This window comes from Lolium rigidum, chromosome 2, assembly GCF_022539505.1.
Source record: "Lolium rigidum isolate FL_2022 chromosome 2, APGP_CSIRO_Lrig_0.1, whole genome shotgun sequence".
Classification (NCBI taxonomy): Eukaryota; Viridiplantae; Streptophyta; class Magnoliopsida; order Poales; family Poaceae; genus Lolium; species Lolium rigidum.
The window spans coordinates 147002280-147074368 of record NC_061509.1 but is presented as its reverse complement, the minus strand read 5'-3'; the positions used below and the strand labels follow the sequence as shown (position 1 = coordinate 147074368).

Sequence of the window (72089 nt, the reverse complement as noted above, 5' to 3'; positions counted from 1 at the left end):
TTGGGGGGAGGGGGGGAGGGGGGGCTGCTGGTCCGTGATACGCGTTCAACACGCGTCCATTGGGAACCCCAAGAGGAAGGTGTGATGCGTACAGCGGCAAGTTTCCCTCAGTATGAAACCAAGGTTATCGAACCAGTAGGAGCCAAGAAGCACGTTGAAGGTTGATGGCGGCGGGATGTAGTGCGGCGCAACACCGGGGATTCCGGCGCCAACGTGGAACCTGCACAACACAACCAAACTACTTTGCCCCAACGAAACAGTGAGGTTGTCAATCTCACCGGCTTGCTGTAACAAAGGATTAACCGTATTGTGTGGAAGATGATTGTTTGCGAGAAAACGGTAGAACAGATATTGCGGTGGATTGTATTTCGAGTAAAGAGAATTGGACCGGGGTCCACGAGTTCACTAGAGGTGTCTCTCCCATAAGATAAACGGCATGTTGGGTGAACAAATTACGAGTTGGGCAATTGACAAATAAAGAGGGCATGACCATGCACATACATATCATGATGAGTATAGTGAGATTTAATTGGGCATTACGACAAAGTACATAGACCGCCATCCAAGCTGCATCTATGCCTAAAAAGTCCACCTTCGATTATCATCCGAACCCCCTCCGGTATTAAGTTGCTAACAACGGACAATTGCATTAAGTATTGCGCGTAATGTAATTAGTGACTACATCCTTGAACATAGCACCAATGTTTTATCCCTAGTGGCAACGACACATCCATAACCTTAGAGGTTCTTGTCACCCCTCCGATTCACGGAGACATGAACCCACTATCGAGCATAAATACTCCCTCTTGGAGTTACTAGCATCAACTTGGCCGGAGCATCTACTAATAACGGAGAGCATGCAAGATCATAAACAACACATAGATATAACTTTGATAATCAACATAACAAGTATTCTCTATTCATCGGATCCCAACAAACGCAACATATAGAATTACGGATAGATGATCTTGATCATGTTAGGCAGCTCACAAGATCCGACAATGATAGCACAATGGGGAGAAGACAACCATCTAGCTACTTGCTATGGACCCATAGTCCAGGGGTAGACTACTCACACATCACACCGGAGGCGACCATGGCGGCGTAGAGTCCTCCGGGAGATGATTCCCCTCTCCGGCAGGGTGCCGGAGGCGATCTCTGGATCCCCGAGATGGGATCGGCGGCGGCGGCGTCTGCGGAAGGTTTTCCGTATCGTGGCTCTCGATGCGGGGGTTTCGCGACGGAGGCTATTTGTAGGCGGAAGGGCGGGTCAAGAGGCGGCACGAGGGCCCCGGATGACGAGGGCCGCGCGGCCGGGCGGGGCCGCGCCGCCCTATGCTGCGGCTGCCTCGTGGCCCCACTTCGTCTCCTCTTCGGACTTCCGGAAGCTTCGTGGCAAAATAGGACCACTGGGCGTTGATTTCGTCCAATTCCGAGAATATTTCGTTACTAGGATTTACGAAACCAAAAACAGCGAGAAAACGACAAGCGGCACTTCGGCATCTTGTTAATAGGTTAGTTCCAGAAAATGCACGAATATGACATAAAGTGTGCATAAAACATGTAGATAACATCAATAATGTGGCATGGAACATAAGAAATTATCGATACGTCGGAGACGTATTAGCATCCCCAAGCTTAGTTACTGCTCGTCCCGAGCGAGGTAAAACGATAACACGGATAATTTCGGAGTGACATGCCATCATAATCTTGATCATACTATTTGTAAAGCATATGTAGTGAATGCAGCGATCAAAACAATGTATATGACATGAGTAAACAAGTGAATCATAAAGCAAAGACTTTTCATGAATAGCACTTCAAGACAAGCATCAATAAGTCTCGCATAAGAGTTAACTCATAAAGCAATAATTCAAAGTAAAGGCATTGAAGCAACACAAAAGAAGATTAAGTTTCAGCGGTTGCTTTCAACTCATAACATGTATATCTCATGGATATTGTCAACATAGAGTAATATAATAAGTGCAATATGCAAATATGTAGGAATCAATGCACAGTTCACACAAGTGTTTGCTTCTTGAGGTGGAGAGAAATAGGTGAGCTCGACCCAACGTTGAAAGTAAAAGAATGGTCCTCCATAGAGGAAAAGCATCGATTGCTATATTTGTGCTAGAGCTTTGATTTTGAAAACATGAAACAATTTTGTCAACGGTAGTAATAAAGCATATGTATCATGTAAATTATATCTTATAAGTTGCAAGCCTCATGCATAGTGTACTAATAGTGCCCGCACCTTGTCCTAATTAGCTTGGACTACCGGATCATCACAATGCACATGTTTTTACCAAGTGTCACAAAGGGGTACCTCTATGCCGCTTTGTACAAAGGTCTAAGGAGAAAGCTCGCATTGGATTTTTCGCTATTGATTATTCTCAACTTAGACATCCATACCGGGACAACATAGACAACGAGATAATGGACTCCTCTTTTATGCATAAGCATGTAACAACAATTAATAATTTTCTCATTTGAGATTGAGGATATATGTCCAAAGCTGAAACTTCCACCATGGATCATGGCTTTAGTTAGCGGCCCAATGTTCTTCTCTAACAATATGCATGCTTAACCATAAGGTGGTAGATCTCTCTTACTTCGAGACAAGACGGACATGCATAGCAACTCACATGAAATTCAACAAAGAGTAGTTGATGGCGTCCCCGGTGAACATGGTTATCGCACAACAAGCAACTTAATAAGAGATAAAGTGCATAATTACATATTCAATACCACAATAGTTTTTAAGCTATTTGTCCCATGAGCTATATATTGCAAAGGTGATGATGGAATTTTAAAGGTAGCACTCAAGCAATTTACTTTGGAATGGCGGAAAATACCATGTAGTAGGTAGGTATGGTGGACACAAATGGCATAGTGGTTGGCTCAAGTATTTTGGATGCATGAGAAGTATTCCCTCTCGATACAAGGTTTAGGCTAGCAAGGCTTATTTGAAACAAACACAAGGATGAACCGGTGCAGCAAAACTCACATAAAAGACATATTGAAAACATTATAAGACTCTACACCGTCTTCCTTGTTGTTCAAACTCAATACTAGAAATTATCTAGACCGTAGAGAGACCAAATATGCAAACCAAATTTTAGCATGCTCTATGTATTTCTTAATTAATGGGTGCAAAGCATATGATGCAAGAGCTTAATCATGAGCACAACAATTGCCAAGTATCACATTACCCAAGACATTTATAGCAATTACTACATGTATCATTTTCCAATTCCAACCATATAACAATTTAACGAAGGAGAAACTTCGCCATGAATACTATGAGTAGAAACCAAGGACATACTTGTCCATATGCTACAACGGAGCGTGTCTCTCTCCCATAAAGTGAATGCTAGGATCCATTTTATTCAAACAAAACAAAAACAAAAACAAACCGACGCTCCAAGCAAAGCACATAAGATGTGATGGAATAAAAATATAGTTTCGGGGGAGGAACTTGATAATGTTGTCGATGAAGAAGGGATGCCTTGGGCATCCCCAAGCTTAGACGCTTGAGTCTTCTTAGAATATGCAGGGGTGAACCACCGGGGCATCCCCAAGCTTAGAGCTTTCACTCTCCTTGATCATGTTGCATCATACTCCTCTCTTGATCCTTGAAAACTTCCTCCACACCAAACTCGAAACAACTCATTAGAGGGTTAGTGCACAATAAAAATTAACATATTCAGAGGTGACACAATCATTCTTAACACTTCTGGATATTGCATAAAGCTACTGGACATTAATTGATCAAAGAAATTCATCCAACATAGCAAAAGAGGCAATGCGAAATAAAAGGCAGAATCTGTCAAAACGAACGGTTCGTATTGACGAATTTTAAAATAGCACCAGACTTGCTCAAATGAAAATGCCCAAATTTAATGAAAGTTGCGTACATATCTGAGGATCATGCACGTAAATTGGCTTAATTTTCTGAGCTACCTACAGGGAGGTAGACCCAGATTCGTGACAGCAAAGAAATGCTGGAACTGCGCAGTAATCCAAATCTAGTACTTACTTTTCTATCAACGGCTTAACTTGGCACAATAAAACACTAAACTAAGATAAGGAGAGGTTGCTACAGTAGTAAACTACTTCCAAGACACAAAATAAAAACAAAGTACTGTAGGTAAAAACATGGGTTGTCTCCCGTAAGCGCTTTTCTTTAACGCCTTTCAGCTAGGCGCAGAAAGTGTGTATCAAGTATTATCGAGAGACGAAGTGTCAACATCATAATTTGTTCTCATAATAGAATCAAAAGGTAACTTCATTCTCTTTCTAGGGAAGTGTTCCATACCTTTCTTGAGAGGAAATTGATATTTTATATTACCTTCCTTCATATCAATGGTAGCACCAACGGTTCGAAGAAAAGGTCTTCCCAATATAATGGGACAAGATGCATTGCATTCAATATCCAAGACAACAAAATCAACGGGGACAAGGTTATTGTTAACGGTAATGCGAACATTATCAACTTTCCCCAAAGGTTTCTTTGTAGAATGATCAGCAAGATTAACATCCAAATAACAATTTTTCGGCGGTGGCAAGTCAAGCATATTATAAATTTTCTTAGGCATAACGAAATACTTGCACCAAGATCACATAAAGCATTACAATCAAAATCTTTAACCTTCATCTTAATGATGGGCTCCCAACCATCCTCTAGCTTTCTAGGAATAGAGGCTTCGTGCTCTAGTTTCTCTTCTCTAGCTTTTATGAGAGCATTTGTAATATGTTGCGTGAAAGCCAAATTTATAGCACTAGCATTAGGACTTTTAGCAAGTTTTTGCAAGAACTTTATAACTTCAGAGATGTGGCAATCATCAAAATTCAAACCATTATAATCTAAAGCAATGGGATCATCATCCCCAATGTTGGAAAAAATTTCAGCGACTTTATCACAGGCGGTTTCGACGAGTTTTAGCGAGTTTCGGGCAGTTCTCGCGCTTTGCATTAGAAGTGGAAAAATTGCTAACACCAATTCTTTTATTATTAATAGTAGGAGGTGCAGCAACATGTGTAGCATTAGCATTACTAGTGGTGGTAATGGTCCAAACTTTAGCTACATTCTTCTCTTTAGCTAGTTTTTCATTTTCTTCTCTATCCCACCTAGCACGCAGTTCAGCCATTAATCTTATATTCTCATTAATTCTAACTTGGATAGCATTTGCTGTAGTAGTAATTTTGTCATGATGATTTCCATTAGGCAAAACTTTCGAATTCAAAAGATCAACATCAGCAGCAAGACTATCGACTTTAGAAGCAAGTATATCAATTTTCCCAAGCTTTTCTTCAACAGATTTGTTAAAAGCAGTTTGTGTACTAATAAATTCTTTAAGCATGGCTTCAAGTCCAGGGGTGAACTCCTATTATTGTTGTAAGGATTCCCATAAGAATTACCATAGCCGTTGCCATTATTATAAGGATATGGCCTATAGTTGTTACTAGAATTGTTCCGGTAAGCATTGTTGTTGAAATTATTATTTTTAATGAAGTTCACATCAACATGTTCTTCTTGTGCAACCAATGAAGCTAATGGAACATTATTAGGATCAATATTAGTCCTATCATTCACAAGCATAGACATAATAGCATCAATCTTATCACTCAAGGAAGAGGTTTCTTCGACAGAATTTACCTTCTTACCTTGTGGAGCTCTTTCCGTGTGCCATTCAGAGTAGTTGATCATCATATTATCAAGAAGCTTTGTTGCTTCACCAAGAGTGATGGACATAAAGGTACCTCCAGCAGCTGAATCCAATAAATTCCGTGAAGAAAAATTTAGTCCTGCATAGAAGGTTTGGATGATCATCCAAGTAGTCAGTCCATGGGTTGGGCAATTTTTAACCAAAGATTTCATTCTTTCCCAAGCTTGAGAAACATGTTCAGTATCTAATTGTTTAAAATTCATTATGCTACTCCTCAAAGATATAATTTTAGCAGGGGGATAATATCTACCAATAAAAGCATCCTTGCATTTAGTCCATGAATCAATACTATTCTTAGGCGAGAGATAGCAACCAATCTTTAGCTCTTCCTCTTAATGAGAAAGGGAACAATTTTAATTTTATAATGTCACCATCTACATCTTTATATTTTTGCATTTCACATAGTTTAACAAAATTATTAAGATGGGCAGCAGCATCATCAGAACTAACACCAGAAAATTGCTCTCTCATAACAAGATTTAGTAAAAAGCAGGTTTAATTTCAAAGAATTCTGCTGTAGTAGCAGGTGGAGCAATAGGTGTGCATAAGAAATCATTATTATTTGTGGTTGTGAAATCACACAACTTAGTATTTTCAGGGTTGGCCATTTTAGCAACAGTAAATAAAGCAAACTAGATAAAGTAAATGCAAGTAACTAATTTTTTTGTGTTTTTGATATAGCAAACAAGATAGCAAATAAAGTAAAACTAGCAACTAATTTTTTTGTATTTTGATTTAGTGCAGCAAACAAAGTAGTAAATAAAACTAAGCAAGACAAAAACAAAGTAAAGAGATTGAGAAGTGGAGACTCCCCTTGCAGCGTGTCTTGATCTCCCCGGCAACGGCGCCAGAAAAAGCTGCTTGATACGCGTTCAACACGCGTCCGTTGGGAACCCAAGAGGAAGGTGTGATGCGTACAGCGGCAAGTTTCCCTCAGTATGAAACCAAGGTTATCGAACCAGTAGGAGCCAAGAAGCACGTTGAAGGTTGATGGCGGCGGGATATAGTGCGGCGCAACACCAGGGATTCCGGCGCCAACGTGGAACCTGCACAACACAACCAAAGTACTTTGCCCCAACAAAACAGTGAGGTTGTCAATCTCACCGGCTTGCTGTAACAAAGGATTAACCGTATTGTGTGGAAGATGATTGTTTGCAGAAAACAGTAGAACAAGTATTGCAGTAGATTGTATTTCAGCAAAGAGAATTGGACCGGGGTCCACAGTTCACTAGAGGTGTCTCTCCCATAAGATAAACAGCATGTTGGGTGAACAAATTACAGTTGGGCAATTGAAAAATAAAGAGGGCATGACCATGCACATACATATCATGATGAGTATAGTGAGATTTAATTGGGCATTACGACAAAGTACATAGACCGCCATCCAACCGCATCTATGCCTAAAAAGTCCACCTTCGAGGTTATCATCCGAACCCCCTCCGGTATTAAGTTGCTAACAACGGACAATTGCATTAAGTATTGCGCGTAATGTAATTAGTGACTACATCCTTGAACATAGCACCAATGTTTTATCCCTAGTGGCAACAGGACATCCATAACCTTAGAGGTTCTTGTCACCCCTCCAGATTCACGGAGACATGAACCCACTATCGAGCATAAATACTCCCTCTTGGAGTTACTAGCATCAACTTGGCCAGAGCATCTACTAATAACGGAGAGCATGCAAGATCATAAACAACATATAGATATAACTTTGATAATCAACATAACAAGTATTCTCTATTCATCGGATCCCAACAAACGCAACATATAGAATTACAGATAGATGATCTTGATCATGTTAGGCAGCTCACAAGATCCGACAATGATAGCACAATGGGGAGAAGACAACCATCTAGCTACTGCTATGGACCCATAGTCCAGGGGTAGACTACTCACACATCACACCGGAGGCGACCATGGCGGCGTAGAGTCCTCCGGGAGATGATTCCCCTCTCCGGCGGGGTGCCGGAGGCGATCTCCTGGATCCCCCGAGATGGGATCGGCGGCGGCGGCGTCTCTGAAAGGTTTTCCGTATCGTGGCTCTCGGTACTGGGGGTTTCGCGACGGAGGCTATTTGTAGGCGGAAGGGCAGGTCAAGAGGCGGCACGAGGGCCCCAGATGACAGGGCCGCGCGGCCAGGGCAGGGGCCGCGCCGCCCTATGCTCTGGCTGCCTCGTGGCCCCACTTCGTCTCCTCTTCGGACTTCTGGAAGCTACGTGGCAAAATAGGACCCTGGGCGTTGATTTCGTCCAATTCCGAGAATATTTCGTTACTAGGATTTCTGAAACCAAAAACAGCGAGAAAACAACAAGCGGCACTTCGGCATCTTGTTAATAGGTTAGTTCCAGAAAATGCACGAATATGACATAAAGTGTGCATAAAACATGTAGATAACATCAATAATGTGGCATGAAACATAAGAAATTATCGATACGTCGGAGACGTATCAGTCCGCGCTGCCACCGCCGATGGTCCATCGAGTCTAGACGCTCATTACGCCATTTATCTAAGCCTAGGGGCGGGTTTGGGTTTGTCGCAAGAGTCTAGTCATGCGCACTTGATCATCAATTCTTTCTACCTTGTTTGTGTAAGCTTTGTCTTCTTCTTTTTTGAAAGGTCACGAGGGGATATAATCCCTGCCTAAATTCAAAAAGGCCTTGAAGCCACAACAAAGGTTTCAAAGATTACATAGGAGAAGGAGGCTTAGGATACGGGATAGACCAATCCATCCGCAGAAACTTGGTCGGCTTGTGGGAGGCGAGCTCGCCAGAAGAGCGTTATCGTGACATATCTAGAGTAGAAGAGGCGGACTCGAGCGCTGCTCACGGAAGACAACGCTCCTATGCTTCCATAAGTTCCAGACGCGGAGGTTTGGGACGTCTTCGCAGCAATCCATCGGGCATCATGCGGATGCCGCCTGTTCACACACAGATGTGGAAATTATGAGCCATGACGCACTCGTAGAGGATGTGCTTGACAAATCTAGCATGCTTGAGACGTTTTCTCATTAAAACCAATGAGAAAATCTTTATTGTCTAGATATATCAATGGAATAATCAATTTTTTCTACCCCTTGCGAAAAACACATTGTGACAATGTGAAAAATGTTGAGTTGACGCCTCTGGTGAAGAATTAAAATAACTTTGAATTTATGTGCACTGGTTGAAATTAACCGTTCTTGTTCTTCGTGGGTAGGCAACGTCGATCCCAAAAAACACCAATTTGAGCCACATTGAGAACTAGACGGCTTCTTAGATTAGGAGTAAATGAGACAAGACGAGTCCTTCTGGTTCATGGCCGCTGGTTATTGACTTGTTGCGCACATGCTCAGCGAGGTCTTTGAGCTAATGCTCAAGTGATGAAATGCGACGAGATTTTACCAAAAAGCTATTTGTTCATGCTAAGACTGATGGAAATCCAATGGGTACGGCGATGGTTGAGAAATTGATATGATGATGATGAGACTAGAGATTTTTTTTTTATGGTTGATCGCTTGTTTTCTATTTTTTAGAAAACTGGAATTGAAATTGTGGGATTTACCCTCGTTAGAGGGAACTCTTGTAGGAATCCCAGCGACCAAATGGGTTGATGAGGGGGTCTCGAAATAGTTGCCAACTAGCAATTGATGTGCCTCGTTAAATCTTACTAGCTACCTCATTGGCCCAGTCACAAGATGAGATTTTTTGATGTGATACTAAACAAAACAATTGACACACATACAACATGCACCAATTGTTTCTAACCCAGCTAAAGACATATATTTCACAGTTTGGCTAAAGTGAACACTTAAGGATAATTCACTTGCTCTAGAGAATACCCTCGCTTTTCTAAAAGCAAAAGTCTAATTGCAGATGAAGTGCCATCATATCACAAACTTGTCAAGTTTTGTGGTATGATTTTTCTCACACAAAAAAAATCTTCAAAGACTAGTCGCTCCCAACGAACTTCTACAATTCACGTAAAATAAGAAAAGGAAGTTCACAAAAAGAGCACTATTTTTTAACGGATTTGCCATCATATAATATTATTGTGGGTTTAAACTAATATATTCACACAATGCACCTCGTTGTGATTAAATTCTTATTTATCATTTACACAAAAATCAACTTTTGAACATTGCACATTACCAAGTTTAAAGTTGCATAAAATTGAATAGCTGAGTTGCAAAGTGAGTTTTTTCCTCAAGAAATTACTCAAAAGAAATTGAATCCTATTATCAAAAGGTGATTGCATCTAAGAAAATGAACTTCTCCATCGCAAGGATATTATCCCGTAATTATCGTATTGTAATGCTAGTAATCCAATGTTTTATGGATTTTTTTCATGGATATTATACATATGTGTCTATTGACATCTAGAGAACATAATAGCACATAAACTAATGTATACATGTATACAATACATATTTCACGCATTTTTAAGTTTTATAACACAAAATGTATGTTGACATGGAACAAAGGTAGAACCCTATTTATAGCACACAACATTTCTTCGTGGGCATATCACGCGATATTGTAGTATACACAACACAAGAAAGAACTGAAAAAAATATTGTGCCAACAACACATGTTTGAAAATAGGACATTTCGAATATGAAGTTATTCACAAACAATGCCTTCTTTGAAGCTATCAGAGGTGTTAGGTTGGGAGACCATGCTTCTCCAATTTTGTTCAACTTTGTGGTAGATGTGTTCTCTAGAATGCTTATTAAATCAGTTGGAAATGGCCAACTTTCTGGTATTTTTAGGTCTTTTTGACCTACATGTATTATCATTATGCAGTATGTTGATGATACTTTGATTTTTCTTGATAAAAAATTTAGGTCGTGTTATGGATTTGAAGTGGTTGTTCTCTTGCTTTGAGCAAATGTCTGGGATGAGGCTCAATTTTCCATAAATGGGATTTGGATCCCATTAATGTAGAGGCAAGGGGGCTCAATTTTTTGCACAAATTTTGTGTTGTAAGCTTGGGAAAATTAATTTAATTAATTCGCAAATTGCACATTATTTCTGGGATAATGATGAAGACGCCATAATTATCACTAGGCTAATTGGGTTTTGTTGACCCAGAAAAATGAATATGGTGGTTTTGGGATCCAAACTTAGCTGAAATGTATTTATGCCTTCTTGCTTCTTACGTTAAGAGGTATCATTTAGATACTAATAAACATTGGAAGAAAACTATTGACTATAAGTATAAGACTAATCAACCAAATATGTTTGCCTGCCGTGACACTAGTCTCTCCCCTTTCTAGAAAAGAGTTATGTGGGTAACCGGAGAAGCTAAGCTAGGGTATCAAAAGTAGAAAATGGTAGAAAAACAAAGCTCTGGGAAGATCATTGGTTTGGTAAATGTAATCTGGCCATCAAATTATGGGATCTATATGTTATAGCAAATGAGCATGTAACAATCTCTGAGGTCTTGGAATGACAGGCAACTTATGATCTTCTTTGGGAGGGCTATGAACAAGAATCTCATGAATACATGATATAAGTTGGTTAGTGTAATTGAATCCCTCCAAGTGAATACGGAGAAGGACTCACCTATTTGGAAGTTGGAGTCCAAATAAACCTATTATGTTATCTCTTTCTATGTTGCTATTAATTTTTCGAGGGGTTGTCCTTGTGCATGTTCGTGTTGTGTGGAAGTTACATGTGCCTCCTAGGTTGCATGTTTTTATCTGGCCTATAATTAATATAAAACTACCCACTAGAGATAATTTGCATAAATAGCAACATGCATGTACATGATGTGACATGTGTTTTCTACATGGAGCCAGAGTCTTGTTAAAATGCATTTATTCTTTGAGTGTGTAGTGACTAAGGAATTGTGGATGACCATTGCTACTCTGACCGGGGTCCCTGAGCAAGTTAATTTCTTGTCGGTTGCTAGCTTACGAATTTGTAAGAAAACTCACAGAACTCCTAATATTGTGCATATTGTTGCACTATTGTTATCGTGGAAACTTAGGGATGATATTTGTTTTAACAGATCTAGTTAGATTGGCATACATGTTTTTCTCTAGGAAATAGGTTATACCCTTGTGCAATGGGCGATCCTATGTTCAAAAGGAGATAAAAAAGACTAAAATGTGTGAATGATGCATTGGAATGCCTGACATGTCAAGCTCCACTGTTGATGTGGCTGGAACCTAGTAGAGAGAAATCGATGGGGTTGTACATAAGATGGTGGTCAAGCAGATTGACAAGGAGGATCTCGTTCCTTGGGTGATGACTGAAGATGATGATGATTAGGAGACGACGACTGTCATGCTTTCTGGCAATTAAAGGGTTAATTCTCTAAGATCGATGGACGAAGATGGTGTAAGCATTACCCGCTCCCAAGGTTAAACTTTGTTGCCAGTAGTGGGAGCTAGTTTGGCGTGAGAGGCATAGCATGAACATATAAGTTCAAAATTCTGTGAGTGTGTATTTTGTGTAACTCTCAGTAAACCTTGTATCATGTGGTTTCCTAAATAAAATCCAATCGGGAGACTCTGTTTTTAAAATATGAAATTATTTGAAAATAAATTGATTAAAAGTGGACTCTTTTTAAACCAAATAACTGAAAAAATAGTATGGTACGAACTATTTTATTTTCTTTACATTTGTCCGATTTTCTCTCGCGTAGAAAACAACTTGGCATTTCTTTGCAGCACTGTAGCACGCATTCCCCTACGATTGGATTCGGCGGCCATCCTTTTGCCGATCCGCACCCAAACCCTAACCTTGTAAAACCCCTCCTCTCCGATGGCCGCCGCCTCGCCGCCGCCCTCCCCGCCCCATCCGAAGCGGCCCAAGATGTCCTCCTCCTCCGACCCCGACCCCGAGCCCACCTCGCTCTCCGCCGCCGGCGCGGATCCCGGGCAGGCTCGCCGCCGCTACAAGCGCCGCAAGGTGGCCATCCTCCTGGCCTACCTCGGCGCGGGATACCAGGGTATGCAGAAGAATCCGGGCGCCCGCACCATCGAGGGCGATCTCGAGGAGGCGCTCTACCAGGCGGGCGCCGTCCCCGAAGCCGAGCGTGCCGCGCCCGCCCGGTACGAGTGGGCACGCGCCGCGCGCACCGACAAGGGCGTGAGCGCCGCGGCGCAAGTTGTCTCCGGCCGCTTCTACGTCGACCCGCCGGGATTCATCGAGCGCCTAAATGCCAAGCTCGCGCCACAGATCCGGGCCTTCGGCTATGTGCGCGTCACCAACTCGTTCAGCGCCAAGAAGTTCTGCGACCGCCGGAGGTATGTGTATCTGCTCCCCATGTTGGCGCTCGACCCCAGCGCCCACCCCGACCGCGAGGCTGTCAAGGCGAGCGCGGGGAGTGGCAACGAACTTGCCAAGTGCTTGGAGTGCTCGGAGAGGGGCAGGAAGGTGCCAGATATTATGGGCCGGGAGGGGAAGTTGCCCAACCCTGAGGAGGAGAAGGTTCTTGATGCTTCGGGAGGGGAAACTGTGCCAGCTCATGGAGAAGTAGGATCAAACGGGAGTGCAATTTCTGTTTCAGCTAGCTCTGGTAATGGAACAGCAGCTCAGAATGCTGAACCTGGATCAAATGGTGCAGAAAAGTTTGATATTGAACAAGCTGGCAGTACTTTCCATTCCGAAGCTTTACCAACCAACACCAGTGAGACTATCTGTTCTGATTCGACCGCAGGTTCAGTCAGTGTTGCTGCTTCAGTTGTAGCTGAGAAGGAGCATAATTCTGAGCCTGTGGTCAGTGAGGAGGAGAATGTGCAAGCTATGGATATTCAGAAGGGAAATGGAGAAGAAAGTCCCCAAAGCACATTTGCTTACACTAATGAAGTGAAAGAGAAGTTTAGTAGGATCCTCAAGCATTATGTTGGAACCCGCAATTTCCACAACTTCACTACAAGAACTAAGGCTGAGGATCCTGCAGCCAAGAGGTTCATCATTTCATTCACTGCTGATCGTGTTGTTAGCCTTGATGGGATTGATTTTGTCAGATGCGAGGTTGTCGGGCAGAGTTTCATGCTTCATCAAATCCGGAAGATGGTAGGCCTTGCTGTAGCAGTGATGAGGAACTGTGCACCCGAGTCAATATATGATGTAGCATTCCGCAAGTAAAGCTCTTAAACTCTTATCATCTGACTCAGTGACACACTCTGTTCAGTTTATATTTGCGTGCTGACTCTTTTGATTGTGCCATTTTCGTCTTACAGGGATATCAGACTTAATGTGCCTACTGCACCTGAGGTTGGACTGCACCTAGATGAATGTATGTTCACCTCATATAACATGAAATGGAAGGATACACATGAGGCAGTTTCAATTGAACCCTATGCTGAGGATGCTGAAGATTTCAAGATCAAGTACATATTCCCTCATATTGCTGCAATGGAACACAAGGAGGGAGCTGTAGCTCTCTGGTTGCACTCATTGAACAGCAGGAACTATCCAGATTTCCGCTACATGGAGACCACTGGATCTGAGGCGAGGGTTGGGGCTGGAGTTGGGAATACGGAAGAAGCACTAGTTCCAGCTGTGGCTGGAATTGATAACATGGATAAAGCACAAGATCCAGTTGTGGCTGGAGTTGAGAATATTGAAGAAGCTCAAGATCCAGTTGTGGCTGGAGTTGAGAAGGTGGAAGAAGCACCAGTGCCAATTGATAATGTAAGCAACTAAGCACTTTTGAAAAGGAACTTGTAAGTCTCATTGTTCTATGTATCCAGAGAGTTTTCAAACATTGCTTGCAATAAAAGACAGGATACCAAAGGTTGCTTCTTTTGTCTTGTGAAGTATGAAGCACAGAGATCTCACTGATCAGAAGAATGGTTATCTGCTTTAATACTTCCTCATTGCAAAACCTGCTACAGCCTAGATCAGTTTTCCCAGATCAGAACTTTTAAGTTGATTGATTTAATATATTAAACTTCGCTACACAGTTTTATGTCAAATTATGCCACCTGCAAAAAACTTTGCCAAAACTGTCATGGAGTATTTCTATAATCTGGGCCTGAGGTTTGTTGCCTTATCAGATTAAATTGTCTGAGTGCAATTATCTGTATGTAATCGTATTGTGTGTATTCGTGCTGTCAAGATACAAATCGATACAGGCTTATATCCATACTATGAAAATAACTGCTATTCATTTTCTGTTAACAGATCTGTATTCATTTGCCTGCAAAGGGAACCTCAACATTACTTACATGATTTTACTCATTTTGCTGTATTTTAAACGTCTTCCGATAATTTTACTTTAGTGGCCGTATGCTAAACCACTTACCACACTTGTGTCCTGGTTGCTGGTATATGGCTTATCCTGCTATGGCTAACTGTCAAATACAGTAGAATGCAGGTAAGAGCACACGGAAGAATCCTGGATGGCCCATTGCCAATACGTTCCACCATTCTGCTTCTCGATATGAACACAATTGAGTTCAGATGTTAGTAGTTACTCCAAACTTACCGTGGATGTTCACGCTAATAATTTTATATTTTCTGGCTTGTTTGTCTGCAGTACATTTTGAAGAGCAATTCCCCAGTTCTTTTATTGTTGAAGGAGCCTTGCTCTTGTTTTGGAAGAGCAATCCTCCTGTTCTTTTATTTGGGAAGGAGCTTACTCTTGTTCTGTTCAGTAAAGATGATATCTGCAATCCTTGCTCTATTGTGTAGTTATGATCAAGTAGTTCCCTCTAACGTCAGTGGTTCTATGCTTCTTGTCTGGATATAAATGATGCCGTGGTTTAGGATATAAGATCATCTCCAGTCGCGTCCCTCAAAAAACGTCCGGCATGATGATTTGAGGCTCGTTTGGAGACAGCGTCGGACAAAAAGAGACTAAAAATATGTAAAAAAAGAGGCCCTTTCCAGCCATCCCATTTGAGAAAAGTAGGTGAGAGAAAATGTGGGGAAAGAGAATGACATGTGGGGAGTAGGGGCTGCATGCATAGTCCGGACGCTGTTTTTTGTGTCTGGCGTTCCCGGTAGAGACTCTATGTACCGGGGACGCCGGACATAAAATGAGGCGCTATTTAGCTTTGGGGGACGTGACTGGAACGCATTTTTCTTCATTTCTTGTCCGTCGTCCCCCAAACGTTATTTGGGGGACGCGACTGGAGATGTTCTAATGGAATAGACGAGCCAACCTCTTTATCATCTCTTATGCTTTCACTAATACTATTTTGTACAAATTCTAATTACAAACAAAGATAGAGCAGCGGGAAATGCACTTTGGGCTCGTAGGAGCATTTGCTCTTATTGTGTGAATCTACATTTTGAAGTGTCAAAAAATTCTAAACTAAATTTTTACATGTACATCTAGACATTTTATGTTGGTACACAAATTTTTTAAAAAAGAAAAAAAGAATTATGTGGCTCCTGTAAAAAGACAAATTTTGATGTCCTAACACGACTACGTACAACATATTTTTTGTCTTTTTATACATATCACACTGAAAGGACACGGATGTCGCCTAGAGGGGGGGGGGGGTTGAATAGACGATTTAAACTTTTACGAGATGAGCTTAACAAATGCGGAATAAAAGTAGCATTTACTTTGTCAATCCCAAAGCCTATATAATATGGTTCACCTATGTGCATCAACAACTTATGCTAAGCAATACAAGCAACTATGTGATAGCAAGATATATAACTTCAAGCACGATGACTATCATAAGGTAAAGTGCATAAGTAAAGAGCTCGGGTATAGACATAACCGAGGCACACGAGAGACGGAGATTTATCCCAAGTTCACACTCTTGCGAGTGCTAATCTCCGTTGGAGAGGTGCGGTGGCTTAGTGCTTCCGAACGCCACAAGAGGCTCACCTTGAGGTGTGGTTGCTCGATGCACACCAACGCCACAAAGGCCTCACCCCAAGATGCGATACTCACACCGCACACCGAACGCCACGAAGGCGCATCACCTTATTCTCCGGTGACTCTCGCCACAAAGGCCTAGGTCACGGTTCCACTAAGGGATTTCCTTCGAGGCGGAAACTGGGCCTTACACAAAAATTGGGGCACACATCCACAACTTAATTGGAGGTTCCCAACAAATCGCCACAAAAGCCTAGAATCCGTCTAGGGTTCCAAGAACCCAAGAGTAACAACATTCTTGCTTTCACCACCACGAATCACCGTGGAGAACTCAAACCGATGCACCAAATGCAATGGCAAGAACACCACAAAGATGCTCAAGTCCTTCTCTCTCAAATTCCAACAAAGCTACAAAAGCTATTGGGGGAATAAGAGAGGAAGAACAAAGAGGAAAACACAAAATTATCCAAGATCTAGATCCCAAAGATTCACTCACAAGGAGATGATTTGGTTTGGTTAAAGTGTGGATCTAGATCCCCTCAATCTTTCTCTCAAATAGATGCAAGAATCATGGGAAGGGGAGAAAGATCTCAAGCTTCAAAATGTCAACAACAATGGAGGAGAGAGGCTTGAGAGAGAGGAGGAAGAAGGAGCACCTCAAGAAAGATGGGAGAGAAAGACTTAAAAGGGAGGCCCCCAAATTTCTGCCCGTTCGGGCTGCCTCGACTTGGGGCCGGTAGTACCGGCCAGCTAGGGGCGGTACTACCGCCCGTGTGTGCTGCGCGCGTGAGGGAGAGCGAGGCGAAGGAGCTTCGGGCCGGGAGGGGGAGGCCGGAGCCTCCGGCCGAGGTACCGGCCGGGGTACCGCCGAGCGCCCCAAACTCCCTGGAAACCATCTGTGAGGCTTGGCCTCTTTTCCGGTACCACGGGCGGTACCTCGGGCGGTACTACCGGCCGTGCACGGGCGGTACTACCGGTCGTGCTCGGGCGGTACTACCGCTCAGCCCAAACTTCTCTCTTTGGGCAAACTTAGAAAATCAATAACTAGAGTTTGGAAACTCCGATCGACATGAAACCAATTTTGTTGGAAAGAGGACAACAAAAGCTACCCCAACAAAGAGTGAAAATATGGAAACTAGGTGGGGATGATTTTCTATTATTTTTAGAGTGAAACCTCTCAATACGAGAAACCGGGAAAATCGCCGATATCGAAAACGCAACAAGTGATAAACCCGAAATCCATTTCGATGAACTAGAGCTTGTCATGATAATAAGAACAGGCACTAAAACATCACATGGATAAGATCCAAATAACAACCAAGAAATATTGTGTAAGGATGCAAAGGTTTGAGCTCTCCGAAGGATACGATCGAGTTACTCACTAGAGAGCCCTCTTGATAGTACGGCAACAAAACTATAAACCGGTCTCCAACTACACCATGAGACCGATGAGAATGAAACCCTATCAGGAGAAAACCTTAACCTTGCGCATTCCACTTGAGCTTGATGATGACGGTCTTGACCGCAACAAGATGGAACGCCTTTCTTGATTGTGCTTGCTTGATGAAGTCATGTGAAATGCTCCCCCATACTCCACTATGGGAGAGCTCTCCCCCATACTCCACTACGGGAGAGCTTCTTCTTCGACGCATCTTTACATATCCATGATCACCATATGGATGGCAAGATTCAATCATATGATCTCTCCGAGTTAGCTCATCTTGAACTTGCACTTCATTTTTTCATTCTTCATCATGTTGATGTCTTGAAGTAACTTGAGGTCTCAATTCATCTTCATCTTCAGGACATACTTGATATTTGATATCCTTCATCAATTACTTCTTATTGCAACCTTGAAGCCAACATATGGTTCAAGCATTGCCTATGGACAAATCTTACAAATATAACTCAATGCACACATTAGTCCATAGGGATTGTCATTAATTACCAAAACCACACATGGGGGCTCCATGCACTTTCAATCTCCCCCATTTTGGTAATTGATGACAATCTCTTTGAGAGGGTTTATAAGGAATTTAAGTAACAAACAGGTTGAATATATAGAGCTAACTCCCCCATAATATATGCATGTGTGAATGACCTTGACTTTCATTGCATATATTGGCATTCAAAGCCTAGTTGAGTTTCCTCTAAATATTCAGCTAGGCAAAGCAACAAGATGAAATGCAATAAAGGAACATGCTTAAGCACAAAGAAAAGACATAACCAAATTCCCTTAAGCCCTCCAAACTTCTCCCCCATTGGCACCAATTTCCGAAATGGGTGAAAAATTTAGAAGGCCAATATAGTGAGAGTTCCTCCATAGCGTGTGCATTTCTCATAATTTGAGTGGAATCAAATGCACGTATCCAATAACAAATATTCGGAAGGAATCACACTATAGATAGGATCAAACATTGCAAAAAGATAACAAAGTCAAGAAGCTTCAACAAATGAAGCAAGCAACCAAATGAACCATGAAGAAGATACCAAAGGAAAGATAGATATTATGATAAGATCAAGAAGATTGCTCTAAATAATATGAGGAAGCTCCCCAAGGTTTGTGCACAAAACTAGACAATTTGCATTGGAGTATAAAGTGCACAAACATGGAATCATCACTCCCATAATATCATTAAAAAAGATACCAAGTGAATCAAGCTCTAATGATCACCACAAAATAGTGCCTTAAATAAAATGAGAAAGATCCCCAAGGTACATGCATAAATTAAAATGTTGCATTTGAATACAATATGCATAACATGGAATCCTTACTCCATCATTACTATTTAAAACACAAACATTCGCAATAGCCCATAGATAGAAAATTAAGCTTAACACTTGCAACAAACAAATGGTTGAGCAACAAGTAAAGGTCACCATAATAAAAGGCTCAACCAAGAGGATATGTGAAAGGCATGATAATGCATATTATAAGACTATTACAAGGATGAGCAAAAAGCATCATCATAGTCTTCAATGAATTATATTGCTTAGCATGACCAATCAACACACAACAAAAAAATAAGATATCAAATGAAGATGTATCATCTCTTATGTGTATATGTTTCACTAAGTGGACAAAATCACTAAGATTTTTATCCACAAAGAAACATGTACACACAAAATAGATACGCAAGAAATATAGCATGATATCCAAAATGAAGTCATGCAATATACCAATAAGAATATTTGCTTAATAGCATGGCCAAAGGTTCAATTTTATCTCATTGTTGTACATTCATGAAGTTCAACCACAAACATCTAAAATACATCACAAATATCAACAAGGGATAGAAGATAGTTGGGATGCATTTGAGAAAGGCAACAAGTATCACAAACGAGGATACCAAAAGAAATAACTAGATTTGCACTTTCATCTATATTGCACACGTGAGAGCCTTGAGGAATTGATATGCAATAAAATTGCTAGATAGGCATAGTTGGGATGGATGAATCATGAGCATGATTTAAAATACTTCCCAAGGAATGCACTCATCTCAAATTACTCACATTCACAATAAAGAGGTTTCATTAAGACTTTTGCAAGAAGCACAATATTTGGAAATCAAGAGATTCATGCCAAGATGCAACCACATGGTTGGATGCTAGAAAAATATGCATGAGAAGATACTTGTTACCGAGATAGCATTGGTGTGGATGTAGTAGATATGTGTTCGTTGACCATCCTAGCTTGCCTCATGTTACCATTGAGTCACCACATCTTCCTAAGTGTGAGACAAGCATCCAATGTATCTCCTTGTACCTAAAACAAAATTAAGTACAAAATGGTTCCCAAACTAATTGGGTCCAAAGTAATTAGATACACTACAACATATAGGACAAACTCCACAAAAATATGTGCATATAGATATGAAATTGACTTTCATGCACATCTTAAACAACTTAGCATTTGATGTAGTTTACCCTATATATTGGATCAAAGAAAGTAACACATGCAATAAGATATACATATATTAAATATGCATGCACAATACTTTCAAGAACCAAATGAAGATACAATTTGAACAAAACACCAAATAAATCAAGAGACAATGGTTGTCCAAATTATATCAAAGAATCAAATCAACACAAGATTGACTCCAAAGACTTATCTCATTATAAGAAGCTAATTAAACCTAAACACAAAGGAATGAGATAACGAACTCCCAAGAGAGCAAGGTTACAACAAATAAACCAAACCCTCAACACTTTTTATGATGGCACAAAGTACCAAAAATAAATTTATGTCTCCCAAAACCAAATTTTTGATAATGATCAAGAGATGTCAAGCATTCTAACAAATGTAGGAGAGCTCCCCCAAGATTAGTGCATTATCTAGGATTTTGCATATGAATACAAGATGCACAAAAAATAGGATCATCACGCTACCTATATCTACTAAAATGCTAAGAAAGTTGAATAGACAAATTAGATCCATAAGATGCAAGGAAGACACATGGGAGTTAAAGCACAACAAATTCATGGCATTTAAATAAGGGAATTAAACACAAGAGCCAATGTAAATATGACCAATAAATATTTACCTCATAACAGATTGCCAATTGTCCTAGGACAAGAGGTATTAGGAAATATTTCCCGGTGGTAGTTTGTAAGTATATGTAAGATCACATTTACAACAAATAAAGCATATGGTAAAAGATAAGATTTAACCATCATGCAAAGAGAGTTTCTTGGTAGCTTCAATTAGTCATACCAACATGCAAAGCAATTAATAGTATTCATACCAACATGCAAAGCAATTAATAGTATGACTTGAAGCACATGGTTTTCCAAAAATGTATTGAGGGACATGTTGTGAAAAAACATGCCAAGACAAACTTTCCCGAAAAAGATCCACAAAGATATTAGCAATGAAGCCACTTGAACAAATTAGAACTTGTTTGAGCAAACATGCCACATAGGAAAGAGATATTTTACGCTATCAATTCTATGTGACACAACCTCAAGTGTTCACATTTTCTAGGCTTGTAATATGCACAAAGCTTATTACTCCCCCATAATGTGATAAGGAATTTATTTTCACAAGAGGCAAATAAGATCCAACTAGAGATATTAATGGAAATTATAATTTGAATTTCTCATGAAGATGGCATACCACACAGAGACTAAATAATCTTGCAATATCAATTCTAAGTGATATTCCTCATGTACACACATTGTTAGGATTATGAAATTCCCAAAGGAATATCACTCCCCCAAAATGGGATAGTCCATTAATCGCTCATAAGAGCCATATAAGATACAACAAGATGCAAAGAGGCTCCAACACAAACACAAATACATGGTGTGCAACCCAACATGCATAGATATGATTTCTCATGAAAAGAAAGTAGGAAGCACAACATATACAAACACATGCTAGGAACAAAACTAACACATGCAAAGGGGCGAGTAACTTTCAATATAAATGAGTTGAGAACATGTTACCGCAAGGAGGAACATTGAATATATGATAGAAGCAAGATAAGCAAAAGACTTGGCTTGAGATAATATAAATGATGAAGACCCCTTAATTCTTCATGATGTAGCCAAGTCTCCAATGCCCTCCAACAAGCATCTATTGATCAAGTTTTGGATTGTTGGTCCCCAACTAGGTTGGGTCCTAAGAGGTTAGTCACAATAGGTTTGGCAACCCAAATGGTTATCTTCTTGACACCACTTTGAGCACCAACAAATTTGGCAAACACATTGCCACCATCATCCTTATGAAGAGAATAAACATCATTAATGGTGATAGAGTTGGATGAGGTACCAATAGTGCAAAAGGAGGATATGTGGCTCTTCTCGCGGCATATGTAGCAAGTTCTTTTCTTATCCTTATTCTCACTAGATTTCTCCACAATGGGAGCATTGGCTTGATTCTTCTTGGGAAGTGGCATTTCTTCAACTTGAGGTTGAATATGAGTTTGAGATAGAGGCCACTTCCCTTTTTCCTTCTTCTACAAAGGGCAAGATCTAACATGGTGCCCTTCAATATTGCACTTGAAGCAAACAATCTTGGCCGGGTCTTTGACTTGTACTTGGCCCTTCTTCTTCTTGTTGTTCATGGACTTGTTCTTGTTGTTGGATTTGAATCCAAGTTCACTCTTGTCATTGGGGGATTGTTGCACACTCAACATCGTGTCAAGTTTGCATTTCCCTTCATGACCCTTTACCAAGTCGTTCTTCAAAGAAGTGACTTGGGCCTTGAGCTCTTTGATTTCCACTACATGGTTAGTAACAACACAAGTACTAGAGGAAGTAGAGCCTTCATTGTTTGAGCAACAAGGCAAGGAAGATAATTCATCACAAGATTTAGCAATACTATAAGTGGATGAATTACTAGGACTAGCACATGGCAATATAGCATTTTGAGTAGTAGTGCTAGTATCCACATGAGGCTTACAAGGTGTAGACTTTGATATGATAGCCTCATGAGCTATAGCCTATCATGGGAGGCTAGAAGATCCTCATGGGAGCTAGAAAGCTTTCCATGATTTTCTTCCAATTTTCCATAATTGCTAGTTAGAAATTCAAGTTGAGCCCTTAGCTCAACATTATTCTCCTTCAAGATAGATGCTTCACAAGAAGTAGAGTTAGTAGCACAAGCATCATCACAAGACATATCAACAAGAGGGGGTAACATAGCATGCTCTTTTAAATATGAAGCTTGTAGCACCGGCGGCGCTGGGGGTATGCACCTGTATTCAGATGAATACCCAAGATTTCGTGGCAGAAAAGAAAACATACATGTTTTCATCTCGCGTGTAGCACCGTACAGCCCAACAGACCAGCGCACAGACGCTCTGCTCGCTCGACCACACGTCGCTCTTGGCTCTCGACCAACGCAGGCGCAGCCTCACGCACACAAAGCGGCAGGTGGCGAGGAGCCCTAGCGATAGCAGCGGCCTCAGCGACCAGCGCCTCAGTAGAGACGGAGCAGCCTGCAAGCGAAGGCTGCCGCCAGGGCAGAGAGGGAAGCAGTTCTGTAGTTGTCAGCAGCGATGCGGAGGCGGAGTACGGGAGTAGACTGCTGGCGACGGGGGCAGCAACATACAGAAAGCAGCTGCAGCTAGCCATGTTCTTATGCGCGTAGCTAATTAGCACATTAGCTGGCAGCAGTATATTGCATTGAGACAAAAAATTCTTTTACAATGAATACCCAGCAAATAGAACCTGGCGCCGCCACTGGCTTGTAGTTGCCCATGTGACTTGGTGAGGATAGAGTGTTTTCTCTCCAAGGCCGTGTAGGCCTTTTCTAGATCATCTAGATCCTTAACAAGTTTATCATGACCAACACCAACTTTGGACTTTTCATTTTAAAGCATTTTTAATTTAGCTTTAGCAAGGTCTCTTTCCTTAGTGAGTTTAGAAAATATTTCATTTTGAGACACCTCAAGAGTTTCAAGTTGCTCCTCAAGAGAGGCTACGGTCTCTTGTTCTTCTTCAAGATCATTCTTTATGTATGCTACATCATTGGCATACTCTTGTTCAAGAGCACCCATTTTATCAATGGTGTTCTCATGCATCCAAATAAGTTTTTGGTTCTCAATAGCGGTAGTCAAGATTTCAAAGAAGTGAGAGCTAGCAATTTTATCTTTGCAAAGAACCTTGAATACACTCTTACCCTTATCGCGTAGAGAGACAACCCAATCCTCTTCTTCATATTCATCCTCATCCTTATCACCACGAGAAATATTAGGTTCCATGGTAGGAGGTACCGTGGAACCCTTGGCCATAAGGCATATATGAGAACCGTGAGATAAAGATGAGGAGTTACTTGAGGCTCCTTTCAAGATCTTGTCTTGACCAATAGAATATTTGGTTACCTCTACATTGTTAGTCACATAACCACTAGAGAAAATAGAAGCATTTTTATCATGGCCACACGACAAAGCAAGCATATCATCATGAGATTTATTCAACCAACTTACACATGATATGCATGGACTATCAACACAAGCATGTAGATCATTTCTAGTGCTAGATGTGTTTAAGTCCAAGGATGAACCATTGCAATGAGATATATATGAAGGATCATCAATAGTAAGCTCAATACCAACATTGCAATTTCCATCACCACTCACCATATCATTACCTTGTGTCTTGCCACACATTGGTGAAGTGGATGAAGATGAGAACTCATCACGGCCGGAAGTGGAAGCAATACAATCATCCTCCATAATATTGGACACATCATATTTATCTTGAAGCTTTGTCCATAATTCATGAGAGCTCCCAAAAGGCATGATTGAAGAAGTAACTACATTGCTCACAACAATGGAAAACACATGAGAAGCAAGAGCATCGAGGCAAGAGTTTTTGTTCTCCTCAAGAGATAAATTTTGAGGATCCTTAGGAGAAGAAAAACCCATGTCAAGAAATCGCTCCACGTACGGGGAAATACCCCGCAAAATATTAAGCACATAAGTTTCCATAGATCATAATTTGTGCCATCAAATATAAATAAGTTATTGTGCACTAATCCCCTAACCGACATCTTTACTCTCAAGGCGGTGAAGCCTACGAATGAGAGACCTTGCTCTGATACCAATTGAAAGGACACGGATGTCGCCTAGAGGGGGGTGAATAGGCGATTTAAACTTTTACGAGATGGGCTTAACAAATGCGGAATAAAACTAGCATTTACTTTGTCAAGCCCAAAGCCTATATACTATGGTTCACCTATATGCACCAACAACTTATGCTAAGCAATACAAGCAACTATGTGATAGCAAGATATATAACTTCAAGCACGATGGCTATCACAAGGTAAAGTGCATAAGTAAAGAGCTCGGGTATAGAGATAACCGAGGCACGTGGGAGACGAAGATTTATCCCGAAGTTCACACTCTTGCAAGTGATAATCTCCGTTGGAGAGGTGCAGTGGCTTAGTGCTCCTGAACGCCACAAGAGGCTCACCTTGAGGTGTGGTTGCTCGATGCACACCAACGCCATAAAGGCCTCACCCCAAGATGCGGTACTCACACCGCACACCGAACGCCATGAAGGCGCCTCACCTTATTCTCCGGTGACCCTCGCCACAAAGGCCTAGGTCACGGTTCCACTAAGGGATTTCCTTCGAGGCGGAAACCGGGCCTTACACAAAGATTGGGGCACACATCCACAACTTAATTGGAGGCTCCCAACAAATCGCCACAAAGGCCTAAAATCCGTCTAGGGTTCCAAGAACCCAAGAGTAACAACCTTCTTGCTTTCACCACCACGAATCACCGTGGAGAACTCAAACCGATGCACCAAATGCAATGGCAAGAACACCACAAAGATGCTCAAGTCCTTCTCTCTCAATTTCAAACAAAGCTACAAAAGCTATTGGGGGAATAAGAGAGGAAGAACAAAGAGGAGAACAAAAAATTCTCCAAGATCTAGATCCGAAAGATTCACTCACAAGGAGATGATTTGGTTTGGTTAAAGTGTGGATTTAGATCCCCTCAATCTTTCTCTCAAATAGATGCAAGAATCATGGGAAGGGGAGAAAGATCTCACGCTTCAAAATGTCAACAACAATGGAGGAGAGAGGCTTGAGAGAGAGGAGGAAGAAGGAGCACCTCAAGAAAGATGGGAGAGAAAGACTTAAAAGGGAGGCCCCCAAATTTCTGCCCGTTGGGGCTGCCTCGACTTGGGGCCGGTACTACCGCCCGTGTGTGCTGCGCGCGTGAGGGAGAGCAAGGCGAAGGAGCTTTGGGCCGGGAGGGGGAGGCCGGAGCCTCCGGCCGAGGTACTGGCCGGGGTACCGCCGAGCGCCCCAAACTCCCTGGAAACCATCTGTGAGGCTTGGCCTCTTTTCCAGTACCACGGGTGGTACCTCAGGCGGTACTACCGGCCGTGCGCGGGCGGTACTACCGGTCGTGATCGGGCGGTACTACCGCTCAGCCCAAACTCCTCTCTTTGGGCAAACTTAGAAAATCAATAACTAGAGTTTGGAAACTCCGATCGACATGAAACCAATTTTGTTGGAAAGAGGATAACAAAAGCTACCCCAACAAAGAGTGAAAATATGGAAACTAGGTGGGGATGATTTTATATTATTTTTAGAGTGAAACCTCTCAATACGAGAAACCGGGAAAATCGCCGATATCGAAAATGCAACAAGTGATAAACCCGAAATCCATTTTCGATGAACTAGAGCTTGTCATGATAATAAGCACAAGCACTAAAACATCACATGGATAAGATCCAAATAACAACCAAGAAAGATTATGTAAGGATGCAAATGTTTGAGCTCTTCGAAGGATACGATTGAGTTACTCACTAGAGAGCCCTCTTGATAGTACGGCAACAAAACTATAAACCGGTCTCCAACTACACCATTAGACCGATGAGAATGAAACCCTATCAAGAGAAAACCTTAACCTTGCGCATTCCACTTGAGTTTGATGATGACGGTCTTGACCGCAACAAGATGGCACTCTTCTCAAAACTGGACACTGATTAATATTTATGGGCCTTGTACTGGAGACTTAAGGGATGATTTTGTGAATTGGTTCCATAACTTAACTATTCCGGATGATGAGGACTGGCTAATTATGGGAGATTTCAATTTTATTCGCTCACCAGCAAATAGGAATAAGCCAGGGAGGAATATTAATGATATGCTAGCCTTCAATGATATAATTCGCTCCCAGAACCTGACTGAACTTCCCATTAAAGGGAGGAAGTACACTTGGAGCAATATGCAGGATGATCCGCTTTTGGAGCAACTAGATTGGTTTTTCACATCTTTACATTGGACAAATGCATACCCTGCTACTTTGGTGACTGTACAGGGCAAACCGACCTTTGATCACTGTCCTTGTGTTGTTTCCATTCAAACTTCCATCCCTGGTTCCAAATTGTTTCGTTTTGAGAATTATTGGGCAGCACATCCTGGTTTCCAAAAGGTGGTGACAGATAGTTGGTCTAAACCAACCCACAAAGGAAATTCTGCAGCAAACCTTAATGCAAAATTCAAAAGGCTTAGATATGATTTGAAATTTTGGAGCAAATCTATTTCCAAATTATCTATCTGTATAGAAAATTCAAATAAGGCTATCCTGGAGCTGGACACCCTTGAAGACAGTAGGCCCCTTTCCATTCCAGAAATGAATTTTCGAATAATTCTGAAGAAACACCTGTGTAAATTGCTTCAGTATCAGAATATGTATTGGAAGAAAAGGTGTACTATCAGATGGACTAAGTTTGGAGATGAGAACACTAAATTCCATGGCTACAGAAAGACATAGAAGAAATTCCATTGCAACTCTTGCTAGCCCAGATGGATCTATTGTTACTGAACATGCAGATAAATAGAAATTAATTTTTGAGGCATTCAAGGAAAGGCTTGGGACCTGTGATTCCCCCACCATGCAGTTTGATTTATCTTCCCTTATTTCTCCAGTGGCTGGGCTTGAAGAGTTGTCACAACCTTTTACTAAGGAAGAAATTGATGAGGTTATTTGTTTAATGCCCATTGATAAATCACCTGATGGATTTAATGGTCTATTTCTAAAGACATGCTGGGAAACTATCAAAGAAGATGTGTATCAGTTATGCTTTGACTTTTATGAGGGTAACCTGAATTTAGACAGTATTAATATGGGATACATCACTCTGATACCCAAAATTCAATCTCCTCAGGAAGTGGGTGATTACAGACCTATTACACTTTTGAATTGTGTTTTGAAAATCCTCACAAAGCTTTTAGCAAACAGGCTTCAGAAGAAGGTTCTGCAAATTGTACATAAGAACCAGTATGGCTTCCTTAAAGGAAGAACCATACAGGACTGTCTAGCATGGGCATTTGAATATATTTATCAATGTCAAGCCTCCAAGCAAGAAATAATTCTGCTCAAACTAGATTTTGCTAAGGCATTTGACACTATTGATCATTCTTCTATGCTTAAAATTATGAAGCAAATGGGATTTGATGACAAATGGATTAAGTGGATTGCTGTCATATTTCAGTCTGGAATGTCATCTGTGTTGCTGAATGGAGTTGCTGGGAGACAGTTTCATTGTAAGAGGGGGGTCAGACAAGGTGATCCATTATCCCCATTGATTTTTGTGCTTGCTGACACGCGTACAGCACGCGACCGTTGGGAACCCCAAGTGGAAGGTGTGATGCGTACAGCAGTAAGTTTCCCTCAGTTAGAAACCAAGGTTTATCGAACCAGTAGGAGTCAAGAAGCACGTTGAAGGTTGATGGCGGCGAGATGTAGTGCGGCGCAACACCGAGGATTCCGGCGCCAACGTGGAACCTGCACAACACAAACCAAGTACTTTGCCCCAACGAAACAGTGAGGTTGTCAATCTCACCGGCTTGCTGTAACAAAGGATTAAATGTATAGTGTGGATGATGATTGTTTGCAGAAAACAGTAGAACAAGTATTGCAGTAGATTGTATTTCAGATGTAAAGAATTGGACGGGGGTCCACAGTTCACTAGAGGTGTCTCTCCCATAAGATAAATAGCATGTTGGGTGAACAAATTACAGTTGGGCAATTGACAAATAAAGAGGGCATGACCATGCACATACATATTATGATGAGTATTGTGAGATTTAATTGGGCATTACGACAAAGTACATAGACCGCTATCCAGCATGCATCTATGCCTAAAAAGTCCACCTTTAGGTTATCATCCGAACCCCTTCCAGTATTAAGTTGAAAACAACAGACAATTGCATTAAGTATGGTGCGTAATGTAATCAATAACTACATCCTCGGACATAGCATCAATGTTTTATCCCTAGTGGCAACAGCACATCCATAACCTTAGAGGTTTCCGTCACTCCCCCAGATTCACGGAGACATGAACCCACTATCGAGCATAAATACTCCCTCTTGGAATTACTAGCAAAAACTTGGCCAGAGCCTCTACTAATAACGGAGAGCATGCAAGATCATAAACAACACATAGATATAAATTGATAATCAACATAACATAGTATTCTCTATTCATCGGATCCCAAAAAACACAACATATAGCATTACAGATAGATGATCTTGATCATGTTCGGCAGCTCACAAGATCCAACAATGAAGCACATAAGGAGAAGACAACCATCTAGCTACTGCTATGGACCCATACTCCAGGGGTGAACTACTCACTCATCACTCCGGAGGCGACCATGGCGGTGTAGAGTCCTCCGGGAGATGATTCCCCTCTCCGGCAGGGTGCCGGAGGCGATCTCTTGAATCCCCCGAGATGGGATTGGCGGCGGCGGCGTCTCTGGAAGGTTTTCCGTATCGTGGCTCTCGGTATCGGGGGTTTCGCGACGAAGGCTATTTGTAGGCGGAAGGGCAGGTCAAGGGGCATCGCGAGGGGCCCAGGAGACGGCCGGCGCGGCCAAGACCCGGGCCGCGCCGCCCTACCTCCTGGCCACCTCGTGGCCCCACTTCGTTGACTCTTCGGTCTTCCGGAAGCTTCGTGTGAAAATAGGCCCCCGGGCGTTGATTTCGTCCAATTCCGAGAATATTTCCTTACTAGGATTTCTGAAACCAAAAACAACGAGAAAACGACAGAATCGGCTCTTCGGCATCTTGTTAATAGGTTAGTTCCAGAAAATGCATAAATATGATGTAATGTATGCATAAAACATGTAGATATCATCAATAATGTGGCATGGAACATAAGAAATTATCGATACGTCGGAGAGATGTATCAGCATCCCCAAGCTTAGTTTTCGCTCGTCCCGAGCGAGTAAACGATAACAAAGATAATTTCTGGAGTGACATGCCATCATAACCTTGATCATACTATTGTAAGCATATGTAATGAATGCAGCGATCAAAACAATGTAAATGACATGAGTAAACAAATGAATCATATAGCAAAGACTTTTCATGAATAGTACTTCAAGACAAGCATCAATAAGTCTTGCATAAGAGTTAACTCATAAAGCAATAATTCAAGTAAAGGTATTGAAGCAACACAAAGGAAGATTAAGTTTCAGCGGTTGCTTTCAGCTTGTAACATGTATATCTCATAGATATTGTCAATATAGAGTAATATAACAAGTGCAATATGCAAGTATGTAGGAATCAATGCACAGTTCACACAAGTGTCTGCTTCTCGAGGTGGAGAGAGATAGGTGAACTGACTCAACATAAAAGTAAAAGAAAGGCCCTTCGCAGAGGGAAGCATCGATTGCTATATTTGTGCTAGAGCTTTGGTTTTGAAAACAAGAAACAATTTTGTCAACGGTAGTAATAAAGCATATGTGTTATGTAAATTATATCCTACAAGTTGCAAGCCTCATGCATAGTATACTAATAGTGCCCGCACCTTGTCCTAATTAGCTCGGATTACACTGGATTATCATCGCAATGCACATGTTTTAACCAAGTGTCACAAAGGGGTACCTCTATGCCGCTCGTACAAAGGTCTAAGGAGAAAGCTCGCATCGGATTTCTCGCTATTGATTATTCTCAACTTAGACATCCATACCGGGACAACATAGACAACAGATAATGGACTCCTCTTTTATGCATAAGCATGTAACAACAATTAATTTTCTCATATGAGATTGAGGATTTTTGTCCAAAACTGAAACTTCCATCATGGATCATGGCTTTAGTTAGCGGCCCAATGTTCTTCTCTAACATTATGCAATGCTCTAACCATTTTGGTGGTAAATCTCCCTTACTTCAGACAAGACGAACATGCATAGCAACTCACATGATATTCAACAAAGAGTAGTTGATGGCATCCCCAGAAACATGGTTATCGCACAAAAAGCAACTTAATAAGAGATAAAGTGCATAAGTACATATTCAATACCACAATAGTTTTTAGGCTATTTGTCCCATGAGCTATATATTGTAAAGGTAAAGGATAGAAATTTAAAGGTAGCACTCAAGCAATTTACTTTGGAATGGCGGAGAAATACCATGTAGTAGGTAGGTATGGTGGACACAAATGGCATAGTGGTTGGCTCAAGGATTTTGGATGCATGAGAAGTATTCCCTCTCGATACAAGGTTTAGGATAGCAAGGTTTATTTGAAACAAACACAAGGATGAAGCGGTGCAGCAAAAATCACATAAAAGACATATTGTAAACATTATAAGACTCTACACCGTCTTCCTTGTTGTTCAAACTCAGTACTAGAAATTATCTAGACCTTAGAGAGACCAAATATGCAAACCAAATTTTAGCATGCTCTATGTATTTCTTCATTAATAGGTGCAAAGTATATGATGCAAGAGCTTAAACATGAGCACAACAATTGCCAAGTATCACATTATCCAAGACATTTTAGCAATTACTACATGTAGCATTTTCCAATTCCAACCATATAACAATTTAACGAAGAAGAAACTTCGCCATGAATACTATGAGTAAAGCCTAAGGACATACTTGTCCATATGGAATAGCGGAGCGTGTCTCTCTCCCACACAATGAATGCTAGGATCCATTTTATTCAAACAAAACAAAAACAAAAACAAATCGACGCTCCAAGCAAAGCACATAAGATGTGACGGAATAAAAATATAGTTTCAGGGGAGGAACCTGATAATGTTGTCGATGAAGAAGGGGATGCCTTGGGCATCCCCAAGCTTAGACGCTTGAGTCTTCTTGATATATGCAGGGGTGAACCACCGGGGCATCCCCAAGCTTAGAGCTTTCACTCTCCTTGATCATGTTGTATCATCTCCCTCTCTTGATCCTTGAAAACTTCCTCCACACCAAACTCAAAACAACTCATTAGAGGGTTAGTGCACAATCAAAATATACATGTTCAGAGGTGACATAATCATTCTTAACACTTCTGGACATTGCACAAAGCTACTGAAAGTCAATGGAATCGAAAAATACATCGAACATATCAAAACATGCAATGCGAAATAAAAGGCAGAATCTGTCAAAACAGAACAGTTCGTAAAGACGAATTTAATTGAGGCACCAGACTTGCTCAAATGAAAATGCTCAAATTGAATGAAAGTTGCGTACATATCTGAGGATCACTCACGTAAATTGGCATAATTTTCTGAGTTACCTACAGAGAATTTTGCCCAGATTCGTGACAGCAAAGAAATCTGTTTCTGCGCAGTAATCCAAATCTAGTATGAACCTTACTATCAACGACTTTACTTGGCACAACAAAACACAAAACTAAGATAAGGAGAGGTTGCTACAGTAGTAAACAACTTCCAAGACACAAATATAAAACAAAAATACTGTAGTAAAAACATGGGTTGTCTCCCATAAGCGCTTTTCTTTAACGCCTTTCGGCTAGGCGCGAAAGTGTGTATCAAGTATTATCAAGAGACGAAGTGTCAACATCATAATTTGTTCTAATAATAGAATCAAAAGGTAACTTCATTCTCTTTCTAGGGAAGTGTTCCATACCTTTCTTGAGAGGAAATTGATATTTAATATTACCTTCCTTCATATCAATGATAGGACCAACAGTTCGAAGAAAAGGTCTTCCCAATATTATGGGACAAGATGCATTGCATTCAATATCCAAGACAACAAAATCAACGGGGACAAGGTTATTGTTAACGGTAATGCGAACATTATCAACTTTCCCCAAAGGTTTCTTTGTAGAATGATCAGCAAGATTAACATCCAAATAACAATTTTTCAGCGGTGGCAAGTCAAGCATATTATAGATTTTCTTAGGCATAACGGAAATACTTGCACCAAGATCACATAAAGTATTACAATCAAAGTCATTGACCTTCATCTTAATGATGGGCTCCCAACCATCCTCTATCTTTCTAGGAATAGAAGCTTCGCGCTCTAGTTTCTCTTCTCTAGCTTTTATGAGAGCATTTGTAATATGTTTCGTGAAAGCCAAATTTATAGCACTAGCATTAGGACTTTTAGCAAGTTTTTGTAAGAACTTAATAACTTCAGAGATGTGGCAATCATCAAAATTTAAACCATTATAATCTAAAGCAATGGGATCATCATCCCCAATGTTGGAAAAAATTTCAGCAGTTTTATCACGAGCGGTTTCAGCGAGTTTAGCAGTTTCAGGCAGTTTCTCGCGCTTTGCTTTAGAAGTGGAAACATTGCTAACACCAATTCTTTTATTATTAATAGTAGGAGGTGCAGCAACATGTGTAGCATTAGCATTACTAGTGGTGGTAATTGTCCAAACTTTAGCTATATTATCTTCTTTTTCATTTTCTTCTCTTTCCCACCTAGCACGCAATTCGGCCATCAATCTTATATTCTCATTAATTCTAACTTGGATGGCATTTGCTGTAGTAACAATTTTATTATCAATATCCTCAGGTTTAGCAGCCATTTTATTAATTAAAGAAGATTGTGACGCAGACATGTATGAGATTCGATTTTCGAGCATTTGCAAGTTTAGTTTGCAACCCAGTAGATCTCCATATTCAGATTTTCAAGTTGATTTCCTATATTCTTCAACAAGGTAGATTGCTCATTCATAGTTTTAGTAAACAATTTATTTTGCTCATATTGTGATTGCATAAAGTTCTTGGTGGATCTTTCAATTTCTAACATCTTTTCCTTATTAGGTGAAACATATCTACCATAAGAGTTACCATTAGCAGGATATGGCCTAGAATCATTGTAATTGTTATTTTTAATGAAATTCACATCAACATGTTCTTCTTGGGCAACCAATGAAGCTAACGGAACATTATTAGGATCAACATTAGTCCTATCATTCACAAGCATAGACATAATAGCATCAATCTTATCACTCAAGGAGGAGGTTTCTTCGACAGAATTTACCTTCTTACCTTGTGGAGCTCTTTCCGTGTGCCATTCAGAGTAATTAATCATCATATTATCAAGAAGCTTTGTTGCTTCACCAAGAGTGATGGACATAAAGGTACCTCCAGCATAAAAGGTTTGGATGATCATCCAAGTAGTCAGTCCATGGGTTGGGAAATTTTTAACCAAAGATATCATTCTTTCCCATGCTTGTGCAACATGCTCAGTATCCAATTGTTTAAAATTCATTATGCTACTCCTCAAAGATATAATTTTAGCAGGGGGATAATATCTACCAATAAAAGCATCCTTGCATTTAGTCCATGAATCAATACTATTCTTAGGCAGAGATAGCAACCAATCTTTAGCTCTTCCTCTTAATGAGAAAGGGAACAATTTTAATTTTATAATGTCACCATCTACATCTTTATACTTTTGCATTTCACATAGTTCAACAAAATTATTGAGATGGGCAGCAGCATCATCGGAACTAACACCGGAAAATTGCTCTCGCATAACAAGATTTAGTAAAGCGAGGTTTAATTTCAAAGAATTCTACTGTAGTAGCGGGTGGAGCAATAGGTGTGCATAAGAAATCATTATTATTTGTGGTTGTGAAGTCACACAACTTAGTATTTTCAGGAGTACCCATTTTAGCAGCAGTAAATAAAATAAACTAGATAAAGTAAATGCTAGTAACTAATTTTTTTGTGTTTTTGATATAGCAAACAAGATAGCAAGTAAAGTAAAACTAGCAACTAATTTTTTTGTATTTTGATTTAGTGCAGCAAACAAAGTAGTAAATAAAATAAAGCAAGACAAAAACAAAGTAAAGAGATTGGGATGTGGAGACTCCCCTTGCAGCGTGTCTTGATCTCCCCGGCAACGGCGCCAGAAATTTAGCTTGACACGCGTACAGCACGCGACCGTTGGGAACCCCAAGTGGAAGGTGTGATGCGTACGAGCAGTAAGTTTCCCTCGGTTAGAAACCAAGGTTTATCGAACCAGTAGGAGTCAAGAAGCACGTTGAAGGTTGATGGCGGCGAGATGTAGTGCGGCGCAACACCGATGATTCCGGCGCCAACGTGGAACCCGCACAACACAAACCAAGTACTTTGCCCCAACGAAACGAGTGAGGTTGTCAATCTCACCGGCTTGCTGTAACAAAGGATTAGATGTATAGTGTGGATGATGATTGTTTGCAGAAAACAGTAGAACAAGTATTGCGAGTAGATTGTATTTCAGATGTAAAGAATTGGACCGGGGTCCACAGTTCACTAGAGGTGTCTCTCCCATAAGATAAATAGCATGTTGGGTGAACAAATTACAGTTGGGCAATTGACAAATAAAGAGGGCATGACCATGCATATACATATTATGATGAGTATTGTGAGATTTAATTGGGCATTACGACAAAGTACATAGACCGCTATCCAGCATGCATCTATGCCTAAAAAGTCCACCTTCAGGTTATCATCCGAACCCCTTCCAGTATTAAGTTGAAAACAACAGACAATTGCATTAAGTATGGTGCGTAATGTAATCAATAACTACATCCTAGGACATAGCATCAATGTTTTATCCCTAGTGGCAACAGCACATCCATAACCTTAGAGGTTTCTGTCACTCCCCGCATTCACGGAGACATGAACCCACTATCGAGCATAAATACTCCCTCTTGGAGTTACTAGCAAAAACTTGGCCAGAGCCTCTACTAATAACGGAGAGCATGCAAGATCATAAACAACACATAGATATAAATTGATAATCAACATAACATAGTATTCTATATTCATCGGATCCCAACAAACACAACATATAGCATTACAGATAGATGATCTTGATCATGTTCGGCAGCTCACAAGATCCGACAATGAAGCACATAAGGAGAAGACAACCATCTAGCTACTGCTATGGACCCATAGTCCAGGGGTAAACTACTCACTCATCACTCCGAAGGCGACCATGGCGGTGTAGAGTCCTCCGGGAGATGATTCCCCTCTCCGGCAGGAGTGCGGAGGCGATCTCTCGAATCCCCCGAGATGGGATTGGCGGCGGCGGCGTCTCTGGAAGGTTTTCCGTATCGTGGCTCTCGGTACTGGGGGTTTCGCGACGAAGGCTATTTGTAGGCGGAAGGGCAGGTCAAGGGGCGTCGCGAGGGGCCCAGGAGACAGGCCGGCGCGGCCAAGACCTGGGCCGCGCCGCCCTACCTCCTGGCCACCTCGTGGCCCCACTTCGTTGACTCTTCGGTCTTCTGGAAGCTTCATGTGAAAATAGGCCACTGGGCATTGATTTCGTCCAATTCCGAGAATATTTCCTTACCAGGATTTCTGAAACCAAAAACAGCAGAAAACAACAACTGGCTCTTCGGCATCTTGTTAATAGGTTAGTTCCAGAAAATGCATAAATATGATGTAAAGTATGCATAAAACATGTAGATATCATCAATAATGTGGCATGGAACATAAGAAATTATCGATACGTCGGAGACGTATCACTTGCTGCTGATCTGCTTCAGTCAGCATTTAACAAAGCCTTTAGGGAAGGATTACTTAGTGCACCTTTTTCTCCTCATTATGGTATGGACTTCCCAGTGATACAATATGCAGATGACACTCTCATTGTAATGTCAGCTAGTGCACAACAAGTAGTGGTGATGAAGAATATTCTGGAGAAATATGCTGCTTCAACTAGCCTCAAGATTAATTTCCATAAATCTTCACTCATCCCTATTAATCTGTCTGATGCAATGGCTGCCAATATTGCTCACAATCTGGGTTGCTCTATTGCTTCTATGCCTTTCACATATTTGGGCCTACCCCTAGGAACAACTAAACCCACTGTACAAGACTTAATGCCACTGGTGGATAGAATTGAAAGAAGGGTCTCTGCTACATTCCTTATGATGTCATATAGTGGCAAGGTTACAGTGGTGAATTCACTTCTCTCCTCTATTGCCACCTTTACTATGTGCTCCATTCAACTGAACCCCAAAATATTAGAACATGTTGAAAAGATCAGAAGACATTGTTTATGGAATAAGAAAACTGAAGATGGAGAGAAATGTAACTCCTTGGCTGCATGGGATATGGTCTGCAGACCAAAAAAGAAGGGAGGACTAGGTATTTTAAATCTTAAGATTCAGAACCAGGGTTTGCTAATGAAATATCTGCACAAGTTCTATAATAAAACAGACACACCCTGGGCCAACCTCATTTGGAGCTCCTACTATATTGGAAAAGTGCCCCATGCCATGAATTCCTGTGGTTCTTTTTGGTGGAGAGAAATTTTCAAATTGACTCCCATTTACAGGGGAATCACAAAAATCACAATTGGAAATGGTTCTACTACCTTATTCTGGAAAGATAATTGGGACGATGGTATTCATTCAGACACATATCCCAAAGCATTATCTTTTGTCAAAAAGGAAGATGCCTCAGTCCAGGACTTCCTAACGGCTAGCAGCCTGGCTGATAACTTTTACTTACCTCTATCCCCTCAAGCAATGGAAGAAACGAGAACTCTACAACTCGTTGTGGCACATATTCAAATGGAAGCTAGTAATAATGATAAATGGTCTTATGCCTAGGGCTCTGATGTTTATTCTCCAAAAAGTTTTTACCAATACTGCTTCAGAGAGATACAGCCACATATCACATTTTCCTGGTTATGGAAGACAAAATGTATACCAAAAATGAAGTTTTTTTGCTGGCTCATACTCACAGATAGACTCAATACTAGAAACATGCTGAGAAGAAGACACTACACTCTAAATTCTGGATATGACTGCCTACTGTGTGCTTCTCCTCCCGAGGAAACAATTGAACACCTGCTTTTTCATTGTCATTTCAGTACTGAATGCTGGTCCACTCTCAATATATCATGGCAACAAAATGGGGACAGATGTCAGATCATTGAACAAGGAAGATCACAATGGGCAAGACCTATGTTCATGGAAATCTTTATTGTTGCAGCCTGGAATATCTGGAAGGAGAGAAACAATCTACTGTTCAATAATGTTACACCTCATGTGGACTCTTGGAAGAGGAGATTCAATTCTGACTTCAGTATGCTAGTTCATAGAACTAAGGGAACTCTACATCCTTTTATTCATAGTTTCTCTAATAGCTTGTAACTCATATCCTGGATCCCCCTGTATATATTCTCCCCATGTAACTATCCATTTTTACACCTTCAAAATGGTGATTTAATGCAAAAGCAGTAGGAGCCTTTCCTACTGTCATTACTAGGGAAAAGCCTATAGGTGGAGGCAAGTGGTGCCGGCGCACCACCATAGGCATGCGCCGGTGGAACTTGTTGCCGGCGCACCAAATAAGCGCCGCGCCGGCGATGGAGGCCCACTGCCGGCGCACCTGGTGATCCGACGCGCCGGCGCTATTTCCTGGCAATACCTCGCCCACCTCGGGCCAGGCCCACGAATCATTGCCGGCGCACCAGCCCATGAGCGCGCCGGCGGTAATTTACTATTGCCGGTGCGCTCATGGGCTGGTGCACCGACAATGATTCATGGGCCTGGTCTGGAGCAGATATAGCCGGATGGGCTATATACTGCCGGCGCACCCAGGTCCTGGTGCGCCGGCAGTAACCTGGGACTTATTACAGGTGCGCCGGCAATGATTCATGGGCCTGGTCTGGAGAAGATATAGCCGGATGGGCTATATACTGCCGGCGCACCCAGGTCCTGGTGCGCCGGCAGTAACCTGGGACTTATTACACAACCACCAACCAGCACTCACACAAGCCACTCACTCCTCATCCACACAACCCGACCCTTCTCCCAATCCACCTAATTTTTGCCCATTTCTACCCCAACTTTAGCCAATTTGACCAAACAAAATCATATTTTTTGAGCAAATCTTCCCTTCCTACATGCATCTCCCACATCCCTATGTAGATCTAGATCTATCTATCGCGCATTGACCGCTCAATCTAGATCTAGTTCTAGATCTAGAAAGTCGGCTTCCATACGCCATTGTCGCGGCGCGTCGTCTCGATCTCATCGACAAATATATCAAACAAATAGGTGATTAATGAACAAATTGAGGAATGAAATCGACATATGTTGGATATTTGAAGCAAAGTTCTCGTGTGTGGCATATATATATGTTGTGTTTGTGCTTGTGTGTGTTGGCGTTGAAAATGAGTTGCCAATGTTGCGCCGAAATGTTGATTCTTTAAGTTTCCGTTTCGGCACATTTCTGGCGCTCCTATGTCCTACCGTGTAGGAAGGTCATGCCGAAATTTTCCGTGAAAACTACCAACGGATGGATGGTTCTAATCAATTATATAATCTTACCGTGCTGGCGATAATGGTTATCGAGATGAGTGAAAGCGTCGTGATGAGATATCTGAAACACGCGATCATCGGCATGTATGAAAATAACCGCACGGAGGAATTGTGTCCGTGCCGAAGATGCAAACGAGTGAAATGGTTTGACCCCTATTCAGGCAAATTGCAGGGGCACCTGCTCACTAATGGTTTCATGCATGGACACACTCAATGGATGAGTGATGATGGCGCGGAGGTCAATGGGGCGACGGCAGCAGGTGGTAATGGCCGGCAAGAAGGAGGGCATCATGATATTGATGACGATGAAGAGTTTGTCACAAAGGACGAGGATAACCTTGACGACGACAATAACCTTGACGACGACAGTAACCTTGACGACGACGAAGAGGTGCCGCTAGCTTCAGTCGTGCGGGACCCTCATCTTCAAGATCTGCTTCTCGAAAAGACGAAAGGCGCCAAGCGGAAATCAAAGCTTGAGCAACTGGAGATAGACTCGAATACTCCGTTGTACGACTCAGGTCGCGGGTTGGGGGAGTCCCGCTTGAGAGTAGCGCTCGATGTGCTGCAGATGAAGGCGAAACACGGATGGACGGACACAAGCGTCGACGATATTCTGGAATACGTGAAAGATCTCCTTCCTGCCCGAAACACGTGTCCTAGTAGTCTAGCTGAGGCCAAGAGAATCGTGTGCCCTCTCGACTTACCCCACAAAAAGTATCACGCCTGCATCAACGACTGTATCATGTATCGCAAGGAGCACGTGGACAAGACCAAATGTCCTGTGTGTGACGCTGAATGGTACAAGAAAGGGAAGAAGAAAGCTCCTCGGAAAGTTGTGTGGTACTTCCCGCTCGCCCCCCGGCTTCAACGGTTCTACGCGGACCGCAAGGAAGCAAAGCTCATGCGCTGGCACGCTGAAAGAAAGGAGGCAGTGTTGAATGATGAAGAGCGGATTGAGCACCCGGTGCTTGACGCACCCTTCGGATGCAAGCCGGTGGAAAGCATTAGACAATGAATTCGGAAGTTTTGGGGCAGATCCCGGAAACATCGGGTTGGGTGCGAGCACGGACGGATTCAATCCGTTCGGAAACCAGAGCAGCACACATAGCACATGGCCTATGTTTGTATGGATCTACAACCTCCCGCCCTGGCTGTGCATGAAGAGGAAGTACATACAGATGAGTATGCTAATTCAAGGGCCGACACAGCCAGGAAACGATATCAACATGTATCTCAAATTATTAAAGGAGGAGCTTGAAATGTTGTGGGCAGAGGAAGGGGTAGATACATGGGACGCCGTCTCTGAAGAATATTTCCCTTTGAGAGCTGCGTTGATCACGACGGTGCAGGACTACCTCGGATACGGTTATATTTCGTGTCAGGTGTGCCATGGACACAAGGCATGTGTCAGGTGCATGGAAGAGACGATGTTTTTGCAGCTTGGTAAGGATCCTGGCTCTTCGAAAATAGTTTACATGGGGCATCGAAGGTGGCTACACAAGATTGACCCATGGAGAAAGCATGGAGATCTGTTCGATGGTACAAATGAACCCCGAGGACCTCCACGTAAGAAGAGCGGCGAAGAGATCGATACATTACTGAAAGGTTGGAAGGAGTGCCCTGCACCGGGAAAGATTCGTCAAAAGCCTGGAGAGAAGAAGAAGAAAAAGGAAACGACGCCGCTCATTGGTGTATGGAAAAGGAGGTCCGTGTTTTGGGACTTGCGCTACAACACATTGAGTTGATCGATCCTTGGTTGAAAGAGCACAAAACCATGATAGAGAACAGTGGCAAGCTGATGATGACAGAAGCAGAAATATACAGAGAGCACAACTCCTCTTTCGCGCTGGTTCAAAGACCACATTGATGCTAATCCCCCACCAATGGATTCTGACAAGGATAAACTAGTATTGGCCTTGTCACATGGCCCCGCGCCCAACATCATGACTTACCAAGCGTACGATATCAATGGGTACACATTCTACACGGAAGAAAATGACAAGAACAGTGTTTACCAGAACTCAGGGGTAACGATGGATTCCTAGACGGGTGACGTAAAGACTAGATACTACGGAAGAATCGAGGAAATCTGGGAGCTTAGCTACGCTGGGGAGAAAGTGCCGATGTTCCGTATCGGATGGGCTAAGAGCGTCACAAAAGAAGACCGGTATTTCACCACCATGTTTCTACCCGAAGCCAACAAATCAAAGTCCACGAACGCCACCGCGCGAGAATGAGCCATGGGTACTGGCGGAACACGTGCACCAATGCTTCTTCATAACCGACCCATCCGAGGCCTAGCCGTGTTATCGTGAGGAGAGGCAAGAGGACCATCGTCGGAATGGATGGAGTCGCCAACGAGGAAGACTTCGAAGGACAAGTCGGAGACCCAATGATGGAAGAATCCGAGGACGAAGACACAACATACACCACAAGAAGAAGCAGGACCACGCTACCGAGGTCAGGTCGACCCTTCAAAAGAAGAAGTCACGACACGGGGCTAAATTATTCAACGACGAGCAAGAAAAGCAAGAAGAAAGCGAAACACTCTTCTCGATCGATGATGTAAAACTTTTGCAATGTATTACTCATATTTTGTGTAATTCATAACTACTCATATGGTCATGGCCAATATTTTATGTATGACTAATTAATATTGTATTGGTCAATATTTTGTGTGTATGTAACTCACTGATGGCGTGTAACTCACACGTTCGTTGGGAACCCCAAGAGGAAGGTATGATGCGCACAGCAGCAAGTTTTCCCTCAGAAAGAAACCAAGGTTTATCGAACCAGGAGGAGCCAAGAAGCACGTTGAAGGTTGATGGCGGCGGGATGTAGTGCGGCGCAACACCGGGGATTCCGGCGCCAACGTGGAACCTGCACAACACAACCAAAGTACTTTGTCCCAACGAAACAGATGAGGTTGTCAATCTCACCGGCTTGCTGTAACAAAGGATTAACCGTATTGTGTGTAAGATGATTGTTTGCGGAAAACGGTAAAACAGTATTGCGATGAGATTGTATTTCGAGTAAAGAGAATTGGACCGGGGTCCACAGTTCACTAGAGGTGTCTCTCCCATAAGACAAACAGACATGTTGGGTGAACAAATTACGGTTGGGCAATTGACAAATAAAGAGGGCATGACCATGCACATACATATCATGATGAGTATAGTGAGATTTAATTGGGCATTACGACAAAGTACATAGACCGCCATCCAACCGCATCTATGCCTAAAAAGTCCACCTTCAGAGTTATCATCCGAACCCCCTCCAGTATTAAGTTGCAAAGCAACGAGACAATTGCATTAAGTATGGTGCGTAATGTAATCAACAACTACATCCTTAGACATAGCATCAATGTTTTATCCCTAGTGGCAACAGCACAACACAACCTTAGAACTTTCCGTCACCTGTCCCGGTGTCAATGCGAGGCATGAACCCACTATCGAGCATAAATACTCCCTCTTGGAGTTACAAGCATCTACTTGGCCGGAGCATCTACTAGTAACGGAGAGCATGCAAGATCATAAACAACACATAGATATAACTTTGATAATCAACATAACAAGTATTCTCTATTCATCGGATCCCAACAAACGCAACATATAGAATTACGGATAGATGATCTTGATCATGTTAGGCAGCTCACAAGATCCGACAATGAAGCACAATGGGGAGAAGACAACCATCTAGCTACTGCTATGGACCCATAGTCCGGGGGTAGACTACTCACACATCACACCGGAGGCGACCATGGCGGCGTAGAGTCCTCCGGGAGATGATTCCCCTCTCCGGCGGGGTGCCGGAGGCGATCTCTCGGATCCCCGAGATGGGATCGGCGTTGGCGGCGTCTGCGGAAGGTTTTCCGTATCATGGCTCTCGATGCGGGGGTTTCGTCACGGAGGCTTTAAGTAGGCGGAAGGGTAGGTCAAGAGGCGGCACGGGGGCCCGGACCATAGGGCCGCGCGGCCGAGGCGAGGGCCGCGCCGCCCTATGCTCTGGCTGCCTCGTGGCCCCTCTTCGTCTCGTCTTCGGACTTCTGGAAGCTTCGTGGCAAAATAGGACCCTGGGCGTTGATTTCGTCCAATTCCGAGAATATTTCCTTACTAGGATTTCTGAAACCAAAAATAGCAGAAAACAGCCAACTGGCACTTCGGCATCTTGTTAATAGGTTAGTTCCAGAAAATGCACGAATATGACATAAAGTGTGCATAAAACATGTAGATAACATCAATAATGTGGCATAGAACATAAGAAATTATCGATACGTTGGAGACGTATCAGCATCCCCAAGCTTAGTTCTGCTCGTCCCTTGCAGGTAAAATGATAACACAGATAATTTCTGGAGTGACATGCCATCATAATCTTGATCATACTATTTGTAAAGCATATGTAGTGAATGCAGCGATCAAAACAATGTATATGACATGAGTAAACAAGTGAATCATAAAGCAAAGACTTTTCATGAATAGCACTTCAAGACAAGCATCAATTAAGTCTTGCATAAGAGTTAACTCATAAAGCAATAATTCAAAGTAAAGGCATTGAAGTAACACAAAGGAAGATTAAGTTTCAGCGGTTGCTTTCAACTTGTAACATGTATATATCATGGATATTGTCAACATAGAGTAATATAATAATTGCAATAAGCAAGTATGTAGGAATCAATGCACAGTTCACACAAGTGTTTGCTTCTTGAGGTGGAGAGAAATAGGTGAACTGACTCAACATTGAAAGTAAAAGAATGGTCCTCCATAGAGGAAAAGCATCGATTGCTATATTTGTGCTAGAGCTTTGATTTTGAAAACATGAAACAATTTTGTCAACGGTAGTAATAAAGCATATGTATCATGTAAATTATATCTTACAAGTTGCAAGCCTCATGCATAGTGTACTAATAGTGCCCGCACCTTGTCCTAATTAGCTTGGACTACCGGATCATCACAATGCACATGTTTTTACCAAGTGTCACAAAGGGGTACCTCTATGCCGCTCGTACAAAGGTCTAAGGAGAAAGCTCGCATTGGATTTCTCGCTATTGATTATTCTTCAACTTAGACATCCATACCGGGACAACATAGACAACGAGATAATGGACTCCTCTTTTATGCATAAGCATGTAACAACAATTAATAATTTTCTCATTTGAGATTGAGGATATATGTCCAAAACTGAAACTTCCACCATGGATCATGGCTTTAGTTAGCGGCCCAATGTTCTTCTCTAACAATATGCATGCTTAATCATAAGGTGGTAGATCTCTCTTACTTCGGACAAGACGGACATGCATAGCAACTCACATGAAATTCAACAATGAATAGTTGATGGCGTCCCCGGTGAACATGGTTATCGCACAACAAGCAACTTAATAAGAGATAAAGTGCATAATTACATATTCAATACCACAATAGTTTTTAAGCTATTTGTCCCATGAGCTATATATTGCAAAGGTGAATGATGGAATTTTAAAGGTAGCACTCAAGCAATTTACTTTGGAATGGCGGAAAATACCATGTAGTAGGTAGGTATGGTGGACACAAATGGCATAGTGGTTGGCTCAAGTATTTTGGATGCATGAGAAGTATTCCCTCTCGATACAAGGTTTAGGCTGGCAAGGCTTATTTGAAACAAACACAAGGATGAACCGGCGCAGCAAAACTCACATAAAAGACATATTGAAAACATTATAAGACTCTACACCGTCTTCCTTGTTGTTCAAACTCAATACTAGAAATTATCTAGACCTTAGAGAAACCAAATATGCAAACCAAATTTTAGCATGCTCTATGTATTTCTTCATTAATAGGTGCAAAGCATATGATGCAAGAGCTTAATCATGAGCACAACAATTGCCAAGTATCACATTACCCAAGACATTAATAGCAATTACTACATGTATCATTTTCCAATTCTAACCATATAACAATTTAACGAAGGAGAAACTTCGCCATGAATACTATGAGTAGAAACCAAGGACATACTTGTCCATATGCTACAGCGGAGCGTGTCTCTCTCCCATAAAGTGAATGCTAGGATCCATTTTATTCAAACAAAACAAAAACAAAAACAAACCGATGCTCCAAGCAAAGCACATAAGATGTGATGGAATAAAAATATAGTTTCGGGGGAGGAACCTGATAATGTTGTCGATGAAGAAGGGGATGCCTTGGGCATCCCCAAGCTTAGACGCTTGAGTCTTCTTAGAATATGCAGGGGTGAACCACCGGGGCATCCCCAAGCTTAGAGCTTTCACTCTCCTTGATCATGTTGCATCATACTCCTCTCCCGATCCTTGAAAACTTCCTCCACACCAAACTCGAAACAACTCATTAGAGGGTTAGTGCACAATAAAAATTAACATATTCAGAGGTGACACAATCATTCTTAACACTTCTGGACATTGCATAATGCTACTGGACATTAGTGGATCAAAGAAATTCATCCATCATAGCAAAAGAGGCAATGCGAAATAAAAGGCAGAATCTGTCAAAACAGAACAGTTCGTATTGACGAATTTTAAAATGGCACCATACTTGCTCAAATGAAAATGCTCAAATTGAATGAAAGTTGCGTACATATCTGAGGATCACTCACGTAAATTGGCATAATTTTCTGAGCTACCTACAGGGAGGTAGACCCAGATTCGTGACAGCAAAGAAATCTGGAACTGCGCAGTAATCCAAATCTAGTACTTACTTTTCTATCAAAGACTTTACTTGGCACAACAAAACACAAAACTAAGATAAGGAGAGGTTGCTACAGTAGTAAACAACTTCCAAGACACAAAATAAAAACAAAGTACTGTAGTAAAATAACACATGGGTTATCTCCCAAGAAGTTCTTTCTTTATAGCCATTAAGATGGGCTCAAGCAGTTTTGATGATGCACTCGCAAGAAATAGTATTTGAAGCAAAAGAGAGCTTCAAGAGGCAAATTCAAAACACATTTAAGTCTAACATGCTTCCTATGAAGAGGAATCTTGTAAATAAACAAGTTCAAGAAGCATAATGCAACAAGCGTAGAAAGATAAAACAAGTGTAGCTTCAAAAATTTCAGCACATAGAGAGGTGTTTTAGTAACATGAAAATTTCTACAACCATATTTTCCTCTCTCATAATAACTTTCAGTAGCATCATGAGCAAACTCAACAATATAACTATCACATAAAGCATTCTTATCATGAGTCTCATGCATAAAATTATTACTCTCCACATAAGCATAATCAATTTTATTAGTTGTAGTGGGAGCAAATTCAACAAAGTGGCTATCATCATATATAGGAGGCATATTGTAATCATAAAAGAAAATTTTCTCCTCAATGCTTGGGGGACTAAAAAGATCATGCTCATCAAAGCCAGCTTCCCCAAGCTTAGAATTTTCCATAGCATTAGCAACAATGGTGTTCAAAGCATTCATAGTAATAACATTCCCATTAGCATGCATATAAAGTTCCATGGGTTTTTTAATTCTCTCTTCAAACACATCATGTCCTAATTCAAGATAAAGTTCATAAAGATCTCTCATATTTTTGTTGTTTTCCATTATGCTTAACTAGTGAAATAAAAACATGCATGATATTAAGTAAAGTAAAACAAGTAACTAATTTTTTTGTGTTTTTGATATAGCAAACAAGATAGTAAATAAAGTAAAACTAGCAACTAATTTTTTTGTATTTTGATTTAGTGCAGCAAACAAAGTAATAAATAAAACTAAGCAAGACAAAAACAAAGTAAAGAGATTGAGAAGTGGAGACTCCCCTTGCGAGCGTGTCTTGATCTCCCCGACAACGGCGCCGGAAATTTAGCTTGATGGCGTGTAACTCACACGTTCGTTGGGAACCCCAAGAGGAAGGTATGATGCGCACAGCAGCAAGTTTTCCCTCGAAAGAAACCAAGGTTTATCGAACCAGGAGGAGCCAAGAAGCACGTTGAAGGTTGATGGCGGCGGGATGTAGTGCGGCGCAACACCGGGGATTCCGGCGCCAACGTGGAACCTGCACAACACAACCAAAGTACTTTGTCCCAACGAAACAGATGAGGTTGTCAATCTCACCGGCTTGTCTGTAACAAAGGATTAACCGTATTGTGTGTAAGATGATTGTTTGCGGAAAACGGTAAAACAGTATTGCGGTAGATTGTATTTCGGTAAAGAGAATTGGACCGGGGTCCACGGTTCACTAGAGGTGTCTCTCCCATAAGACAAACAGCATGTTGGGTGAACAAATTACGAGTTGGGCAATTGACAAATAAAGAGGGCATGACCATGCACATACATATCATGATGAGTATAGTGAGATTTAATTGGGCATTACGACAAAGTACATAGACCGCCATCCAATCGCATCTATGCCTAAAAAGTCCACCTTCGAGTTATCATCCGAACCCCCTCCGGTATTAAGTTGCAAAGCAACAGACAATTGCATTAAGTATGGTGCGTAATGTAATCAACAACTACATCCTTAGACATAGCATCAATGTTTTATCCCTAGTGGCAACGAGCACAACACAACCTTAGAACTTTCGTCACCATGTCCCGGTGTCAATGCGAGGCATGAACCCACTATCGAGCATAAATACTCCCTCTTGGAGTTACAAGCATCTACTTGGCCGAGCATCTACTAGTAACGGAGAGCATGCAAGATCATAAACAACACATAGATATAACTTTGATAATCAACATAACAAGTATTCTCTATTCATCGGATCCCAACAAACGCAACATATAGAATTACGGATAGATGATCTTGATCATGTTAGGCAGCTCACAAGATCCGACAATGAAGCACAATGGGGAGAAGACAACCATCTAGCTACTGCTATGGACCCATAGTCCAGGGGTAGACTACTCACACATCACACCGGAGGCGACCATGGCGGCGTAGAGTCCTCCGGGAGATGATTCCCCTCTCCGGCAGGGTGCCGGAGGCGATCTCCTGGATCCCCGAGATGGGATCGGCGTTGGCGGCGTCTCCGGAAGGTTTTCCGTATCGTGGCTCTCGGTGCTGGGGGTTTCGTCACGGAGGCTTTAAGTAGGCGGAAGGGTAGGTCAAGAGGCGGCACGGGGGCCCGGACCATAGGGCCGCGCGGCCGGGCGGGGGCCGCGCCGCCCTATGCTCGGCTGCCTCGTGGCCCCTCTTCGTCTCGTCTTCGGACTTCCGGAAGCTTCGTGGCAAAATAGGACCCCGGGCGTTGATTTCGTCCAATTCCGAGAATATTTCCTTACTAGGATTTACGAAACCAAAAACAGCGAAAACAAGCAAGCGGCACTTCGGCATCTTGTTAATAGGTTAGTTCTAGAAAATGCACGAATATGACATAAAGTGTGCATAAAACATGTAGATAACATCAATAATGTGGCATGGAACATAAGAAATTATCGATACATTGGAGACGTATCACTCACATATCTTTTTGTTTTTGCATAATAACACTCATGCATATTTGCTTTGTTTTACTATAACACAAATATAATAGTCATGTATGTATAACTCACATATCTGAATAAAGAAACATAAAATAAAAAAAGAAAAGAAAAAATAACCAGGGCCTAGCTATCTGTGAATTGGGTTAAGTCGCAGCTATAGCAGACTAGTCTTATTGCCGGCGCACCACGGTATTGGTTCGCCGGGGACAAGGTTGTCCCCGGCGAACCAATACCCTGGTGCGCCGGCAATAAGACTAGTCATATGACTTAGTCGTTTCGGCCGAAACCCCCATCTCTTCCCCAAACCATCTCTCACGACCCTAGCTAACCGCACCGCCGCCGTCGCGTTACCGCCGCACCCGAGACGCCGAGAGGAGGAGAGCCACCGAGAGGAGGAGGAGCAGGCGTCGGCCACCGTCGCCTCAGAGAGGAGGATCGAGCAGGCGCCGGCCACCGTCGCCGCGGAGGAGGAGGAGGGCATCGCACACACGCCGGCCACCATTGCCACCGTCGGTAAGAATCACCCCTCTCCCTTCCCCTCATCCTTTCCCGACGCCTCCAGGACCTCCTCCACCTTCCCCTCCCATCCCCCTCTTCATTCCCCTGTCCCTCCCCCAAATTCCCCTCTCTGATGATTGTGGTTAAAGCCTGATTAGAGGTAAGTTAGATGACTATGATAAGTTCTGCTTTGCTTTCCCCTCTCTGAATTGCTTGCAGTAAGAAAAATTGAAAATGAAAATCAAATGAAATGATGCTCAGATGCTTGCAAATGCTTGCATTTTGAAAATAAAATGGGGCATTTACCTACTGCTAAATTGGTTTTGCTATTGAACTTGATGCTCAGATGCTTGCAGATGGGGCATTTACCTAATGCAAATTTTTTAAAAATGTTGTAGCTACTGGTTTAGTGTAGGGTTCATTCTCTGCTTCATTTTAAAAAATGATGAAATGAGCACTTTAGTGTTTAATTCATTCTCTGGTTCATTTAAAACAAAATGAAAATGATGTACATGGTTCTCTGGAAATGAATTGGGGCTTTTTATTATAGTGGAAATGAAATGGAAATGCTACTGGTTCATTTAAAATAGTTCTCTGGTTTAGGATTTAAAATGCAGCAGGTCTAGTTGCTTGTTTAGGACAAATGATAAAAATTGGTTCTCATTTAGGTTTTGCTCTCCGGTGAAATGCTACTGTCAAAAAAAGCTCATGCTCATGCTCATGTTATTGTCACATTTCAAAACCATGCCAAAGTTAAATAACCTGTATACATGTGTATTAAATGATTTAGGATTTAAATTGGTGCTATGCTAGTTGCTATTTGCTTTAAATGATGAAATGCAGTAGCAAATGCTTTACATGTTACTCCTACTGGTCATGCTACTGCTACTGCTGTTGTTGCTGAAATGTGTATTTTGTCTGGTTCAAAATGCTCATGCATGCTCACTGGTTGTAAATAAATTTGGTTCAAAATGAAAATGCATCATTACCTACTGCCAAAAAAAGAAAATGAAATAGAGGTTTGGTTCAAAATTGATTTTACTTGCAGTAGCTAAAATTTAGTTCATTTTTCACTTGTCAGCTTTCCTTGTGCATGCTACTGATCCAGGGGTTTACTTAATTTGTTAATTTGCTAGCAGTAGGTTTACTAGCAGTAGCTAGTATGCAAGGTTCTCAGTAGGTGCTAAAATTGGTTCTCTGGTTTAGTTGATAAAGTGGTTTAATTTTTTGAATGCTAAAATGAAAAATGCTAGCAATAATGCTAAGTTGTTGCTGGTTATATTTGATGTGTTGTTGCTGAAATATTTGAAGTGCAGTGCTACTGCTACTAATTTCTGAAATATTTGAAGTGCAGTGCTACTGCTATTGCTAGGTAATTAATGCTATGGTACTGCTATATTGGCAGAGACTAAAGTGGTCAAGTTCTATTGTCTCTGGTTATATTTGTGCTGTTTTAGTTGATAAAGTGGTTCTTCATTTAAAATGCCTACTGCCAAGAATTGGTTGATATATAAAATTCACTATGTTCATTCTCTGGTTTTAAATGGATGCTGTCAAGTGTTATTTTTATGCTGATGTAAAATGCTACTGTAATTTATATGGTGATGGTTATGGTGATGGCATGGTTATGGAGATGGTTATGGTTATGGTTGAGCTCGGGTGAAAATGTATATGTTTGCATTTCTGTTACAGGGATTGAGTTGTTATTGAGTGTCGGAATGTCGATTCATTTCCGTTCCGGCAATTCTAGCACTCGGCATGACCAATTTTTAGCAAAGTTCATGCCGAATTTTTCCGTGAATTCTAACTCTTTTTCATCTTCTATTAGTGCAAGCCACCATGGCATCTCAAAAACAGTTAGAGGAGCACTACAATAGGCACTTCTTTAGGACGGACGAGGATGCCGAGGCCGCTGGTGTTGGCGGCGACGAGGACTATGAGATGGAGGATGCCGCTGGGGGTAGTGCCGACGAGCCAAGCGACAACGAGGCAAGCGGCGCCGCCGGGGGTAGTACCTACGAGCCTAGCGGCGATGAGGCAACCGGCGCCGCCGGGGGTGGCGGCGAGACAAGCGGCGACGATCCTAGCGGCGCCGCCGGGAGTACTGCCACCGGGACAAGTGGTTCCAAGAGGCCGCGGAAGGCAAGGCGCCAAAACACGGTCAGCACCGGCAGAGACACAGTCAAAGAGGTGGACCCCACCAGTGGTTTGCCGGTGGAGCCTAAGGATGTTAACAAGGGGTACGGCAACCAACTGGCATGTATCCTCCGAGAGGTCATCAATCTCAACGAGACGGATCTCCGAGCTGAGAACAAAGCGCATTTGCGAGCCCAGCTCATTGCGAGGTTGCACTCACGATACAAGTTCCTAGGCGACTACGCCTCCACTCATGAAACCAAGAACATTGTGAACTCATAAGCCCTCCCGAAGTTCACCAAACACCTCAGCAGCTATAAGTACATGGTGCGGAAGATGATTGCTGACGGCAAAGGTTTCGAAGAGGTCCACTCTGCCTTTCCGCATGTCTCCCAGGCGGACTTTGATGCTTTTGTGGCCAATGAAGAGCTACAAGCGACGAAGAATCGCAATTTGTGGGGGAAGGAAATGCGGGAGCTTAACATCGGCAACCACAACCTTGGGAGCCGTGGGTACGAGGGAAAGGAGCCCTATTGGGCGAAGGAGGACGAGGCGTATGTAAAGGCCGGCATTGAGAACCCCTGGCTCAAGTACAAGGACCCGCTTGAAAGAAGATTCATCAGGTCCCGGTACCATAAGAAGAAACTAATCGGGGAACTTGTCACGGACCCCAATGTCGTAACCGACATAATTTGGTTCACGAACGACCATAAGGTCCTGTCGTTGGAGAAAAAACTGGTAAGCAATTTACCGGTTTTATTAGATCAAGTATCGTTCATATAATAGTAGCAACATTTCTAAATGGTTCACGTTTCTTCCGTAGGAAGAAGAAAGACAAAGACTTTCTCAAGGTGACGAAGGCTCCTCGTCCCAGGCGTCGACGGGCAGGGTAGCATGGGACAAGCCTCTCGTACGGGCGCTAAACATCGTCAATGAGCATTCACCTACGAGAAGGCCGCATAGAGGTCGTGTGGCTGGCGCCGGTACAGGCCACAAGCATGGTCACTATGGCTTGTCGTCTGCGGCCGATAAAAATGCGCGCAATGAGAGGAAGCAGCGGGAGGCGGAGGAAATGAGGGAGTCAATCCTAGCCCAAGTCCAAGCTGGTTTGGTACCGCAACTGGTACCGCAACTCAAAGCTACACTCGTACCTGAAGTCAAAGCTGAAGTCGCCGCTTCAGTCCAAGCAGATTTCAACGCTCTACACGCGTGGTATGAGGGTGGCAAACAAGGTCCCCCCCCCCCCGAAAATGCAAGTGGTTAGCTTCGACGGCAGCAACTCGATGGCGCCGCCGTCCGCCGGCAATGACAATGTTATAATGGAGACTCCTCCGGCCGCCGGCAATGTTGCTGGTGCTAGGGATTCACCGTCCATGCCGGGTAGCAGCCCCTCCGTCACTTGCACGCCCGCCGCCGCATGTGCCGGCCCGTCGACATTAGCCGAGCTCAACGCCCTCACGGTAATTAGCTAATGTGTACATCAAGTTAATATATTAGTTTCATCATCCTTGCCCTCTCTCTAACGCCATACACATGTTCTCGCAGGCGCTCTCAACGCCATGCACCTTCCTGATGAGAGTAAACGACGAACTCAAAGACGTCGCGAGGGGGTCCATTCTTCGGCCCCTGGATAAGAAGTGGCACACACGAGATATGGCGGATGACGTTTACCAGGTTGAAGTGGATCGGGCGTTACCGGGCTATGAGGATTTGTTTCCTCCTAATCAACCGCATGGTGCCGATGATTGCTAGGGCATAGTGCCTAGTGTCCGTAATTGGTACTTTGATGATATTGTTGCAACATGTTATGCTTAATGCTTGTCACTAGGTCCCGAGTGCCATGATCTCAGATCTGAACATGTTATTGTTTCATCATGATATTCATTATTTTATGATCTTACCTGCAAGTTGTATACACATGTCGCTGTCCGGAACCAAAGGCCCCGAAGTGACAGAAATCGGGACAACCGGAGGGGATGGTAGTGATGTGAGGATCACATGTGTTCACGGAGTGTTAATGCTTTGCTCCGGTACTCTATTAAAAGGAGTACCTTAATATCCGATGAGATTCCCTTGAGGCCTGGCTGCCACCGGCTGGTAAGACAAAAGATGTTGTGCAAGTTTCTCATTGCGAGCACGTACGACTATATATGGAACACATGCCTATTGATTGCTTTGTACTTGGACACCGCTTTATTATTATCTGCAAATGCCCTGCTTTGATTGTTACATGAGTTTCTCTCATCCATGCAACGCCGTTATCCGTCCCCGTGCCTACGGTATTTTAATCCTGCTGTTTACTATAATCACTACTGCTGTCTTTGTTACTCTGCTCATCGTTATTTCACTACGCTACTGCTATAAAGCTGATCTACTATCGATAAACTCTTGCGAGCAAGTCTATTTCCAGTGCAGCTGAATTGACAACTCCATTGTTAAGGCTTTCAAGTATTCTTTGTCTCCCCTTGTGTCGAATCAATAAATTGGGATTTACTTCCCGCGAAGACTGCTGCGATCCCCTATACTTGTGGGTTATCAAGACTGTTTTCTGGCGCCGTTGCCGGGGAGCATAGCTTTATTTGGAAGTTCACTTGGATTGGTATTGTTCGCTGCAAATTCTCCATCATGGGTAAACCTCGCGATTCTAAAGTCGCCATATTACCATCCACTACAAGAAAAGGTACAACTCTGAGTACCTCTGCTACTCTTGATTCACCATATGTGATAAGTCAACTTGTTTCACCGCCGCAAGCTTCGCTTGCTGGTACTTCTGCTGAATCTGAAAATTCTCATAATATTGATAATGTTTCTACTGTGCTTGATGATAGTGGTTCATTGGGATCCTTTCTAGATGCTACAATTGCTAGGTCTAGACAAATTGAAAATGCTGAAACTCCTAATGAAAATGCTGCTACACCTGTTAATTCACCTGAACTTGATTATTCTAGTGATGATCCTGATGAAGATTATGTGGAGCTTAATGATGATTTTATTAATAGATGCAATGCTACTGCTGATGCAAGAAAAATTAAAAAGTTTCTCACACAATATACTGTTAGACATAAGTTATCTCCTGATCCTAAATTTGCCACATCTCCTATATGCATTAAGGATAAAGATTATGATTTTTCTCTTGATGTATCTCATATAGCTATTGTAGAGAAAGCACCCTTTTGTGGTACTGAAAAAGAAAGTGCTGCGGAACACATGATTGAACTTTCTTCTATGAGTAGCTTGTTTTCTGATGATGTCAAGATGTGTACTTACTTTGTCGCTAAAATTTTTCCTTTCTTATTAAAGGATGATGCTAAAACTTGGTATAATAATTTGCCTCCTGGTTCTATTAAAAGTCCAACTGATTTGCGTGATGTTTTCTTTCGAAAATACTTTCCTGCTAGTGCTCAACATATTGCTTTACCGAAAATTTATAGATTTGACCAGGGAGATGAAGAGAAATTGCCTGAGGCTTGGGCAAGATTTTGTTCTCTTATCAGAGCTCGACCTGGACATGATTTAGAAAAGAATGATCTACTTGATATATTTTATAGTGGACTAACCATTGAGTCTAGAGCATATTTGGATAGTTGTGCTGGTTGTGTTTTTAGGAAAAGAACTCCAGACGAAGCTGAAGAATTATTGGCTAAAATAGGCCGGAATCATGATGATTGGACTACACCTGAACCAACTCCAACGCCAATATTGAAGAAGAGGGGTTTAATTAAATTGAATGATGGAGATATGTGGGAAGCCAAGAAGTCTCTCAAGGAGAAAGGTATTAAATCCGAAGATGTGAAGAATCTACCTCCCATAGAAGATATATGTGAGATAATTCCCCCTTCATCCATGATTGAGGTAAACTCCCTTCAACGCTTTACTAGGGAAGATATTCCGTATTCAAAACCTCCTGCTCAATGCTTAGATGAGTTTGATAATTATATTGTTAAGCAAGAAAATTTTAATATGAGAGTAGAGAATCATCTAATGGAAAATTCTCAAACTATTAGCAATTTGCATGATATTGTGGAGAGAACCTCCAATGATGTTAAGATGCTTGTTAAACATTTTCAAATGGTTCAAACTCAAATTGATCAACTCACTAAAGTGCAAAATGACTTGTTAAAAAATAATTCTAAAGAGAAACATGCTTATGAAGTAACAACTAGTGGTGGTGTCTCTACCCAGGATCCTCTATATCCTGAAGGGCATCCCAAAAGAATTGAGCAAGATTCTCAACGCATTGAACCTAGTGCTCCTTCTAAGAAAAAGAAGAAGAAACATAAAAATGTTGTAGAATCCTCTGAACCTGTTAATGATCCTAATAGTATTTCTATTTCCGATGCTGAAACTGAAAGTGGTAATGAACATTGTCGTCGTGGTGAACGAGCAGATGCCATAGGATGGCTTAGATTGGGGCCGAATGGACGCAAGAGGATTCGGGGGAGGGTTTGCGATCAGGTGGGAAGAGATTCCGGATGGTTTCTCAAGAACTTGGCCAAGGCCGAAGTTGAAGAAGAAAGACACAAGGAAGAACTCCTCTAGATCACCATGTTCATAGATTCACACAAGTTACGTGCTCCGCCTTCCTACATACACGCGTACATACTTGCCCGTGAAGATGGGCTGCCCCCTCTCCTTATATAGGGGAGAGGGTGGCTTACACTGCAAGAAACCCTAATGGCATCTTTGACTGGACAAACTACTTTACAGAGTTACTGTACAAAGCTACTTTAACTGGCTACTGTACAAAGCTACTTTAATCATAGATGACACCGGGGCCTTCTTTTATCATAGAAGCTGACGTCCCCCGGCTTCTTTCTCCGTCACCTCTCTCTTTGGCGCCAGGGCTCTGAATAAAGTTACTTGGCGTAGCTCATCCTTGTCTTCTTGCTCTAAGAGAATCTTTGACCAGTCCCGCCGACAGTGCTCTCCTTTCCGGTATCTTTTATACCGGGTCCCAAGATACCCCTTTGGGGATACCGGCTTAGCCTTGCTCTCCCGGATTCCTTCTAGGCTTCCGGCAAGAACATTAAACCGGTATCTCGATGGCTCAAACCATCCGGTTTGGCATGCCTTTGGCATACCGGGGGTTATCCCCCCAACATTAGTCCCCGAAGCTGGTATAGCCTGGAGGATTTTATCCTACGACCATGCCAGGTTTTCATCTTTCTAAGATACCGGTTTAGTCACTCATCTCTTGAGCTTAGTTCCAGCACCTTTACCCTTGTTCCTTTTCTTCTCTTTGCAAGGCTCGCTCCGGCATCTCTTTTTCCGGCACCACGTGTCTCTCGCTCCTTCCTCGGCGAAGTCGAGAATATATCGGGCCCCGCGCCCGTCGCTGACATGCGCACCGTAATCGGCGCGCCGCGTGCCCGCTGTCACATCGTTTCGACTCCCGCGCACGCATTTAATGCACCGCAGCGGATCCCACTACCTCTTCGGGATCCCGCGTGCGCCTCCGTGTGGCCTCCGTTTTCGCGCGTGTATCCGTTCGCCACGTGGCGGCCCAAGGTGCGAACCGTCGCGGGCCGCGAGGCGAACCGCCGCGGCCCAGCGGTTCGCTGCCCACTTTCTCTCTCTTATATAAGCACAACTGCCCGTTCCCCTTCATCTTCTTCGCATTCTCCTCCTTCGCGCACAGAGCTCCACGCCTCTGCGCCTCCGCCGCTCTCCGTCCGCCGTCGCCCGTTCAAGCTCCGGCGCCCGGCGAACTTACGCCGCCCCTCCGCCGAACTTCGCCGTGCGGAGTTCTTTGGCAAGCACCTTCCTCGCGTCCGCCGCATTTGTGCTTCTTCGCGAGCTTTTCCGCTTCGCCATCGACGGAGCTCGCCGGCGACCGCGAGCCGCTCCACCGCCGGCAAACACTCCCTCAGCCGTCCGCGCCGCTCAAGGTTGGTATCAATTTTGCTTTACTCGCCGTTCGCTTGCTTTCCAGATCTTGAGCCTTTGGTGTTCTTATTTGCTCCTTTTCTTTGGTTTTCTTCTTACTCGTAGATCTTCACACGGGGTTGAAGTTTGGGATTCCTGTTTCTCCGCCCATCCTTGCGATGTCTGACGAGGGATCTTCCTCTGCATCCTCTTCTTCTCTTTCTCTCAAGCGCCGTAGACCTTCTCCCGGTGAATCTACGGCCTCAGATCCAATGGAAACCGATTCCGGCAACCAGCAGGAATCCGGTGACCCCCAAGAGTCCGGCGGCCACCTAGAATCCGGTAGCTTTAGCCAAGCTTCCGGTAGCCAAGAGGCCAGTGGCTCTGGTCAAGCCTCTAGCAGCTCCAGCCCAATCTTCCGGCGAGGAGCCTTCCCCAACCACCCGCGGAGCCCGGATGGGCTCCTACGTTACCGAGTTTGAGATCGATTGGCTGTACCGGTCTCGGAGGATTCCGAAGGAGTTGCTCGCCGGATTCCGGATAACGAGATCGAACCGGATCCGGAAGACGACGAGCATGTTGTTTTTCTCGCTCACTTTGAGCGCGGCTTCGGCCTTCCCCGCTCTACTTTTTTCCGGGATTTCCTGGATTTCTACGATCTCCAACCTCACCACCTTCCTGGCAACGCCCTTTTCTATCTTTCTTGTTATGCCACCTTCATGGAGGCTTACATCGGCATTCGTCCCACTCGTGAGACGTTTGCCCGTTTCTTCAACCTCGCGGATCAACTCCGTCCAGTGGCAAGGAGATCCCCAAGCCCAAGCCGCCCGTGCAAGTGCGGCTCTCGCATCGTCGGCTCCCGCCAAGGGAGCACTTTTCTTAAGCTTTCCGGCCTCGAGTCTTGCCGCACCTGGCAAGGAACTTTCTTTACGTGAAGAACACCGGCCGCGCTGATCGCATCAATCTTCCTCCATATCAAGCGGGGCCCCCGCAGAGAACCAACTGGAGCTACAACCCAAGGACGGAACACGCCGAAACCAACCGGGTAGTGCGTTTCTTGGCCTCTTCGAAGAAGGAGACCAACATCCGTTCCGACGATATCATCCGAACTTTCATATCGCGCCGGGTGCTTCCTCTCGAAGCGCCGCGCACATAGGATGAGCGAGATGTATGGCCCGTGCGATCCTACCAAGATCACAGGCCGCGCTCTCAAGAAGAAAGACGTTGTTCTCAAGGCCAAGCAGATTTGTCAAACCGCTATGCCTTTTGCGTGGGAATGGGGCCTCCTTCCCCTCGCTTCTCTAACCGTCCGACCCAAGAAGTAAGAGATTGCGCAATTTGGGGTTGTCTTTGCCGGTAAGTTTCGCTTTTGCTAACCATCTTTTTACCTTGTTTCAGTGCCGTGGACCGCTTCCCTCTATCCGAGCAGAGCCGCGAGGACCTCTCCGAAGCGTGCCTTTGACTCCTTTGACCCGGATCCCTACATCTTTTGGAAGGATCTCGAAGATGGGGAAGACTCCGGCTGCGCGCCTTGGCCGGGACCCGCCGGAGCCCACCGGAAACCGGAGGAGCTGGTTGTGCTCGAGGTATTTTCTTTTCCGGCTTCTTATACTTTGCCATTATCGCTTTCTTGCGAATTGCTTCTTAGCCATATCCAACTCACAGTATCCACGAGCGCGTGCCGCCCTCGCGCGCCGAGGCCGGCGACCGAGTTTGTGGACAAACTCATGGCCCAGGGCCGAAGAACAAGCAGCCGGCATCTACCGCCGGCTCCAGCCATGCTCCTCCCTCCAAGCGCTTCCGGACGGAGCCCGTGGGGAGAAAGAAGTGGGCGTGCGCCGCTACGGGCGCAAAGCGATGCCAACCGCTTCCGGTAATTTCATTTTCCGGCTTGCCTCCTTTTTTGCTAAGTTCTTTTTCCGGTTGCTTCTTCTCAACCACTTGTCTTTTTCTTTTTCTCAGCCCCGCTCTCAAGCTTGGCCCAAGGCCATCGGGCTCGAGGGATCCGCAAGGACCTCAACCCCTCCTCCTCGTTCAAGCCCGGCACCATCCGGTGCCGGCAACACCTCCGCCTCCCTTTCGGGGGCACAACAAATTCGGGCGTGCGGCCCCTTCACCGTCGGATCACCGCACGGAGGAGGATCTTTCCTTCCTCCCGGAGCACCAAGACACCGGCGCCAGCAACACCGGCGCCGGAGAAGAAGAAGCCGCCGGCGGGCGGAGCCTTTTGCTCCTCCCGTCCTCGAAAAGACAACCTCCGCGCCGAATCTTCCGCGCCGGAAGGCTCCAAGACGGGTGACGCTCCTAGCGCTCCCCTTCTCCACGCACCATCCTCATGCCTCCGCCCGAGGCTCTCGCGCCCAGCCCTCCAAGGCCGCTCCTGGCGCGCCGCCGGCCAAGACTTCCGGGGCCTCTTCTACCGCGCCGCCGCCCAAGCCCTCCAAGCTCATCAAGGGGAAGGCGACGGCCTCCAGCGCCCCTTCGGGCGGCCAGCAGCCCTTGGTGCTGCACGTCTCCAAGGCTGCCAAAAGCGCCAAGCATGAAGGCCACCGGCCTCCTCGGCCGCATTACGGAGTTCCAGCCGCCAAGGCCGGACCCGGGGCACCTCCCCGCCGTATGCCCAAAAGTGGAACGCCGCGGACATCACTCCGGCGACCCGCGGCATGGGCAAGGATCGGCTGCCGGCACTCGATCCCGTCGGGGATCGGTGTTCGAGGAGCACTTCATGCGGCTCCGGCTGCCGTAAAAGAGCTTGACAAGCGCGTGGTACGATTCCACGAACAATCTGACGGTATGTTCTATTAACTTTCAACCTTTGCCGGTTTCTTCGTTTCCGGTTCTCGCTTTATCTTTTCCTTAGTTTCATGCCGGTTTCTCTCTTGTCTATCTTCCCGATCCCCGAGTTTTGTGGTGAGAGCGCAGCTCTTAGCGCAAAACTTAACTTAAGTTTTTAGCGCAAAACCGGCACTGCCAGTCCCCGAGTTTCGGGTTAAACATCTTCTTCTTAACACATAATTTACCTTAGAAATGCGCAAAACCGGCACTGCCAGTCCCCGAGTTTCGGGTTAAGAACTTGGTTCTTAGCACAAAATTTTACCTTATTTCTTCTTTTTCTTGAACAGGTCACCGCTGACACTCGGAAGGCCCTCTTCGAGGAGCTTTTATGGGAGCACCGGGGCTCGCCGAGGCACATGACAAGTGCCAAGGTAAGTTTTTCGTTTCACCGGCATCTTTGCTACCGGAAACCTCTTTTCCTTGTGATATTTACAATTTCTCGTTCAACAGCTGATCCCGGAAGCTTCCATCGATGCTCTCAAGGAGCAGCTCGCCACGGCCCAACGTACTATTTTTTCCTTTCTCCTTTGAACTTGGTTTCTTTTCGCTTTACTAGTGTAGCCTTGCTAACACTCATTTTTCCGGTTACATGGGGAGAAGGATGAGCTCAGCCGGCAGCACTGGGAGGAGCTAAACGCCCTCAAGACCAGCCTACCAGGAGCTCAAGTCTCGCTTGATTCAGCCGGGGCTTGACCACGCCAAGGCCCTCAAGGCCGCCGAAGTGACCGCAGCGGCCAAGTTGGACGAGGCTCGGAGAATGCCCGCAATGCCACCGTGGTGTTGCGGCGGAGCCGGAGGAGATGACCAAGGCCCGAAGGGTGCCGAGGAGAAGGCCGCGCGGCCGGAGGAGGGGCACAAGGAGTGCGATCAGCCGATCCCGCGCACCGACACACTTGCCCTCCGTAAGTTGTTTTCTTTTACACTTTGACTACCGCATACGAGCCTTTTTTCCTTCGACCCCATTTTTGTTTCCGCTTATCTTTCCGTCCGGTCTCTCTTCTTCCGGATTCTTTCTCTCTCCGGTCTCTTTTTCTTCCGGTCTCTTTTTCTTCCGGTCTCTTTTCTTCCGGTCTCTTTCTTCGGACTCTTTTCCTTAAGCTTTTTCTTTCTTTGCACGAGCCTCTTTCCGGACTCGCAGAGGTATGCCGTCAAGAAGGTCGACGCGCAGCCGCAAGGACAAAGGCCAAGCGGATCTTACCGTGCCATGGACGCCCAAGGACCATCCGGTCGCGCTTAACGCGCGGGTGTCCCATATGCGCCGCATAGACCGCAATCTTTCTGACATCCCCGATGTAGCTACCCAGCCTATACAGACTTTATGGCCCGGCGAGGAGGTGCCGGACACCTTCTCCCTCATCAACGACCGCCCGAAAGGTGCCGGCAGGAGGATCCGCGAGTGGCAGCTGCTCGCTGCCCGCGCCGGAGCGGACTCCGCCCTCCGCGTCGCCCTGCTCCCGGTACCCGGAGCTCAATCTGGACGCCCTACCGGCGTGCGCGAAGGCGCGAAACGGATCCGGACCCGATCCTCTCCGCCAAGCGGCAGGATCGCGCGTACCGCATCGCGGAGTATGCCGACATGCGCACCTTCATCCCTCCCCTCCCGGCGTCACGGATTATCTCGACGAGGAGGAGGGTGAAGCCGAAGAAGAGGTCCCGGGCGATGCCGGTGCCGGCGATGCTCCTCCGGAAGCCCCCGCCGCATGATGATTTCCTTTGAAGTGTTTGCTCATTATATCTCGTTGGTCCCGTTGCTTTAAGACAATATCTCGTAAATTCTGCCCCGAATGCCGAGGCTTATGATGTAAAACTTAAGTTTGCCCGTGGTTGTGCTACAACATTTCCCGCCGGTAAGTTATACCGGTAGCTAAGTACTTATGAGTTTGCCTTAGCATATTTTGCTTTTGGTTCCGCTTTTATCCCGCACCGCAAAGATTTCTCAATTGCTTCCGCATCCAATTTGATGCATACTTGGTTCTTTTGCCTTGGCTCGCCTCGCCTTCTCTCGGGCGTTCTTTGGCGTATGAGCACAAGGTTCTTTCACCAAACAAGCATCTTCTTGAACTTAGAAATAACTTTGAAATTTTGCAAAAACCGGTTTAACCGGGTTAATTAAATTTTTCAGATTGTTCTTTCCTCGCTCTCCCTTTTCGCAGCTTCATGTGCTTATCCCCTACCGGTTTATCTTGCTTGCCATGAAGCCGGTTTATGGACAGCAAAGCAGAGTCGAAGACTCCGGTAGGATTTAGCACACTACTAAACCGGAAAGAAAAACATTCAATAAGCAACCGGTAAACCGAAAAATAGACAAGTTACATGCAACTTAAGTTGGGGTAGTCCCCGAGATTCACTCAAGGTTCCGGCATCTTTTATTCATAGCATATAAGGTACAAAAAGGAACTTCTACACCACCACTTCAAGAGTAGAAAGGACGCAACGAGCTACGTTCCATGGACGCTTGCTCTCCTCGCCGGACTCCGTCCGCCTTTCCTTTCTTCCATTCCCGTGCATCTATCAAGTAGTATGCATCATTGTGAAGCACCTTGCTTACAATGAAGGGACCTTCCCACGGTGGCAAAAGCTTATGCCGGCCTTCGTTGCGCCGCACCGTGCGAAGTACAAGATCTCCTTCCCGGAAAACTCTTGGGTTAACCTTCCGGCTATGATAGCGTCTTAGGTTTTGTCGGTAAATGGCTGTTCTTGCCAAAGCCAGCTCTCTTGCTTCTTCTAGCAAGTCCACATCGTTTTCTCCGGCCTCTTTGACCTCTTGCTCAAGTATAGAGCTGTACCCTTGGTGAATCATGGATGATATCGGTTGGTATCACCGCTCTCGCTCCATAAACCATGAAGAAGGGAGTGTATCCGGTAGACCGGTTTGGAGTTGTTCTTATACTCCACAAGATCGATGGTAGCTCATCGAGCCAACATCCCGTGACTTTTCCACCGCATCAATGAGTCTAGGCTTGATACCGGAAAGCACCAAGGCATTCATTCTTTCTACTTGGCCATTGCCCCGTGGATGTGCCACCGAGCACAAATCCAACCGGATGTTCTTTTCTTCACGTAACCTTTTGAACTCACCTTGAGCAAAGTTGGTTCCGTTATCGTTGATGATGCCGTGCGGGTATCCATACCGCAAAATGACATCTTTCAAGAATTTCACAACTGTATGCCCATCACACTTTGCGATAGGTTTTACTTCCACCCACTTGGTGAACTTATCCACCATGACCAAGATGTGAGTCATGTCGCTTCTGCAGCTTTGAATGGTCCAACCATGTCAAGGCACCAAACAAACGAATGGCCATGTTAACGGTATTGTCTTTAAACCGGATGCCGGGGTATGGTTTTGCTTGGCGTACCTCTGGCAGCCGTTGCATTTTCTTACCAAATCCTCAGCGTCCTCCAAAGCAGTGGGCCAATAGAACCCATGCCGGAATACTTTTGCTACCAAAGCCCTTGATGAAGCATGATGCCCACATTCTCCTTGGTGAATTTCCTCAAGCATTTCTTTTCCTTCCTCCGGTTCCACACATCTTTGAAGGACACCGGTAACGCTTCTCTTGTACACCTCACCATTGATGAATGTGTAAGCTTTGGACCTTCTTTGTATCCTCCTTGATTCATTTTCGTCACCCGGCAAGGTGCCGCCGATCAGGAATTCCTTAATAGGTTTAACCCATGATGGTATTTCTGAACCAAAAACACCGGTGCATCTATCTCCATGCTATCTACCAAAGATCGTTTCTTCCGTATGGGTACAAAGCAGTCCCCGAGCCTACCGGAGCAGCCCCCGAGCTTGCCGGAGCAGGCCCCCGGTTCCCTTCATCGATATCCATGGGTACTACGTGTGACTCCGGTACAAAAATTGATTCTCGATTCCGGGCTCGGCTTGATCGATGGCACTCTTAGGTGAGCCAAAGCTATTCCGGGAGGAATTTCTTGCCTAGATGAGCCCAACTTGGACAAAGCATCCGCGGCTTCATTTTCTCGCTCGCGGCACATGGTGAAACTCACATCCTTCGAAGAATCCGGCAATCTTTTGCACGTGAAACCGGTACGAGGCCATGTTGGCGTCTTTTGCATCCCAATCTCCCGAGCACCGCCGTACCACAAGGTCTGAATCGCCATAGCAAATGATCCGGTGTGCACCGATTTCTTTTGCGACCTTAAGCCCATGGATCAAAGCTTCATATTCAGCGACATTGTTCGATGCCCCGAAATGTACTTGCAAAACATACCGGAGGTGGTCTCCTTTGGTGAAGTAAGCACCACACCGGCACCTAGACCTTCCTTGAGCTTAGATCCATCAAAGTGCATCTTCCAGTATTCTATCCTCTGATCTGGCGGTTTGTATTGCATCTCCGCCCAATCAACAAGGAAATCAGCCAAAGCCTCGTGATTTTATGGCATCTCTTCTTTCATATACCGGCACGTACGGTGATATCTGGATCGCCCATTTTGCAATCCGGCCGCTGGCATCTTTGTTGCACATGATGTCGGAAATTGGTGCTTCACTCACCACCTTCATGGGGTGTTCCTCAAAGTAGTGCTTGAGTTTTGTGGCGGCCATGTACACGCCATAAGTCATTTTCTGGAAGTGAGGGTAGTTTTGTTTTGAGAGGGAGAGCACCTCGCTCAAGTAGTATACCGGCCTCTGGACGGTTTTTTCTTCCTCTTCTCTTTCAACCACAACCACTACACTCACAACCCGGTTTGTTGCTGCTATGTATAACAAAGCATAGGCTCCCTTTCTAGAGGTGAAGCCAGCACGGGTGCCGTGGCTAGCATCGCTTTTAGCTCCTTAAACGCTCGCGTCCGCTCGAGGGGTCCGTACGAACGTGTCGATTTCTTCATGAGAGCATAGAGTGGCGAGCTTTTTCTCCCAACCTCGCTTACAAACCGGCTCAGCGATGCCAAGCTTCCGTAGAACTTTTGCACATCTTTTAACTCTCGAGGGATAGCCATTCTTTCTATCGCCCGGATCTTTACCGGATTAACCTCTATGCCCCGGCTTGAAACCAGAAACCGAGCAGCTTTGCCGGCGGGGACACCAAAGGTACATTTTGCCGGATTGAGTTTCATCCGGAACCGCCTTAGGTTATCGAATGTTTGCCGGATGTCATCGATTAAAGTGTTTTTTACCTTAGTTTTTATCACGATGTCATCCACATAGACTTGCACATTTTTTCCAATTTGATCAAACAAGCATTTTTGCATACAACACTGGGTACGTTGCACCAGCGTTGCGCAACCCAAAAGGCATAGTGACATAGCAATAAGCCCCGTGCGGGGTAATGAACGCAGTTTTTATTTGATCTTCCTTTTTAAGGGAATTTGGTGGAAACCGGAATAGGCATCCAGGAAGGACAACAACTCACACCCAGCAGCTTGAATCAATCACTTGATCGATTCGTGGCAAAGGAAAAGGATCTCTTGGGCAAGCCTTGTTCAGAGTTGGTGTAGTCGATGCACATGCGCCACACCTTCGGAGCTTTTGCCTCCGGGTTCTCATCTTTCTTCTTTTCAACCATTACCGGATTGGCCGGCCACTCGTGTGCGTGACCTCCACAATGAATCCGGCAACAAGCAGCTTGGTTACTTCTTCTCCTATGATCTTTCTTCCGTCTTCAGCGAACCGACGCAGCTGGTTGCCGCACCGGCTTGGCATCTTTCCGGACGTTTAGAGAGTGCTCAGCCAGCTCCCTCGGAACACCTACCAAATCATCAGTTGACCAGGCAAAGATATTCCGATTCTCACGGAGGAAGCTGACGAGCGCGCTTTCCTATGCTTGATCAAGGCCGGCGCCGATACGAACGGTGCGCTCTGGGTAAGCCGGATCCAGCACAATGTTCTTTGTTTCATTGGTTGGCTTGAATGCCGGTGTGCCCATGTTTTCACTCATTGCCGCCAAACTCATTTGTGAGGATTGAGCCAGCCGCAATGACTGTCCGCATTCTTTTCTTTTCCTCCGCGATCACCAGCGATTCTGCTAGGTTTGATCCGGCAGATGCAGTTTTCAGTGAGATCTTATAGTTTCCCACCACAGTCAATGGCCCACGAGGTGCCGGCATCTTCATCTTGAGGTAAGCCGTATGAGTGGTGGCCATGAAAGCAGCCAACGCCGGTCTCCCCAAAGAATGCATGGTAGGGACTGTCCCGGATCCACCACCTCAAACTCCAGATTTTCCACCCGGCAATTGTCACGTCCTCCAAATGCCACGTCCACCCGAACTTTTCCTATCGGGGCACAGGACAAGCCAGGGACGATCCCATGGAACGTTGTGCGCGTTGGCTGAAGCATGTTTTCTGTTATGCCCGGCGTTTGCATGGTGTGCTTGTACATGATGTTGATGCTACTCGCCATTGTCTATCAGCACCTTGCTGAACTTCACTCGAGTTTGCGGCCCTTTCATGATCGGGTCCACAACAAGAGCATATCCACCCGGATTCGGCATGATCTTTGGGTGATCCTTGGATGACCAGGTAATTTCCCGATTGGACCACATCATGTACTTGGGAACCGCCGCATCACAAGCATTGACCTCCATGGAGCGCCGGTGTACACTTTGCCGGTCTGTTGGCTCGGTGACAAAGACAACACAAGCACAGATGCGGATCTTCGTAAACATTCCGGCCTAAAGGTGCCGGTGGAGGTGGCTGGTTATCATTTTGCTCCACCCGGTTAACTTGCCGGTACCGCGCCGGTTTGGCTGCACCGGTAAGGCGTTTGCCCCGGTAAGTGGTGGTGGTGGCGGTAGCTGTTGTTGCTGCCGCGGCATGTCTTGCGGTGGCCGCGCATCTTTCACTGTTCCTTTTTGCATCAAGTACTTGGTCCAGGTACAATCCTTCGTCAGATGGTTTGACGGATGTGCCGGATTCGGCGTGTGCCACCGGCAAGGTTGATCCATGGCAGCTTCCATGGTGTATTTCGCGGGTTCTTGCCAGTTCTTCTTCTCGGACCCGTGGTTTCTTTTCCACCCATTGTTTCTTAGGACCCGCCCATGGCTGCGATCCGGTTTTTTGCCTCCGGCTGTCGCCGGCCTCAAAGTTTTCCTCGCACAGCGAAGAACTTGCCGCGGACCGTACCTTCGATCCGGAAAATCTTCCCTTCTTTTGTTATTCCGGTTGTCCCGTGTTGTTCGTGGCGCGGCTGTTCCGGCTCCGGTTGCATCGCCGGTTGCGTTGGGTCTCCCAACGCATAGCTATCCGCCACACGTATCATCTCTCGCCAACGTTGTCGGCATGTTGCGCCGCAACTTTTGCCACAACGGTGAACCTCTTCCGCATCCACTCGCTAAACCAAGCAATGGCTTGTGCCTCGATCACCCCCTCACAGGAGTTCCTTGTGGTGTTCCACCGGGCTAGATAATCCCGGTCTGTTTCGCTCGGGCGCCGCACGCACGGAGCAAGTTGCCGCGGCCTGTTTGGCCTCCGATAGGTGCTGCTGAAATTGCTCACAAAGGCCTCCTCAAAATCCAGCCAGCCATTTATGCTTCCCGCCGGCAAGTTGTTTAGCCGTATTCTTGCCGGTCCAACCAAAAACGATGGTATGATCCTCACGGCCCAACGCCGGTTTCCTCCTCCCGCTACGGTTCCTCCACCGCCTGCAACGTATACCGCGGTCACGTAATCCGCGAGCCAATCTTCCGGCTTCGTGGTGCCGTCATACGTCTTTGTGTCACGGGGCAACATAAAGTTGCGAACCGGTGGTTTTTCTTTCATGATCCTTGGGCCAAAACACTTTGGACCTCGGAGGACCTTCCTCCTCGATCATTTCCGACAAGTATACTCTATCCGGACGGTGCCTCGCATCCCGCTCCGGCAAGTATCTCTCTCCCAGGCGTTCTCCCAATGGGTTCCGGTGATGCTGCCGGTCTCGTGGAATCGGCTTCATCGTGACATTCCGGTACCGCGGCCCTTGCCTGCCGATACCTTGGGGGATCTATTTCCTCCTCCTCGTACGCTGCCCTTGCAGCTCGATAGTTTTGCCCGGTCTCATATCTACCGGCATGATTGTTTCCGGCATAGCCTCTGGCATAGCCTCGCTCTGCCCCTTGGCTTTTTCTACCGGCATCGTGTTGCCCGGCTTGTTGCTTTCCGGCAAGAACCGGATCGTACACGATCATCTCGCCGCGCATTCACTTCTTTTTCTCTCCTTCTATCCGGATGGGGGACGAAGCCTGCCCATGGGATTTGCTACCGGCATTCTTTGTTGAACGCGCGGATTTTGAGGCCGCCGCCTTGTTCAGCCTTAGCCACCTGCTCAGCATTTTGCTGCTCAATGGTTTCCAGCAGCTCTCTAACACGCTCTTGTCGCTTTACCAAAGCCTCTCCGGAAAGCGACTCGCACAGCCTCTACAGCGGCCTTAGCAGCTTTTATAGTTTTATCCGGCTGCTATACTTAGGCTTTTCCACGATGCTAACGTATGCGCAGGCGCTCTTGCCGGTAAGAATCTCTTTGCGCAAATCTTGATCTAGGTTGCGAGCTTTTAGCCGGTTTTCCGGCATCCTAGCAAAGCATGCGCGCTAACGTAAGCAAAGCCATGGGCAGCGTTATACTCACGTACGGTTAGGTTCAGCTCGCGCTGCGCCCGACGATGTCCTTGCCGCTCTCTAGCATCTTCCGGCGCCGCGCCTCCAGCTCCGCCCGAGCCGCCGCCGGATCGATGTTCGCGCGATGGGGGTGGCGAGGACGTTCATCGCCGCCCGGAGCGGTGTCTCCGGTGGCGCGGATGATGCTCCCGCCGCGCCCGCGCCGCGCTCCGGGCCGGTGGCTTAGCCGCACGGGTCGAAACCGCGCGACCGGCACCTTCAGCCCGCAACCTCCTTTCCCCGCACCAGCCACACCGGTCATCATTACCTCGACGCTGCCGGCGGCGCGGCCAGCACAGAGCCATCTTGGCGGGTCCGGTGCCACCAGCACCGGCGAGAGGCGCCGGCGCACGGGACGGTGCCGAAGTAGACGCGATGGCTGCCGAACTCGATGATGCGGCCGTTCTTGGGAAGACGCGCCGTTGGCGAAGCAGCCCGCGTTGTCGTTGATGAAGTCCATGGCGTAGATGCTCGCACCAACGCGGACACCGTACGTTCGCCGGAGATCTCGAGAACGCCCGCCCGAATGTGAACTCCATCAAGCGCCACTTCAGGCCCCACGGTGGGCGCCAACTGTCGTCGTGGTGAACGAGCAGATGCCATAGGATGGCTTAGATTGGGGCCGAATGGACGCAAGAGGATTCGGGGAGGGTTTGCGATCAGGTGGGAAGAGATTCCGGATGGTTTCCTCAAGAACTTGGCCAAGGCCGAAGTTGAAGAAGAAAGACACAAGGAAGAACTCCTCTAGATCACCATGTTCATAGATTCACACAAGTTACGTGCTCGCCTTCCTACATACACGCGTACATACTTGCCCGTGAAGATGGGCTGCCCCTCTCCTTATATAGGGGAGAGGGTGGCTTACACCGCAAGAAACCCTAATGGCATCTTTGATCTGGACAAACTACTTTACGTAGTTACCGTACAAAGCTACTTTAATCGGCTACCGTACAAAGCTACTTTAATCATAGATGACACCGGGCCTTCTTTTATCATAGAAGCCGACGTCCCCCGGCTTCTTTCTCCGTCACCTCTCTCTTTGGCGCCGTGGCTCGAATAAAGTTACTTGGCGTAGCTCATCCTTGTCTTCTTGCTCGAAGAGAATCTTTGACCAGCCCCGCCGACAAGCTCTCCTTTCCGGTATCTTTTATACCGGGTCCCGAGATACCCCTTTGGGGATACCGGCTTAGCCTTGCTCTCCCGGATTCCTTCTAGGCTTCCGGCAAGAACATTAAACCGGTATCTCGATGGCTCAAACCATCCGGTTTGGCATGCCTTTGGCATACCGGGGGTTATCCCCCCAACAAACATGATAACAATAAAGATAAGGATAAGAATGTTGCTTCCGATAAAGAAGAAGTTGAAGATGAACCTGAAAAGCATGCTAAAAATAAAAAGTATACTAAAGAAGATTTTATTGCTAAGAAACATGGGAATGAAAGGGAACCTTGGGTGCAAAAGCAAATGCCTTTTCTCGCTAAGAAACTAAAATCAAAGGAAGAAGAACACTATAATAAATTTTGCGATTGGATGAAACCTTTATTCTTGCAAATCCCTTTGATCTGATGCTATTAAATTGCCTCCTTATTCAAAGTATATGAAAGATATTGTTACTAACAAAAGGAAAATCCCCAATGAGGAGATTTCCACTATGCTTGCTAATTACTCTTTCAATGGCAAAGTTCCAAAGAAGTTGGGCGACCCGGTATACCTACTATTCCTTGTTCTATTAAGAATAATTATGTTAAAACTGCTCTATGTGACTTGGGAGCCGGTGTTAGTGTTATGCCTTTTTCTCTTTATAAGAGACTTTATTTAGATAAGTTGATACCTACTTGATATATCTTTGCAAATGGCCGATAAATCTACTGCTATTCCTATTGGTATATGTGAGGATGTTCCTGTTCAAGTTACTAATAATTGCTTGATATTAACTGATTTTGTTGTGTTGGAAATGCTTGAAGATGATAATATGTCTATTATTCTTGTGAGACCTTTTCTTAACACCGCAGGGGCTGTTATTGATTGCAATAAAGGAAAGGTTACTTTCAATGTTGATGATAAGGAGCATACCGTTTATTTCCCCAAGAGGATTGATAAAGTATGTGGAGTTAATACTATTTCTAATGTGAGAACTATCAAAGTTGGAACTATTGATTGTCCTATATATGAGCCTAAAGAAGGATATCAAAGTCTTATGATTGGATCCATATCAATACAATTCAAGGTAACATGATTGATTTGAGGTTTATTTCTTCTTATGCTATGTAAAATTTATTTGGTGGCAAGACTTGATCAACCTTGTTAACAAATACTTTCTATATGCATAGAGGAGGTAAACAACATCTCTTTGTCCCTCCACTTGTTTTACTTGCTGTAGCACTTTTGATTTGCAAAGTTCCTTAGCTAATTAGAGATTTCAAAAAATTTCCTGGCCAGTAATAATAAACTTAATACCCAGAAATGTGCATTTTTCAAAGTTTTCAAAAATTCGCAAAAATTATACCGTTGGTCCTATTTTTCGAAAATGCACCCGGGAGCACACGGGGTTGACCAGTGGGGCACCCCGAGGTGGCACCCCACGAGCCGGCGCGGCCGGCAAGGGGGCGCGCCACCCGGTGTGTGGGTCCCCCTTTGCCCCACTTCAGCATCTCTTCCTCCCACACTCTTCTCTCTCCCGAAAAAATCAACACCAGCTTTCTCTCACTCGCGTTTTTGCTCAAGAGCTCAGGATTTTTCGATCTCTTTGCTCAGCCCAGATTTTTGTTTGAAATTTGGCACATTTGCTCTCCGGTATGTGACTCCTTCGATAATCCAAGTAAAATTTTGTTTGGTTGAGTATATCTTGAATATTTTGCTGCTGTAGGTAACATGTTTAGTGAGCTTGCATGCTTGTTCTAAGATGTATAAACTAGTTTTGATGCACGATTAGTACTCTAGCAAGTTCCTAGAGTAGTTCCCCTCAATTATATGTCACCAAATCAAATTTTATATCATTTTTTGAAAAATTTAAGAGGTGGAAGATGGATAATTTCAACTTTGGAGAAGTGTTTGAGAGAGAGACAACCAGCACCGGAAGGCCCTCTAGGACCGCCACCCGATTCAGGCGATCCTACAATGAGGATGTCATCGCGCCAAGCTTCGAGCCCGAAGAAGACAATGGAGTCCCTAATGCTTCATCTTTCCCATGTTATGGTTTTTTGAGTAATGCA

The 72089-nt window shown here is 44.4% G+C and overlaps 1 protein-coding gene across 2 annotated transcripts; it reads left to right on the top strand.

The window, feature by feature from the left end:
• Window positions 1-12446: 12446 nt before the first annotated feature.
• Window positions 12447-15078, top strand: LOC124687413 (tRNA pseudouridine synthase A-like). Of its 2 annotated transcripts, none has more exons than XM_047221196.1 (3): window positions 12447-13806; window positions 13906-14359; window positions 15035-15078. In XM_047221196.1, the coding sequence occupies exons 1-3, from the start codon at window positions 12482-12484 to the stop codon at window positions 15035-15037; spliced, it is 1782 nt and encodes a 593-aa protein (XP_047077152.1). In that variant the 5' UTR covers window positions 12447-12481; the 3' UTR covers window positions 15038-15078. The 2 variants fall into 2 exon arrangements, with proteins under 2 accessions (XP_047077152.1, XP_047077151.1); XM_047221195.1 differs by lacking the exon at window positions 15035-15078 and adding an exon at window positions 14486-14683.
• The last annotated feature ends 57011 nt before the right edge of the window (window positions 15079-72089 follow it).

Excerpts from the sequence above, each read along its gene's own strand:
- LOC124687413 (XM_047221195.1), top strand. The coding sequence starts at position 12,482 with ATGGCCGCCGCCTCGCCGCCGCCCTCCCCGCCCCATCCGAAGCGGCCC. Across the intron at positions 13,807-13,905 it reads TATGATGTAGCATTCCGCAA|GGATATCAGACTTAATGTGC; the intron begins GTAAAGCTCTTA and ends TTCGTCTTACAG. Across the intron at positions 14,360-14,485 it reads CACCAGTGCCAATTGATAAT|TATGAAGCACAGAGATCTCA; the intron begins GTAAGCAACTAA and ends TGTCTTGTGAAG.